The 72,089-nt window shown below is 36.3% G+C and overlaps 1 protein-coding gene and 1 non-coding gene across 4 annotated transcripts; one reads left to right on the top strand and one right to left on the bottom strand.

Annotated features, from left to right (window-relative positions):
- Positions 1-7,215: 7,215 nt before the first annotated feature.
- LOC145780417 (U6 spliceosomal RNA) lies at positions 7,216-7,327 on the bottom strand. Its single transcript, XR_014290647.1, has one exon. It is a non-coding gene; the product is annotated as a U6 spliceosomal RNA (small nuclear RNA).
- Positions 7,328-29,411: 22,084 nt separating this feature from the next.
- On the top strand, positions 29,412-67,558 carry LOC145779852 (potassium voltage-gated channel subfamily KQT member 1-like). Of its 3 annotated transcripts, none has more exons than XM_082591512.1 (17): positions 29,412-29,513; positions 33,066-33,250; positions 50,108-50,198; positions 51,890-52,016; positions 53,056-53,231; positions 55,177-55,302; positions 55,786-55,896; positions 58,638-58,807; positions 59,187-59,349; positions 59,739-59,856; positions 60,587-60,680; positions 60,996-61,127; positions 61,583-61,780; positions 62,170-62,305; positions 63,210-63,326; positions 64,529-64,871; positions 65,557-67,558. In XM_082591512.1, exons 2-17 carry the CDS (start codon positions 33,111-33,113, stop codon positions 66,279-66,281), a joined length of 2,967 nt encoding a protein of 988 aa, XP_082447638.1. In that variant the 5' UTR covers positions 29,412-29,513; positions 33,066-33,110; the 3' UTR covers positions 66,282-67,558. The 3 variants fall into 3 exon arrangements, with proteins under 3 accessions (XP_082447638.1, XP_082447639.1, XP_082447637.1); XM_082591513.1 differs by lacking the exon at positions 29,412-29,513 and adding an exon at positions 32,228-32,340; XM_082591511.1 differs by lacking the exons at positions 29,412-29,513; positions 33,066-33,250 and adding exons at positions 48,046-48,873; positions 49,454-49,525.
- Positions 67,559-72,089: the final 4,531 nt, after the last annotated feature.

The following is a 72,089-nucleotide window of genomic DNA, read 5'->3' as shown; positions in this document are numbered from 1 at the left end:
CTTCCGAGCTCTTCAGCGTAGTAAAATGAAAGTGAAAAGTTGTCTTGAGAAGATGGTTTCTGAGAGTGATGTATAATAAGCCAATGAGAATTGATTTAATTTTTGATTTCGGACTCCAGCGAAACGTAATTTTACTGTCAATTAGAAGATGTGATTATTTTGAGAAAAGTTAAGCAATGACTGGAATTTGTTAAAAATAAAAACTTGAGAAAAAAAACAGAAATTTATCACTAAGCTAGGACATAACAATCATCTGAGATGGATTTAAAATGCAAGACATTAGATACTAGCGGCACACATAAGTATTAAGATTCAAAAAAATGAAGGGGTGTACGGTACCAGCAGCAAACATCTATAGGATTGGCCCATGGTGCAAGAGAAGGATCCACAGAGGATAAAAACTGACTATGCATAAATCAACAAGTGAATAAAGAAATAACAGTAGGGCTAACCATAACAAGTAGGCCTACATGTAGACTAGTTCCACACAAAGTCAAATTTACATGACTTTCGACTCTTTTTATTTGTTTAAAAATAATGTCTAAAAAGACATTTTAACTCTTTTGTGTTTGTTTAAATGTCTAAAAAACTTATTTAATTACTTTTAGGCCTAATAATTCACTAGTGAGTGGCACTTGACCAAGCGCCCTCCACTGAATTCGCTACAGAAGATCATGCACCTAGCCTATAGTGCTATAGGTCAATGCAATATAGGCTAGGTAGGCTACTTTGTAAAATCAATGCAGCAACTTAGGTCTAAAAATAGGTGTAGGCTTCACACCGCCCGTCGTTACTACCGGTGGAACGTTTTAGTGAGACCTTGCTATCGGCTGGCGCCGGCTTTCCTATAGTGATTGCCTTGGTTTGATGTTTCTGACGCAATCATTTAAAGCCAATTTTTGACAAACTTAATTATTCAGCATTAAGCTGATAATTCCTCTGGTGGTGATTGACTAGATTCTCACTGAAGTTGCGTCTTGTTTTGCGATATTGCATTTTTTTCGGCTACTTTTTTTCAATCACCAAAAAACTGCTCCATGTTGTACTGTTGTAGCCTATATATAGGTTATAACCTACCTGTGGGTGGAGCAGCTGAGTCTTTTCCGTAGCCTAATGGTTTTGGTTGTGATTTATATCATTGGTTTCCAGCCATTGCATGAGTTTGTCAGTTCTCAATTCAATGCGTAGTAATTTTTTTTGCGTGAGTAAAAAACTTTCATATTGTCATAATGAAATGACAAGCTATTTAGAGTTTTAAAATCAAAATGAATTTGTTTGTAGCTTATAGCGCATTGGGCTACTGGAGTAGTCTGCTATTTTTTTTTAAATGTAGCTAAACAAGTGATTAAATATAGGCCTATTGCAGAAATAATCTCAAACTATCTACTCAAGCGGCAGCTAAAAAAAAATTAGACTGACATTTTATGATAGCCTTAAAGCAGACAGATGCAGAGCAGGTGTCAACTTTTTTAACGATATTTTAACCAGAGAATAACATCAGACCTGAATTGTCATAGCATTATAGCCTAATTTAACACTACAGTTATATCACACTTTAGATCATAATTTTCCTGAATATAAAGTTTTTCAAAACAGCTACCTTTGGATCAAAGAATAGATGTCAACTAATGAGACAGTTAGGCTACGGTGGGTTACATCATTTCTCGCTCTGAAGAAGAGATCGACTTCTGTTTGACTTCAATATAATCTATGATAAACTTGTGTGAGGAGTAGCCCACTGCAATAATCAACTTTGCTGTCGGAGTAGTTGTAACTTACAAAATAAATAGATAGTGTTTTTTTTTTTGAGTAAAAATGTATTCTTGTAGGTTGAGTTTTCAACTGTGGGTGAAATATTCCGTTTTTTTTTTATTTAGTATCCACTTTGACAATGGTGTTCAGAGATTGTAAGTAGGTTATAAGCTATCGTACTGCATGTTTGGAAAAGCAGCACAGCCTCACTTTAAGATAATCTTGTACTAGAATGTAATGTTCTACTGTCCACAGTATGTGAACAAAAGAGAAACAAGTCTCAAGGTCCAACGGTTAATGTTGTGTGGGCTTATGCTTACTTTCTGTCAAAAAATAACTTTAATTAAAAAAACAAAAAAACAAGTGACAGTAGTTTCAAAAAATTCAATTTCACCAACCGCTTTCCAAACTCTAGATGCGCGTGAACACTGAACAAAGAGAATGGATTCAGAAATTGCTTGACCTATAGTTTGTTTGTTTTGTCTATTTTACTGTTTCAAACACTCCGTTGTCGTAATTTTGAATACAATTACTCTGTTGTTTGAATATGAATAATTAATGTCGACTCTTGTCAATTGAAATAGTTGTACAATGAGTCTCGCAAAAAATTGTGAATATTGTAGTCTTCATATGACTGTAGATTGTAAACATCTGCCTTGCCAACGAAATTCTATTGAGGGAGAAAACAAAGCTATCATTCATAATTTCTTGTGTAACGATAAAGTATAGCCTTGGCATCGGTATAGGCCTACCAATTCAATGCAATTTTTAAGTGCCTTTAAATTGGTTGTGATTTTCCATAAACATCACCCTCAAAATAATTTGTGACACTAAACTCAAAACTGAACAGTTACCGTAGGTCTACCATTCAATAAAAATATTGGCATTGGAATTAGGAAAAAGCAGTTTATTTTAGACTTGCTATTTCCAGTGGCGTAGCCAGAAAAAAAATTTGGGGGGGGGGGCCAAATATTTGATGAATTGAAGAGAACGACAAAGTGTTTGATTTAATACATCGCTACCTGATGTGCAGTGGCGTATCCTGGTGGATTAAGCAAGGGAAGCAATAAAGGTGGTGGGGGTTAGAGCGTGCCGAAGGCACGCGTACTCTAGGGGGGTCCGGAGTATGCTTCCCCGGAAAATTTTTGCAAAATTACACTCAAATAATGAATTATAGCGCTTTCTGGAAACACTTTCAGGGTAATATTTGTATGAAATTTATTAGCAGATAAACAGCTATTAACTTATTAAAGGTAGCTGTTACACACGAACGGGCAAAAACTGCGGCTAAAATTAGAGAACACAAAAAGCTCAGCTACACAAAAACTACACAAAAACCCAACAGAGTAGCGATTTTGAAATTGCTTCCACAGATTAGTTAAAAGAAGCGTAAATCGCGTAAACTTTGCGCGATTTACGATTTGCAAAATTTATTGGTGTCTTTTTGTGTGTCTAAAACAAGTCCTGGGGGGTGTTAATAGCCAGATGTCTTGGAAAACGATATAAATTTATACAAATTATATTATATTTTCAACAAAGGGTTCAACTTCGGAATCCAAACTTTAAAAATTTTGGGGGGGGCATGGCCCCTTTCGCTCCCCCCTGGCTACGCCTATTGCTATTTCCACATTTTTTATTCTGACATCATATCGAGTAACCTTTATAAATGATTAGAATACATTTTTAGATTAAAATTTTTTGACGTTGATTACTTTCATTGTGTAGCGGTGGGATGGCGCAGCGGATAAGGCGCTCGCTTTCCAGTCACGCAATCCTGGTTCGACTCCCGGCTTAAACTGGTTGTTGACAAACACCGCTCACCTCTACCCAGGGTGTAACAAATCGGGTGGGCGTAGTTGCTGAAGGAAAGGCGGCCGAGAGAAAGGAACTGGCCACCCTACTCTCGTTAGTGCCGAAGGCTTAGTTTAAGGAGAACCTTATCTTCTCGTTCCCCGATGCTTGGATCAAGTATGGGACCCACCTTTACCTTTTTTTTACTTTTATTGTATTTATGTTTATTTTTTTTGCGCATGTAACTGGTACCATGATATTGCAGTTATTCTGCTTTCTCGTATAGTTGAATGCAGTTAAAAAGAGTTTGGGCTTCTGTACAGCATGTTTAAGTGATGCTTATTACTGTAGTTTTTTATATTTTTTTATCAGAAAGTAGCCTTACTATATTTTGCATCAAGTGGCTGTGAATGCCGATAAAGAGCTTGGTAACACAGTTAGACAAAAGTTTACAATATTTTCTGTTAGAAACATAATTATGCTGTGTCATAAAAATTACAAGTAGGTCTAGATAGCCTAGTAGTGAAATAAACACACGACATAATTTATAGGTTATAGGACTATTTAGGCCGAAGTGTAATAAGTCGCCAGAAGAGACTATACAAATTAAAAAAACTACAAAAATTAATTCATTTCATATAACGGTAATCTACACTTTATTTTATGCAATAAACTTTTTAAGAAAACTTTGCAAGTCAAGTATTGGTTGGAGAAACAGTAGGCTTGGGTTTTGCAATTCGTGTGACCACTGGGAAGTGGAGATCGCAAAAAATATCTACAGGAAATGCAAAACCAGTTTTGGTCCTCTAATATAGGCTACTTTAATATTTATTTGGTTGAGGCTTTGCTAGAATTCACAAAACAAATGGAATATTAAGTCACAGGCGTACGAGCCAAGGAGGAGTTTGCCTCTTGTTAAAAAAGTTAGAAATTTGGGTAAAAGCGTACAAATATTTGGGAAAATGTTCTTAAAAAAAGCTGCAAAATAGCATCACATGGAAAAGTTACGCTGCACAAAATATATAGCTTAGTGTAGAACAGCATTTCTTAAACTGGGGTAAATTTACCCCTGGCGGTAAATTTACTCGTTTTGGGGGGTAAATAAGCTATCAATCAAAATATCCACATCAGTTGACGGGACAGAAAAATTGTACCAGCTGTAGGTATTGTAGATATCATTTCACCGCTTGACGGAGATAGCTGGAGATGACCTCAATCAAAACTTGAAGGATGACATCATCAGTCAGCTTCAAAACTTGCAGGAGGAGTTTGGACGATATTTTCCCGAAATTAATACTGGCAGCATTTTGATGAAAGTAGCGAGAAATCTTTTTGTATGTAAAGTGAAGATGTTCCTGAAGCTACGGTATCCAAGAAGAATTTATACAATTAACAAACAATTCTTTTGCAAAAGATGAGTTTCACTCTTGCAACTTAGAAAATATTTGGGTTAATATATAACATTGCTATCCTAGGATAGGTATTCAAGTTCTGAATGTTCTGGTCACGTTTTCTTCAAGTTACCAATGCGAATGCGGCTTCTCTGCATTGCTTACTATCAAATCTAAAACAAGAAACCAACTTCATGTTTCTCGGCAGCCGAGAAACATATCGTTGATTGGATAGTCTGAATGGCTAGCGTGGAAGCTACACCGTTATGGTTAGCGAATCGCAGCTGCTCGCTGTACTAGCGAGTGCTCAGCCTTGTGCTGATAGCCGGGAAAAACGCCCCTCTCTTCACAAACCAACTTCATGTTGAATCCGATATTTGTTGTGTATTATCTCCTACTTTGCCAGACATTGAACAACTCGTTGCCAAAAAGCAAGGGCAGCCGTCGCATTGAATATAACTGATAGAATTTGTTACTTTCGTTTTTTAATAAATGATCACCATTTTATCTATTGGGGGTAAATCTGATATTCACCTTTGTTAAAAGGGTAAAACATACAAAAAAGATTAAGAACCACTGGTGTAGAATTTCCATTTGACACACTCATAAGTGTCTAATTGCTTTGTATGGTGACAAAATAACAACATTTTAGTAGTTTTATTGTTTATATACTTAACCGTATCGTGCTGTTTTGGCAGTCATAAATAATGAAATTATTTTGAGTCTGAGTCATCTTTTTATGAATCTGCCAAAATCAACAAAATGCAGTTGCCCAAAATCAATAAAGTCTTTAATTCGTTCATTTATATTGGACAGCTAGAAAATATAAACTTGTTTAAATCTGGTCGATCCGTTCAGCTGACGGAATGATCAAATCATCATAAAGTGCAGACTTTTTATTGGCCTGTTGTACCATTTGTGTTGAAGAGCAAAACGGAACAATATTTTGTGCTCTGTCAAAGTTATTTGTCAGAAAAAAAGCCATCGTAAATTCAACTTTTCAAATTTTGTTACTATCAACTTTTGTTTTGCTTTAAAAAACTGTATAGGCTAGGCTAGTTTATCCGAAAAAATCAATCATCGTCAATTTGGGTTTAAAATTATGTCAACCCAATGTCTGAAGCGTCAAGTATGCCAGGCGAAACAAACTTACAAGCATCAAAAACTTGTAATTCAAACATTAGAGTGTTGAATCGATTTGGGGAAGGTCAATTATAAATACGAACGCCGACTTTGAACTGTAATATTGGAAAATTTATTCGAAACTACATTGATTTTGCAAAATATTATCAATAATTAATACTGCTGGAAGATTTCATAAGAAAATAATTTAAAACTTCGAAGTTTACATTTTTGCTCGTATCGAACCCGGCAAAACGTTTACTGTAACAAAATCGATATTTGACATTTTAATCTAACTTATTCTTAAAGTCATGCCACCTGCTTTTGTGGTTATCGAGTCGGTTATATGCGCTTACTTAAATTGACCTTGCATATGACAAATTTTATTTTTCGCTTTCGACAAGAGACTTTTACCGTACCAGAAATACATAACTTTTTCATTTCCGATTATGTAGTTTGAGGAAGACGTATTGTGATGAATGATTTAGTTTAAGTTGCACAACATTTTTAAGTGCGTCAAATAAACAATAACTGTGACATTGTAATGCTCTTGTGCTGAATTTAGCTTTTGTTTGCATGTGTCAGTGCCCAAACTGGGTTGTTCTTCAAGTAGTTTTGGCAACAGTACGCTTCCTAATATCGCGATAGGGTATGCTATAGGCCAGGGGTCACCAAATGGCGGCCCGCGGAAGGTATCAGCGTACAAGTATAAACAAAAATACTTTTCTTGAGAAGTTAAAGAGCATGAAAGCAAAAAATACTTTCCGGGAAGCATATTTTCGCATTGCATATCATTCCACCGACCGACCAATCAGATTACAGTTCTAGGTGGGGGTTGCTTAAAGTTATTCCAATGCGATGTCCAGCCACACTGTCCCAGTGGTTGATTAAAACGTCTGTTTTCGAATTTCGAAATTGTCTGTGAGCATAGGGTTGCTTATTTTAAGTTTGCAAATGTAATGTAAACACTAGTGCGAGTTTCACCGTTATTGTGTTTCACGAGCAGTGTTCCCTTTATGCAAGTTTTTGTTGGCAAAATGGGTCGGCGTGCCAACTCAATTTATAATAAATTGGCAAAATATTACATATAAATTTAGAGACTTTTCTGATTGTATTATGAAAATATTTAGCTTAGTACTGCAAAACGTTTTTTTTTTAAAGAAATATGGAACGCTTCACGATTTTGCGTGTCATCCTTGCGCAGGAGCCATGCTAATATTCTCTGTATCGTTCCAATTATAGCCTAGTATATGTACTGCCGAAGCAAGTACTGCAAAACGTTGTTAATCAATAAATTTTTGCCACGTTGATGAGCAAGTTGATGTTAATGTTCACGTTGATGTTCATAAATTACGATAGAATTACGATTTTTTGATGATTTCCACAAGCGTTTGTTTCATGGTACCTGGTTTCTTTTTCCCTGTTACTTGAGCCTATTTTTCGCTGATATGTTTGTAGGTCACTATTGTTGCCTGTATTGCGATGTGTCAAACATTTCCTTGTTTACTGAAACTGTTAATTGCAATATATCTTTTGCGAAGCGAAGTAACAACACCACTCTTGCTTGGCGATGCAGTAGCGTAGCCAGGAATTTTGAAAGGGGGGGTTTTGACGACCCAACGGCGGGGGGTCTGGGGGGCCTCCCCCAGAAAATTTTGAAAAATTACTTTGAATTTGGTGCATTCTGAGAGCATTTTCAACAAAAATGTAGTTACGAATATTCCTGTAAAATGGTGGTGTCTGGTGGCATTGCAAAAGGATAAGATCATGTTTTCTTGGGCATTTTTCGGAAATAAAGCTAAGTCTCTATGTTTTCTTGTTGCTAATTCCTGGCTAAGATGTTTGGTATTGGCAAAACTTGGTCTTTTAATGCAATTTTGTTTAAAATTAAGCATTTTTTTTTAGACTGAAATCATCATTCTCAATATCGTGACGTCACACGCGTGCCAAAGGGGAGGGGGAGGGGGTTGTAACCCCCAAAACCCCCCCTTGGCTACGCCACTGTGGCGATGAATATTCTGATGAAACCGCTCACCTCGCTATAAGTGCCCAAAACAAGTGGCCTCGTTTATTAGGCATTGGTAAAAAAGTTAAAAGTGTTGTAAAAGGAGCTTGGCCTGGCAGTAGCGTTAATTGTTCGATTAATTTTGTTTCTGCCGTATTCTAACATAAATATGAACAACATGAAACGCTGGATACTGGGTACGAAATGCGTTCTCTTCTAGCATAAGAGTCAACATACTTAACATTTTATTAGTGCGGCCCGCCACAGTTCTCCTTAGTGCCAAAGTGGCCCGCATGCAAAAAAGGTTGGTGACCCCTGCTATAGGCTATGTATAACGATAAGCATCGTAGTAACTTTCGCCCATTTGAACTTGTAAATTTGGTGGAGTGGCGAAGAAGGTTCAAACGAAGAAGAATTGAACATGCAGTTATTCATTCACATTCGTTTATTCATCAAAGACGCAGATATAGAGCAACACTTTCCGGGGTAAAGAAATAATTAAATGTCAAGACTGCATTTCGATTACCTCATACATTAATCTTGACGTCTTTGACAGTGAAACAACGAAACGGCATTACGGCCTGCAAATCAGTTGTCACTTCGTGATAATGTTAATAGTTGATGATATAATTAATATGCAATAGTACACCACCAATTTCTTACGATGTAAATACATGTAATGAAATTGCGCTCTTCTGATTTGCGTGTGTGACGTCATTATTATTTTGTTTCGGACGCAGGCATTCTTTCTTTATTGGTACACGCGGTGTTTTGTGTTTTCAACTCGTTGCAGTCTTGAGTTTGTTAGCTGGTGTTAGGTTCCTGTGTTTACAGAGTAATGATGTTCTTTTCTGTTTACGTATGTATTTATGTTCTGTATTTAGATATCATACTTTTAAGTTAATTAAAACTTCAGTCTGGTTATTGAAATGTGAAATGTCTGGTTATTGTAACAGAACAATACACAATAGACCAAATGCATTTGGAGTTTCAAACCAATTTTGGTGTTGGTGTAAAGCTGGCTTTTATATAGTTTTGTTAACTTTCAGAAGATGTTTTCAGTCAACATATTGTATAGCCGACAGCAACACAGTCTACACAGGCAGGCTGCCTGAAATTGTGTATCATCATTCATTCCCATTTGATACAGCGTTATATAACGACACAAACTCTTCACATTTAATGGCACATGTCGCTTTCTTGTGAGTTGAAATCTAATTGATGCATGCGACCAATGTATGGCGTCGCACTCTTGATGCAAGTTGGAAACTATTGGGTGTTGAGCGATAATTAAGCCAAAGCTTGGTTTGTCAATGACCCGGTAAATAGGTCCTTGTTAAGCACCATCAACAGTTTTGAGTGTTTGTATATGATGCAGTAAAGCGTGTACGCTAAACGTTGGCTAAGCTACAGAACGCGTCGTGTTTTCTTTTCTTTCTTGTGGAAGCACTGGCAAGATGAAATTTGAGGTTTCAGATTTAGTAGGCACAGTAGAAGGCAGGGTACAAAATAGGCTATACACTCTTGATCGACAATTTTTTAATAAACCAGCCGATGTATGATATTAGCTTACAACACAGAGAAAATCAGATATGAAAAAAACTCATTATTAGCAATCGTTTTTGTTTGAATAATTGCAAAGTTTAGCTAAGCGAAAAAAGCTCTTATTCACATTGTAGGCTAATAGTCATATGCTGTCATACCAAAAATCTGTTAACACATGATTTAGAAAGTGAACCAGGCAACAACTCTTTAAGTTAAACTTTCATATGAAAAATTAATTAGCTATTTGTTGTAGCTTTAGTCATGCTGCAGTTCAGATGTTGTTTCTGACTATCACAGCAAACTATCTACGAGTTAGCTAAGCTTGTATTCTTAATTGGAGTTGTGGGCCTTACAAGAACAATTAGGATTACGCATTGAAATTAATTGCTTAATATTTGTTTTTGTTGTAGGCCAGGGGTCGGCAACCGTTTGCATGTCGCGGGCCAAATTTAAATTTACATTGTTTTAGCGGGCCAAACTTATTTCCAGAAACTAAACCCTTTCTTGCGTTGATCGAACGCCTTAAATTATTACCCATCATCCAGCTAAACTCAATCTGGCATTAAAAAGTTTCAACTGTTACAAAGTACGGTACCACTAAACAAATAAACATCATACAGACCAATTTACAATGTAAAATGAAAAAGCAAACATGTAGCCTAAGTTACTGACACTTTAACAAACACAATATTAATGTGACACTTAATGCTGTTTGCTTTTGCAAGTTCTTCAACGTCCGGTGACAAGTCGGATGAATCAAGAAGCAGAATGTCTTGTAAATGGGCATCCGTAATAGCCTACGTGATCTTAACTTGCTCTTTGTCAATTTCATTGTTGAAAATAATTGCTCACCTGTGTAAACGCTAACAAACATTGATGCCATTTTTTGCATGATTGGTCAAGCTGGGATAGAGACCATTTTCAAAAAAATATTTTTTATTAAAGTGTGGTTTCTGCATAAAATTTAGATTTTAATTTGTCATTGCATTGCAATTCAATCAGATCCATTTGAAATTCTTTTGCAATTGTATCGGCATCAATATCGAAAGAAATACTAAACCGCCTGAAGTGATTTTTTTGGGGAACGTCTGAAAACCGGGAATAAAATTCAGTTCTTAAAATTTACATCACAATAACAAATTCGGTAATTGGCAATAGGTTTACTTTCCGCTAGAGCAGGAAAGTGAACATAATTTGCTTTCTCCAGCTGACATTACCAGAGTCGAAGTTTTGTTTCGAACGCGAGTATATGCCTCCACATTTCGTGTATTAATTGGTTCTTTCCTTGAAGCTGCAAGTTCAATTTGTTTAAATGGCTTGTTAAATCCACTGGAAATGCAAGTTTAAAAACCCATTCTGGATTACACAATTCTGCGGCATTCATGTTTTTCCTTCCAGAAACGTTGCTACTTCATTTCTAAGCGCATATACTCTTGCAAGCATAGCTCCTCGACTAAGCCAGCGAACATCGCAGAAACAAAGGACATCACCATGTTCATTTTCTGCTTCCAATAAAAGCTGACGAAACTAGCGATAATTCAATGCCCTAGACAAAACGAAACAAATCCACGAGTGGGCTCAAGAAGTGGGGACTATTGTACTTAAAAACTCAAACTACCAACATAGCTAACTACAGTGGCAGGGATGCTCTCACAAGTCACAACTATACTTCTACTTTCAATAGCTTCCACGTTTCATACCTTATTCTATTTCTACTTTCGATTTTATATCTATAACTTTATAATAATCGTACATAAAACGGCTCAGTAGGTTCAACCACAAAGCTACAAAGCATTCCACTCTCACTAATGCGCGTATCTGCAAACACACACTCTTATAGGCTACTCCATTTCATAGCATTTCCCCTTTGTCTGCATATACAACATTTCATAGCTTTATCACCTCTTAGATTGTTTGAAATTCATACATCAATTAAAAGATAAAATTGCAAACGAGACGCGACCCTTATTCTTTTAATAACTAACGAGATGTCTCGGGCCGGATGATTTTACCTGACAGGCTGGACGCGGGCCGTAGGTTGCCGACCCCTGCAGTAAGCTTTTGATTGCGACACAGTCCAATCAGGAGGGGAAGTGGTACACAACAATTTTTACTCGAGAACACGCTAAGTTTGAAAAGCTGTTGTTCTCTTCATTATATGGAAGTTGTAGTAATCGACTGAAAATTAAGGAGTAGGTGACACCAACTAACGAAAATTACTTTCAGCACATGGCTAATAACATCACAAAACTGCAAAAATACTTGTTCAAACAGCAAACTAAGATACGCTGATGCAAAAACTCTACAGCAAGAGTGGTAACAACATATTTCTTTGCTGGTAGCCTACAGTGCGATGTAAGACACAACTAGATTAAATTTCCATGAAAATAGTGAGAAGGCTGGAATCTTATAAGGACAATTCAGAATAACACCTAAAATTTGCAATCTAAAAACTAATTTTTTCAACTCATAGTTTTTGAATTTAGTTGCCGGCAGTGTATCCAGTTTCTTTGAGTACGATCAAAAAACTTTATTTATAATAATTCATTTAGAAGTAAAATTAATCATTACATAGTTTCCAAATGTTTGACATATCCAAGAATATTTGTAATTTCTTCAAGGTGATCGGTTCAGTCGTTTCGTTCAGGAAAGGCAGGTTTTGTCAGACCCTGGCTAAAATAGCGCTAGAAATTAGCGCTGACGCTGACGCCGTCAATTTCTTTTAGAGCTGACGCAGTACTTTACGCCGTAAAGTTTTTAGGCAATTCGCACTGACGCTGACGCCGTCAATTTATTCCATTGACGCGTACAACACTGGTAATGGCTAAAAATGTTATGAAGTCCTCGTAAGTTGAAACTGGAAATAGAAAATTTGTTTGCCTTTTTGGAATTGTTTGTAATAGTAAGTAGCAAGTAGCTTGTTTGTGCTGGCACTTTTTACTGCCAAAGTTATGATGATGATATAATTGATTGCATAGGAACGCTTGAACTCTGACAGAGATTCTTCATCTACAAACGTTTGCTGGTGAATGGATACATATCCTTGCAGCCTGCGATAATGCGTTTCGATTTCTTATTGCAACTTTGTAGAAGCCGTTCATATTTTTAATGCAACAATTTTTTAACCTTGTTTGTGTGTCATGTAGCCAAAAAAAACAACCTTTAATTGAAAGGTCAAAATAATTCTTTCAGTCAGCTTGCTCGCATTTGGCAGCAGTTTTGTTCACTAATCACTCCATCTTTCTTTTCATGCACGTTGTTTAATAGTCCAAGGAAAAAAAGTGTGTACTTTTGGCAAGCCTGCATCAAATTGCATTAAGCGCAAGAAAAATGGCTTTTCTAAAAATTGAAATTGTTTTTGAATCAAGATAAAATCTATTAAACTTCTGCAAGCTAGAAAGAGCAGCACGTCGCAATGGTAGCCTTACTGTTAAGTTCTATTCCGAAAAGAAGGAAGAAATACCCAGACAACAAAGCAATTGTTTTTTACATTAATTCAACGTCTGGGAAAACTTTAAAAACTATACTGATTGTATTTTTTCTTGCATAACGCAGTGAGAATGAGTCGGGTAACAATATGGTGACATCGTCAATCTGATATATAATTAAAAATGAGCCCTGATGCTAAAAGACCTTAGCTGTTGTAGAGCAAGTGAGCAACAATAAATAAAACCATAACATTATTATTCTGAGTTCTGACTAACTTAAAGCGACGATAGATGTAACAGCAAATACTACAGACCAGTTAAATGAAAAGAAGTAGGCTAAGTTTTAGTTTAAAACTTGTTTTCAACTGGAAAAACTGCAGTACTACAGTATGAAATGAAGGTAGTTCTTAATCAAGTTTGCAATACGTCGGCAAAAGTATGATTTGGATAACAGCCTATAATTAACTGCTAATAAAACAGCTTGTTAGTGCAGTGTTGCTTGACATGATGAGTATTAACATGTCTGCAATTTGCAACGGAAAATGTTTCCATACCGGTTGTATTCTTTTCATATTTGAAGTAAGAAGAATACACGAACTTAAACATTGCTTAATGATCATGCATTACGGTCAAGTGTTCCCAATGACATGATAAATTTGGTTACGGATTTGGTTACGGTACTTCGTTTAGTCAAGAACCCCTTCAAAGAGCCATCATCAAGTCTAAACGATGATTTTTAAGGGTGAACCGGTCTATTTTTCTTTTCAGAATTAGTCTTCAATATGTGAAGTTTAGCACAACTACTACTTCCAGTACTTTTTTTTGAACTTAACGAATATACAAACCTCTTCAAACTTAGCTTGATCTTTAACCCCCCACATTGGGAGCCACAAGTTTAGCAGGGTCGGGCAAAAGCAACTATTGGGGAGCAAACATTTTAATATTTGAAATAAAGAGTTTGGTAAACAATATAGTATAGCTATTGAATGCAGCCAAGCATTTCTGAAACGTCATTCAATACTGCATGTAATACAATTTCATTAAAATGTTGTAATAACATTAAAAACCATTTTATTGGGGGTAGGGGCAAGATAAAATGTTTAGGGGCGATTGATCCCCCAGCCCCCGTGTCTACGTCCCAGCTGTTCATCACTTTGTTTCAAGAATAAAACCTCCGCTTTCATAAGTATTTCATGTAATAAAACAACACTTCTTGTTTAATTTCTACTGCTCCAAGCTAAAGCAATAATTTTGAACACAGCGTAGTAAACAATAATATTTGCAGCGTTTGACCAAGAGTCAAGATCAAGGCAACTGCAACAATGCAAGACGCAATTTGCAGTTGTACGTCAAATCAAGATTTTGATGAGTCAAATATCTTGAAAAACACGTTATTTTTATGTTGACTGTCAAATTTTGATAATTGATACTGATGTCTGTAACTGCCTTGGTAGTCTATTGTCAGAAGTGTTTGTGCTATGGCAGGGTTTACGATAGGCTACGGTGAGATTTGTATTAAAAGTTGTGCGAGAAGAAGCAGCTAAAGCCTGGCGTCAATCATACTAAATTTTGTGGTGACATGACAGCGGTTGTCCTTTCCATGATCTGGTGTAAAAAGGATAATGAATTATTACATGTCAATTAAAAAGGTAAAGGTTGCTGTTGCACAGGACACCAAATATCAAATGTATTAAACCAACAATTTTCAGAACAGGCCTAAGTCAGCATCAATCGTAATCGTACAACACGAGTAAATACCGAGAGCCTTTTTAGTTTGTATTACTGGCACCAAATTGTTTGAATATTTAGGCCCAATACCTTTTTGGCTGCTCGAATTTCTTGTTTGTCTACTAGGGCTTCGATATTTCCTATGGCATTATCTATATTATCACTTCCTTAGCAAAAAAGACTAGGAAAATAAAATACTGGCAATAGGCAGCGTAATGTACTGTAAATTGGCTTCTTTCCAAGCAATCAGCACGAAACTGGGAGAAGTACAGTACTCCAGTGAGCGTGTGTGGTTTACTATCCATAATTTTATTGATAACAAATGTTAACAACTATCGAATGAAGCGGAGTTTTTCTAACTGGCCCGCAAGAAAAGTTTAGAAATAATCATGTTTAATGAGACAGGTCCAAATGCAACTAATCCAATCCAAATAATGCAAGAAAGCCTATTTTGCAATTAATACGGTAGTGACTTAGTCTAGACTAGAGTCTAAACTAACAGTGGTTCCCAACCTTTTTCTGCTCATGGCCGATTAAACTAGGAAGATTGATATGGTGACCCATTAACTTATGTAATGAAAAACACAAAGTGACAATAACACAAAATATTAATTTGCAGTTTATTTACACAACTTTAATGAGAAGATTGTTGCTGCGTCTTGTCATTTTGTTTGAATTCATTTCATTGAATGCTTTGATTCCTGGGCGCAGTCGATGAAAGTGCGCAGCGTATGTCGTCTTCTACGTAAAGTCGGTTTTGCCGCTTCGATTTTACATTTAGTTGGGATGTGAAGGTTAACTCACACAACCATGTGGTGGTGAAAGGCAATGGTTTTTTTTAAGACAGTTTCTGCTACTACGTAGATACGACCACACTTTAATCAAGAATTCAGTAAATGAATTTATGATAATTAATATGAATTTATTATTTCGATTTATGTCTAGCTCGGTGGTCCTCTGGAAACAGCGTCATGGTCCAATCCACTACTGGTCCATGACTCACCGGTTGGGAACCACTGGTCTGGACTCTAGTCTATAACAAGGATGCCCCACCAATCGATCGCAATCAACCTCCAGCTTTGTTTTAAACAAAATTGAAAAAAGTTTTGAACGTCAAAGCTATATTTTCTTTGAAAATATTGTTGATGACCAAGGTAACAAGGTTTCGGAACAAACTTTGTATCAAACTCCAAGTGACTATGAAATAGAAAATAGCTTGCAAAGAAAGGAATAATCAAGAACTAAAAAGCGTTTACATTGTTTCGACCACCCGTGTGTTGTGTACGTCACTGAAACGCTTTTGCAATATCACAAAAAGTCAAACTCAACCGTGTTGATTAAAGCTTAGCGCAACCGCTAGAAAACAGAAAAAAAATTTTAACAATAGTTTAGTAATACTAATAGTTTAGTCAATAGTTGTCGCGTATGCATTGATTGCTCATAGTTAGTTCCGCTTTCTTTAGAAGTAGGCTATACTCCGCTGTCTGCATTCTGCAAGGATAGTTTTATGATGACAATTTGCATTCTGCAAGAATATTTGATAATAAACATATGTCACTAAACAAAATATAGCTTACCACTGTGTGATTTATTTTTGCATTTGTATTCTGGCGCAGAGTACAACATGGCATTTCTCTTATTGATGTATAACAACGTAACTAAAATTCTCTTTGAAAGCATTTGTTTTGATGACCTTGGGATTCGTTTCACTAACTTATTTTGGATAAGAGGTAGACAATAGATACGTTCAAAAAGGTAGGCTACACATGTTTTCAACTGGTTATTAGTATCACCTGGCAGTCTGGCCACTTGTAACGTTTCAGTTTATTTTTTAAGTTGAGCATGGCAGCTTTGGAAATGGCAAAAAGCTTGTACTCTGTTGACATTCTGTTACTTAACCGGATAAGCCTAAAGGTTAGTTTTAGCTATTGGAAAATTGAATAAAAGCAATTGACGTTAGATTAATTACAACGTGATGTGATTTAAAATGTTACCGTTAAAAAAAAGCCAAACAAAACTTTTAAACATGTTTCACTTTTTGTTCTGAGGACTTGGCTATTTGGAGCCTGGGTTAAAATAAAATAGGCTTTATGACAAAAGTCGCTGTTTGAATAGCTAAATAGATTTGTAACGAAATATGTTTTACATACGTTTATATGTAGCAGACCTATTGTCAGCCTATTTATACCAACAAATGAAAAAAATTGGCAATTTTTCAAGTTATTTTGCTCCACATGTAACGAAAGTATCGTAGACTTCACATCGATTTTGACAAAGTATTAAAACTTGGAAGAGACCTAGTAAAGGATCACTTGTCATGTCAGTTTGTCTTTGCAGACAGCAGCCGAATTTTTGGTTCTAATCGATGCAGTGAAGTTGTTAAGCTTGTGTTGGAAGGCTGGATTCTTTTTTGTTTGTGATAGAATGTTTGGCTTCATGGCAAAGCAAACTTACGTAAAGAAAGCAGTTTTAATTTTAATATTCAAACGTCTGCGTAACGTTGTGTAATCACCAACAAGAAGTTTGGATATGTTTAGAAAAGTATTTTACTGAGAAGCCATGAAATTTTGCAAAAGAGGAAAAATTAAAAAAAACAGCGGCTAGTCTAAAGCTTTGAAAGTCACGTCAAGACCAGACGTTGTAAGGACACGTTCGGGTGTCTTTGAATTTTCACACTAGAGTGCTAGTATCTGCTGACCTGCCAGGGCAAGCATTAAAAGAAATCATATAGTCAATTGCTATTCGTTTCTTAGTTGAAGCAGGCAAGGCTGGGCGGGTTTAGCAATTAACTGTTTTCTGAGTTGATATTACATAGACTCCTACAGATATTACTTCATGTGCGACAATAGAACACTGACAGATCAGTCATCGTAGATGTCATACCATTACTCGATCAATGACGATACGAAAGACTTTCTTCAAGTTGGGCACCGGTGAAGATTGTTGTTTTTTTCTTTGTTCGTCGTCCATCAAGCATAAGACCTGATCGGAACATTTCTTATTTGACAAGTCTGTGCTAATGCTGGTAAATTTTAGTTTACAATGGAAAGCTGGGCTATTATTGTTAACTAGTAGACAAAGAATAGTGACTGAAACCAAAACGAAGCAAAGAAATAGAAAGCAAAGAGAGCAGCTTAACTTCCAAAGGTGTCTCCATCCCACAGCAGGTTATTAAATGAAATAAACGTAGGGTTTGAGTAAATGTCCAGTTTCTACTAAAAATTTAAAAAGCATTTCACAAGACACGTGATTATGTAACACCAATTTCGTGACACTTTTCTCAAAAACCAGCACGAAATTGTTGTTTTAAAGTTCATATTTTATAGCAGTGACTTAGCTTGCCAATGTCTTTTTTAGCAGGATGCCACAACTTCTGCTATAAATAAAATCGCAAACATGAGATACGTCAGATGCACAAGCATTGCTAAGCCACATGAATACCAGGTTGCTTGAGAAATGAGCAGTTTTTTTAATGCAGTTTGCAGTAGATATTTTTAAAAACATATCATGTTATCTATAACTTTTTAAAGCTATTTTGTGCAAATCTTCAAAAGCAACGTTTTAAAATATGTTTTTCCATTTTATAATCATCATTTTATTTTGATAACTATAAACTTTTACTAATTTTAGTACTCAGGTTGTCTTTAAGTACATTTGAAAATGAAATAAGTGTATGCAATGTGCATGCACTAATAGCACCCACAAATGTAGCCGAAATGTTAAGTTATGGAACTGAAATGTTAGCTGCAGCCTAGTAGTAACAAGCAGATTTTTTAAAGGGCGGGGAAACCCAAATTAACTTTTTGCGAGTTTTTTGATTCAGCGTGATGTCATTGTGTACAACATGCGTTTTAGCAAAAAAAAATCCAAATTTTGTTGCCCTCGTCTCGCTAAGGCCGCTTTTGTTTGATACCCGTTTGCGAGGTCTGGCGCGCATTAAGCTGTGATGCTGTTCGCTGTGACGTCGCGAGGTACATATAGTTGTGACCAAAAGTTTAAGACCAGACTTGATTTATGACCATTTTTGCATTACTTCAAAATACTGCATCATATATTGTTTCAGTTGCATCATATTTATGCATCATCTTATATCTGATGCAGTATTTTGAAGTAATGCAAAAATTGTCATAATCAAGTCTGGTCTTAAACTTTTGGCCACGACTATATGTACCTTGTGACGTCACAGCGAACAGCATCACAGCTTGATGCGCAACGAGACCTCGCAAGCGAATATCAAACAAAAGCGGCCTTAGCGAGACGAGGGCAACAAATTTTGGATTTTTTTATTGCTAAAACGCATGTTGTACACAATGACATCACGCTGAAACAAAAAACTCGCAAAGTTAATTTGGGTTTCCCCGCCCTTTAAGAGTCTTTTTCTTTTATTGTCGCACTTGATTTTAAGCATTTACTGCCTCTTGCGTGAAAAGTTTCCAAGATTGTATGTTGTTTGCTGTGTGTATTTTAAGAGTATTAAGTGAAATTTGTGTTTATGTTTTTAATTGAGTATTATTTTAATTGATTATTATGTTTTTAAAAGTATCATGTGAAAAAGTCGATAGATTGAACGCAAATGCAGAAAATGTTAAATCTCCTGTTACTTAGCCCATGGCCACCTAAAGATACGGCCTGATTTGTCACATTTTTCAGAAATTTCCAGGTTTTTCTAACTTTGGGCGAACGTTTAAATAAATTTTTCTAAAAATTAGATTTTTACGCTTTCTTTATTCTTTTCCCCAGATGACACAATAGGTTTTAACATCCTCACATGTTGAAAAACAAAGAAAATTTGATTTTGTAAATTTTAGTCAGACTGTTAATTTTCAATAACAGTCTGATTTTGCGTTTTTCAACTTACTTTTTCTCATTTGCTACTGCTTCCCCAAGGCAACAAAAAAGTTTTTTGTCATTAAGAAACCGCAAAAAGTAAAAACATCTCAAAAAATGTCAGTCAAGCACTAGCAGTAGCTGTAATCAAAATCTGCAAAATGTGACAAATCAGGCCGCATCTCCAGGTGGCCATGCTTAGCCTCAAAGACCAGCGCTTTAGGCAACCGAGGCCGAAAATTATTTTTGAGAGTAAACTTATGGCAATCCGTTTTTTTTGCTTTTCCATATCTTGTTCATAAACTGAAAAAGCGTGTTTTTAATGTCTATGTTTACATTTCGGTATTTTTGCTTTCGTTGTGAATTGATTGCTCCTCTGACAGTCAGTCGATCATCTTGGTTGTAATCTACTGCGGAAATGATTTTATTTGAACAAAGCACTGCAGGAATTTAGGTGTGTGGACAAAGCACTTTCATTTATTCTCTGTTGATTTAAGCGTTGGCCAAAATATTGCGGAAATCAACTGACAGTGTCCTAGAATTGAATAACAAAAATTATGCCTGCACTTTATGACTTTGCAACTAAGTGCAAATATTTTTAAACTATTGCAAAAATAAGCTACTTGCCTGACCAAATTGTTGCAATATATTGTGGATAAAATATTTCTGTTGAATATTGATGATCAAATTAAAAGCAACGTGTTTTTTCATATCACACAATCAAGGCAGACAAATAGTCACACTCGTGCTTGAATAATTTTGCATCTGTTGTCGTGTTGCAGGCTTATCACCTGATTTAAAGACGTGCACACTGCGCGTGCGCACTCCACACTGCGCGTGCGCACTCCACACTGCGCAGGTCCACAGAGCCCGGAAATCATGTTTTGTGTAGTTAACTTTATAATTTGAGTGTGTGACCTTAAAATGAAATAAAAACTTTGTTGGATGCTACGAGTAAACGCACAGAAAATGTCAATATTTACTTGACTTTTGTCGTTTGGGATCTAACAAGACCGCCTGAAAATGCTAAAGCCGGCGCTGGTATTAAGAAAATGGTCGCACAACCCTTTTCACATGTTATCACACTGCAATAAAAGCTAATCATATAGTGGAGACGTAACATAAAAAATAAAAGGCTAAAACAAAAAAAGATCATGAATAATATGAGGGAAACCAGGTGTGTACCTATATTATACCATCAGTCCATCACACAGCCAACGTTGACACGTCAAATTTCTCATGTCTCTAGTCAACACAGCAAATAATAATTAGCAGAAAAATTTGCCAAGCAGGATAACTCACATGAAAAGTGTAGAACGAATAAAAGCGGACAACTTTTTTTAAAACAAAAAGATTGCTTATTCATTGGCAAATGGAAAAATCCACTGCTTATAACATGTAAAAAGTGCTATCATGGATCTACAAAAACAAATGACATTTTACTAGACATTAACGTCATTGTAAACTAGGAATTTATTAAAAACCTGACAATTTATATATTCGTTTTACGCAAGTTTTGAGTTCTTGTTTTATGTTTTGAGTTTTTGTTCAATATCCTTGACAGGAATCAGCTGAACTAATTCTTCAACATCAAAATCTTTGTTTACTCCACCCACAAATACTGCCAGCTCAGCTGTAGGCCTATCTGTCGTGCCTGTGCTCTCATCTATCGCCATTGAAAACTATAGATATATTCTACGAATTTACGGTATAATAACTTTTTTGCTAGATTTTACGTTCTCAGAAATCTCTTCCTTTCGTCGAGTTACGGTTCTTGCTGAAAGGCTTATATCTGAAAAATAGTTTGTCTTTTTTCTCTGGACATATGTTTTCAATAACCTCCATCATACACCTTTTCCAAATTAGTCGTAAAACATTCATCAGCAGAACGACTTCTTGTCTTTGCTATTAATTGAGCTACCTTGTAGCTAGCAAAACAATGTTCTGATTTATTGGTTTTCCTTTCTTTTGTAGGATAGGAATTTGCTGTTTTAACTATTTTTGAGTAGATTAACTTTGTCGTTCCTTGTTTAACCTATTAACTTGAAAAAAATAATATGTTTTCTATCGTAATGGCGCTTTGTGTTGAATTCCTTGTTTACAGAAGCAGAAAATCTGCATATCAAATGCGTGGGCCTACCAAAATGATCAATGAAAAAGTAATTATCTTCATATTCGATTATAATATACCATTGACCGGGCCATACAATGGCCTACTATTATTTGTAAAGGGGCTTCATGCCAGATGATTTTCCTTGGCAGGCCGGATCCAGCCGCGGGTAGTACAGGTTGGCGGCCCCTGGTTTAAAGGAACGGTTTTTGTTGCAGGTCACGTTTTTAATGCTTTCTAACTCTATAAATTGTTTTACAACGGTATTCATATATGTGGATGAGTTTGATGTGATGAAAACATCACGCGTGAAATTCAGTGATTCAGTTGCTGTTGGGGAAGATACAACTCTCAAAGTCGATCTGGAGCCATTTACTCCTTCTTCAATCTTGAGAAAACCTTCAAAAACATCTTCTTTTGGAGAAAACAATGAGGTCAGTTTCAAGTGATTTAATGCTTTAAAAATGTAACATTACCATGAAAATTGTCAAAGATCACATAAAATATTCACTAAGACTAGATTCACCAACTGCTATACTCGGGCCATCAACTTATATCGGAGCAATTCTTACTGCTATCAAGTATAGCAGATCAGACTCCAAAGAAATTTGAAACTTACATTTTGGCATTATCTGGGTATAGGTCTCCATGGCACTAGCGACATTTCATTCGATCGCAGACGAAAAAGAATAATAAGTTTAATACAAAAATACAAAAAGATGCAATATGTAGCCTACTTTAAATGTATTTTTTTACAACAAAGGGCTACTTCACCCTTCTAAACGGAGTTCTTAATCAAAAAACATTCAGAGAACCTGAAAACGTAGCCTAGTGTTCCTAGAGGGAAACATATTAATATTGGTTTTAAAATTTTAGCCCAGTGGCTTCCACCCCTTTTAGTGCATACCTTCCTTTGCTTATATTGAAGCTCTTCATTTCTCCTATTTAATAAAGCGGATAGGTAAATAAGCCAATCTTTGTGTGCACCTTCAAACATGCCAAAGGGTGTTTTGCCCTTTCGGGCGTCGTACCAGGCCTCTCATCATCTGGCTAAAAAAACGCTTATAGGCTATATTGAATAATTCAGCAGCTAAAATTCCTTCCTGCAATCATAAAATTCCTTTCTGGAAAGGAATTTCTCACCGGTTAAAATCAAATGTTCTGGCATGTGCCAGCCATGCTTCTTATCCATGCAGTATATTGTTTATTAAGACTGAAAGAACAAACAATTCATTTAAATAAAAATTTTGTGCAATCGACGTATGTCATATAAAAGGTACAAAAACAATTTTAATGTTCGACAGGCTAACTTAAAATCACAGCAGTGATTTTTTATGTTTCTGCCAAAAATATATAAGGCGACAATTTTTTTCAAGAAAACACGCCCTTAGTGAACGGGCAACTGATTCTTTGCACTGGAGCCGTAGGTATGAAGCATTTGTAAGAGTAACAATCAATAGCTTACTAAAACAAATTACACACTTGCGTTAATAGATGCACATTGATGATTATATATGGAAAAGAAATTATCACATGGAGCAAACTTGGATAACTTAGAAAGTGTGTCTTTGATTCTATCGAATCCCCATTAACAAAATGTGTCTGCTGATATCTTGTGTATTGGAAAGGAAAGCCTTCCATGCTTCACTCCAAAGGTGTGGAGGATAGACAGGGTTGGAAGTCGTTAGTAAAAAAGCAATGACTATTTCACTATTCGATAGTGCCCAAAAAAGCAACGACTCTCCGCTATCGATACTTAAAAAAAGCAATGAATAGCAATTACTAAAAATATTGCATTTGCGTATTTAATGACCAGTGATGCCAGTTTTTTTTTTTTAAACAAACAAGTGAATCTAAAATACAAGCCTAAAACAGGCATATTAACACAAAAACAAGCCCAATAATTTGCAACCAATACCAATTAGCATAAAGCACGCAGTTTAGCAGTTCAATTTTCAATATAACCTTTGCAGTCCATACATCACGTTTATTTCAAGAATGACATTTGTTTATGCCATTCCAAGCAATAATTATCTTGAAAAGAAAGGATACAATGTTGACTACAATAAAAACCTCGCAATTTCAGTGTCAAAAACAAGTTAAAAAAAGTTTGACTGGCCAAAAAACAAGCAACCCGCAAACTCAAAAAAAAAACGCAAACTTGAAAACAAAAACAAGCCCAAACTTGTGGGAACAAACACCGCAAGGTTGGCAACACTGTTAATGACTCTGGCATGGTTTTTCTGAACTGTGTTGCTGCAAAATTTTCCTTAACACTTTAAAGTTCGAAAACCGGAAGGGGACTAGGTCGGATAGTAATCCGAAAACTAAATCTCGAAAATTCGTTTTGACGACGAAGTAAATGAACAACAAAAAATGATTCAGCAGTTCTCCTAAATATCGATTAGAGAAAAACGAATAATGATTTCGTTGCTTGCATAAAAAAGCAGTGAATAACGCGCATTCGATATTTATTTTTAAAAGGAATGGGTATAAGCATTCGATATTCAGAAAGCAACGAATAACGCTATCGAATAGTGACAACTAGTCGTTACTTCCAACCCTGAGGATAGACACATCATATGTTTGCAGGGCAGTTATATTATAATGATTTCCTTATACTGTGTAATTATACAGTTTTAAATATGAGATGCAGGAATCGCAATAGACACAAAATACTGAGCCAACCTGTTTCCACAAGCTCAACTACCCATGCACAGCAGGCCATTAAGGTACATGCCGCTTTGCGGCTCGTAAGCTATAACCTGGCCACTGTCCATCTCTGGCCTATTGGCTACTGTGCATTGCACAAAATTGAGCATCAAGCTATGTTATTTTTGTACAAACGTTTCAGCCCATTTCAAATTGGTTCTTGCTGGAATGAAGTCTCAGCCATCTTATTAATATTTTATCTTGCAAATACAGTACATATTTTAAAAATCATATTTTTGCTATGTAGTTGCTGTTAAGCTACCATCACATAGCCTAATATTAATCACATATACTGTAGTCTACACCGCAAGAAAAGGTGCTAGTTTGTCTTGTATGATGTTTGGTTTTGCTATGATGTTTTGGTTTGCCTCATCGAAAACAAAATGAAACCGGCAACATTAATTGGAGAGTTTAAAGTACCAGTAGGTAGCTTACAGTAAATGCTGGTAGAAATAGGCTGCCTTCTACTTTTACGTGAATTGTAGCGTACTATAGTAAGCCTATGTGAACTGCCGTATTGTTACCTCTGGTGAAACGGAGCTTATACTTTTTCTTGTGCTGTATAGTAAAACAATACAGTAATAGACGTCAGCAGCTAGTGTTTATCATTTATCTTTGTTATCGTAGTTATAACATAGCCTACAGCACTTGAAAAATATCCGTTTTATTTAAATGCACGGAAGTTAAAGTCGCTCCTCTCTGTTTGTAGGCTATTATGAAATTTTCTTGAGAGTGAAGTAGCTTTTCGTCACTGTTGTGAAAAGATTAATTATGCAAGTCGAATCAACTAAAAGTTTAGTATTTATAACATTCTATAAAGGCATACACAGATTAAACTACATTATGAACACTGCCGCGTGCTTAGGACCTGAAGCAAAATGGGGAAATTTATTTTATTGACTAGTTCAATTTAACTCTTTTGCAACGATTGTAATTTCATCTCACATGTTTTTTTTTATGCAAACCGGTAGCTTTGTTATTGCCCAAAGTAGCTCTATGATCATGTTTTTATCGGTCAACCAATTTCGATTTTTGATTTTACAACCTTTCACTTACTTTCTAAAACAGCTTCACAAGAATTATGTCCATTGGCGCTCCAGTCTTCAATTTCGTCTTATTTATGATAATTTTCAACAGTGGCATAGGGATGGTCGGTTTTTTCGAAGTGACTCCCTTCCACTGTTCATCACCCACATTTCTCGTATCTTTTCAATCTACTACTAGGGGAAGTGTGGAACCCATGAAACGGCTTTTGTTAATTGGCCACTATGTCTACAAATTAAATTTAAATTTCCTAATTTTTTTTCTACCTTGTTGTGGAACTAACTTACCTCCACAACTAATTAATCTTCAATTTTTATTTTAATAGTGTCTGGCAAGAAATTTCAAAAAAGTTGTCAATTGTTCCAAAGGTCACATTCATGTGTCATCAATGGATCACCCAATGGGACCTTTGAAACAGTATTTAAACACTCCTGTAAACACATGCAATCTGGAGTTTTAAATTTTTGTATCATTTGCAAAACATGTTTAGCAAACAAAACAGGAGAGCCACATACCAGCAAGTCTTATTGTTGAGTATTTTAAATAAAAATAAAAGAAATACAAAATCAGCACCTAAAAGAAATACAAAAAGAAATAAACAAACGCACAATGCAGACTTAGGCTCATTCTATTTGAAAAAACATAATTAAAACTAAAAAGTTTCCAACTCCTTCAAAATATTGAAAATACATTAGCAGATGATTGACAGAAAACTAATTGCGTTGAATAATATGTCATTTAACGCAACTATTCTGTTGTCAATCATCGATTTATGGTAGGTCTATAGCACAACGGGTTTCAAACTTTTTTTGTTGCGACCTTTTTGGAAAAGTTTCTTTGAAGACTTACGTCGCATCCAGTGAAAAAAATATTAGCAATTGACTGCAAGGAGCAGGATAACAGCGTGATAAATAACGAATAGAAAGTAGAATTTAAGTAGAAAGTATTAATAGTACGTAGCCTAATAGAAAGTATCACACTAAATTGATATTTCAATTTTTCTGCAAAGCCATGCGAGTTTAGTTTTGCAATTACATGTTACGCCTATTGAAATGAAAACCTCTAGATTAGAATAAACTTGAATATATCACTTTAGTGTGGTATTATCTATTTCTTTACAACTACTGTAGGCCTACTATTGAAACTATAACATTCTAAAAATAGGCCGTGTAATCAAGACAATTTTACACTTTTCAAGATTATGTTACAAGCATGACGAGAGTCTTTGATAGACAAGACACTTCCTCTCATGCAACAAAAGGACTAGAACTCAGTCATTACTTATCAGCTGTGGTGTCGCTCAAATGATTATGGCAATGGTGCTTGTTCTGATCTGATGTGCCTGATCTGATACAGACGTTGGCGATCATGGTCTTCCAAACTTCTCTGTCATTTGCCATTAAACTATATTCAGTGATGTACGCGCATACAAAAAATATTAACGCCGTCAGCGTAAACGCAAACGTTCGAAAAAACATACGCCGTATGCGTCAACGTAACTTGTAAAAAAGTTGGCGGCGTCAGCGCATACACTAGCGTAAACTCATTTTGTTTGCTAGGTGCCAAACATTCACACGGTATAAACCACTCAAAACAAACAAGTATTATTTTGAATTTCCACGAAGAAACACAAGCATCTGAAAATGATCATCTGACATATTGCTGTGTTTTGGTTCCAATATATCTTTGCCCATTGAAAACATTCTTTCAACTGCAGTACTGGAAGGTATTGGCGTGTTGTAACGAAAAAAATACATTAAAAAGTATGCGTTGACGCTATGCGCTAAAAAACCGCGAAAACTTTACGGCGTAGCCTCAAGCGCAAACTATCCAAAAAAAATGTGGCCGCAAGCGTTAGCGTAAACAAAAAGTCTACGCCGCATGTATGCGACGTATCCGTACACCTCTGACTATATTATTGTTTTAAAGAAAGGGTTTTGAGAAACTTTCAAAACAAAAGAAACATTTCGTTATGATCTAAAATTTCTTTGTCGCAAGGTCGCTACAACTTAAGTTTCTCAGAAAAGGTATCCATTTGACTAAGACAAGTTTGCATTGAAAGCCTAGAATTAGATAAAAACCTAACAGTAGTAATGAGTTGAAATTTTTTATCCGCAGACCAACTCTACCGAAAGCGTTTTCTTTGAAGAGTCAAAAGTTTACAGCGGTGTCGACTCTTCTGGAAATTCTGATGCAGAGGCACAAAAGGAAAGAAGCAGAATTGCTAAATATCGAAGACGGCCTTCTGTAATTTCCCAGGTAGCCTACGATATCCTAGTATAAATTATTATGTAGGGTAGGCTAGTAGGCTACTATAAAGCATTCTCTGTTTTTTGACTCTAGAAAACTTATAAAGTAGACTAACAAATAACATAATGGTTTTGTATCAAAAGCATTGAACTGACTAGGTATTTCAATTTCAAAAACATTATATTTCATGAAAGCAACGTAAAATTAGAGAGGATAGTCCCTAGGCTTTCCATGCCTAGGTCCCAGTATTTAGGCAAACGTAATTTTTTAACACACAACTTCAATATGAGCCTACTGCGTACTGTTGCACGTACGTACATTATAGTATTTCACTTTCGTACTTGGTTCACTGACTTGCAAGACCCGAAGCAACGTTTCCCTGCCGCGCATCAATTCATTTTGTGCCTAATTGTTTCAAAGAATGTCCTATCCCAGGGTTACTGAACTAATCTTAACAAAGGTCCAGTTTGACAAGTTGAATATTTTTAGCGGTCCGGTAAATAATTTATTTCACACGCAACCACGAAAGTTAAACTATCTTTATCAAGCCACTTTTTAGGTAAAATGTAGGCTAACTCGAGTTGAATTTCTGAGAAAGTGTTGGGGGGCCTGAGAGTCGAAGCCCACCAGCAACTATAGGATAATCACAGTAAAAATTGCTTCCTCCCAGTAGAAATCTGTTTAAATAAAGAAGCCCTGAAACGTTGCAATGAGGTTATTCTTTCAAAAGCTCAAGGTCCACCATCAACACTCAAAAGGTCCCGATTTGGACCACGGTCCGCCATTTGACTAGCTCTGTCCTATCCTGTTGGTCTTATCGACCTATAGTATAGGACCTATAGCCTAAGCTCAACAAGTTTGGTTTGTTCAAGGAAAACATTCCAGACTTTAATTTAAAAAATATAATTTATAGGCTCTATAGCGAATGCAGATTTTTCTTGAGAGAGACGTCATTATGAGATTGATAGGTATTTTTTCTGACAAAGAATGGCGATCAACTGAGAGAAAACCATCAAAAACGTTCAATTTTAAACAAAATTCTTTACAAGCGTGGACAATCTAAACATAGGTCATACCAAAGATTTCAAAAAAGGTACCAATTATGTTTTTTTTTTTTGCATAATAGGCCAATGTGATGACATTCTAACTAAGTATAATAAAAAAAAAGAACTCTGTCGCTAAAAGACTTAGCAGTTGTAGAGCGGAAATAAATAAATCATAATATTATTATTACCGGCCGCATTTTGACGACCACAAATTAATTTTTTTGTAGTTAACGAACTCTCTCCGTTTGCAAACAAAAAAATTTCAATTACTTTGACATCATCATAAAAACAACCACCATAACGCTTGAGATGACGAAGTGAGATGAAGACGTTTGGACGTTGATAAATTTGCAGCTCAATCCTAGTCCGTCTTTAGCTTTTATTCATCTCTAACTTTCTTTACTTGTGGTTTCGCGAGACCCTTTTGTAACAATTGTGCTTTGTGTAGACATGTTTGGCAGCCGTAAAACATATTTGTGAGCATTTGGTTATAATTATCATGGTTATATCTTTCATTTTTTTTAGAACTCATGTGTACAGCATGTCCAGCTCTGACATTATTACACAACAAATAACATTCATCAAGCATAATTGTATTATTTTGCATCCAAATGTCTGAACTTTTTATGTTTTCACTGTTGCTTCTTGGTAATATTAGTAAACAAGCATGTAAGCAGTCCTAGATGCCTTTATGATGGCTGCTGTTTGGCATGGTTACGTAAAAAGTTATTGCTGGATCGCTTCACCTGGATTGAATTGGATGTAAGATGACAGTCTTTGTGTATTGCAAAACATTTTATCAGATATTCTACTGTACTTACCAATAATAATCATGCTAACATGTTTGTCTTCCAAAGTGACCACCATCTAAAAAGTTTTTGTTCTTTGACTTTCAGGTAGGCTTAGCTTGCTATGTGATCGCTAAGTAAAATAAATTATTATACGAAGCTCAGTCTAGAAAATCCTTAGACCTACTATAGTTAGCTTAACACGCAAGTATTGCAGAAGGTTATAACCTTTGCGCTAGAAATCTAAAGATGATATGGCAACACTTCTTTTCTGTTATTTTGTGGAAATAGTGGGTGAAGCCAGGACTTTTACAATGATTTAAACTCAGTTTAAACTTCAGCGATCACACTTTAGCATTTAATATACAAAGCATAAGACATTAAAAGCCAAAGCATTAACATCTTTTTTGTTTGTCCTAAAATGTCTGATTGTCAGACTAACGATATCAGAGTTCCTCCCTGATTACCTGGCACTAATGTAGCCTACAGGATGCGGATTCCCGATCTTACTGTTTTTCAACGGATCTAGATCTTATTTTTTTTGATAAAAGCCAGATCCAGATCGAATCCAGTTTACATGACTTTTTTTAAATTTTAAACACAAAAAGTAAATTTAGAATAAGTTCGTGATGGCAACATTTGCAAACCCTGAGTGAGTTTTGAACCATGGTGTGCCTGGTAAATGTCACGGCTTAAATGTTTTTCAAACATCTTTTAGAAAAATAATATGAATATGTTAACTTGGTATGTGGTGAAATATTTTTAATGAATGTTTTGAATAAAATTAAATCGCATCTGAAGTAGCCTATCTAGAATTTTTCGAATCCGGATCTGATCCGGATCTTAAAAAGCAAAAGTTGGATAGGATCTTAAAAATCTTGGATCCGAACACCTTTTCCTTTTGGAGGTTTTACCCAATCAACCTTGACTCATTATTTTGGGCCCGCAGGTTGGCAACGTCTGGCAACATTTCTTGATATGCTTTTACCGATGAGACGATTGGTAGCGTATATTATTATGGTACCGTAGAGGTATTTTTATATTTAATGATTTGACTTTTTTGTGGGTTTGACCTGCTTTCTTGTTTTGATCTTGCCTCGACAACAGTGGTCGGCAAACCAGGGCAAACAATTCCGTATGGGGTAAAATTTAAATTTCTTTGGGTAATTTTGGGAGTTTGGTAAGTTGCTGCGGACAACAATGTGTTCTGCCGGCAATATTTTCTTGCAGGCACGTGCCACAGCACCGCAACTGCTTTAATTCGTCACCACCGAGATATTGAGACAAAAATCACACCGCAGAAGAAATCTATTGCGACAAGTCGTGTTGCCCTGATCTTCAATCCAGCTCCATATGCTAACAATTGTTCAGAATAGTATCAAAAGAATCTTGGGTCTGTATATAGCCTGGCGGCTGGCGCCACATACTATGGTCTTCGTACGAACACAAATATACATGATTCGGCAATTTGATATACTATGGTCTTCGCTATGAACAAAACTGGTTTGTTCATACGAAGATATTTGTGCTCGTACGAAGACTTAGTTTAGTAGCCTACGTCATAATTTTTCAAAAATCTTCGTAGGCACTTTTTTCGTGGATGTTCAGGAATTGTCAAGACCATTCGTTACTTTCACAAAGATTTTTTACATGTAAAGTTAAGCTATAGACCCCAGCATGCTTAACTTCATTGCAATTTTCAAGGTATCTAAGCAGGAAAGACTTATTAACATATTTACAATGGCAATGTATAGGCCTACTTTGTCTGTTTTTTCTTTGGTTAAACATATTAACAAGACTAACCAGTATTATTGGCTACTACGTTCAGTTCTTCGGAAAACCGCTTTCCGGACATTTTTGCCGTTCATAACCACTATAACTTGTTCGATTACTGAGCTTGCTGAAAAACAACTGCAAACTTATCCTATATGTTTTAGCAAAATTTTAGAAAGCATGCTTGTTCTTTAGTAGGCTATTTATTACTAATAGTAGGCTAATCATTGTTTGAAATGTATTGTCATAATTACTAATGAGGAATGACGTTTTTTATTCGGAAACAAACTTTTGCGCTCCAACTACACGAACAAAACTTACGAAGGCGGATACGAAGATATTTTTTTATGTCAAAAACATAAGTATCAATTTTTTTCATGCAGTTATTTTAGAGAAATTTGACTGTTTGTAAAACATTTCGTTAAAATTAAAATCTTCGTGTTTCAAAATAGTCGCACAAAGCTTTCCGAAGAAAATATTTAAACACGAACGGTTACGAATGACGAATAGTCGTGTTCGTAAGAAGAGCATAGTATGTGGCCCCTGGGTCCGAGTCAAAGCGACTAACTACAAGTAAACTCATTATGGGCCATCAACGTTTTCGATACGAAGATTTATTGTAAACTCAAGAAACCCCCTTTTCTTAAACAAATTCGATTAAAAGTTGCAGCGTTTTACTTAAAAAACAACAACAATATTTCAACGTCGTTTAATTTAGTCAGGTTGCAAATTTTTAATGTTTTTTTTTATCACACCGGCAAATGGGCACGTAATTTTTTTGATCATATGGTTAAACAGGAGCATTTTTTTATTTAATTTTACTTACAAAAGTTTGAATTTAATGCATATACAGTACTCATTCCCACCGATAGTAGCCGGTCGGTTACACGCTTGACTTAGTGTACGAAGCAAGGAGTAAGATGAAGAATAAATTAGAGGAATCATCATGCTCAGATTTTACGTTCGAAAGATGCAGTTGATATTGGTGATGTTTCAGGCTCAGAGTGTGATTTTATAGCGTTTTTTGTGTAAGTTTTCACTAACAAAATTAAAACACCTAATTTTTATTTTCAACATTAAACAACAAAATACTTTTCAAAGTCTACATCGCCAACAGGGCGGCACAAATGAAGATTTATTGCTTTTCTGAATCAATGTTTTATTTTTCGAGTTTGAGACATGTTTGAGGTTATTTTTTTCTAGAACTGCTACAGAACATAAATTTTGATGCAACTTTTTCCTCTTTCCTATAATATTACTGTATGCAGTATATTGAATACTATGTAAGCATTGATAAATTTTCACACAACTTTTAGGTAATGGCATCTTTAACCGTATCCTTGATGGGCAAAGGCAAACGAGTTTACAGACCAATGCTCGACAAATAGGCTACGCAAAATCATTTAGATTGAAGTCAGAAGACACTTTTTCATTCCGTAGAATAGATGAATAATGAACATATCCTGATCTGAATCACTATCCAGGCTTGCAGTGTAGCAATGCGTGTGTCATTATAGGAAATTTACTAGAAAGTGTAGAGCAGATCTACATCCAGCTCCTATATTTTAAAAGTGGGAACGTTCTAACGTTTTTATTTTCTATATCAGCAATGTGAAATTGCATGTTGTTTAGCCGACCTATTGTTTGAGAGTAAGAAGTTTCTACAATGTTATTTCTGATTGTACCGTACACATACTTTTAGGAACAATTTCAACCGATTTGTAACCTGTTTGACGTGATTATTTTTTTACAGCTCAAATCTGGCTTTACACCGTCACAACAACTAATTCGCAGAAAGATGAGTCTTCATGGTAAAGCTATTTACTTTACGGCACCGTCAAAGAAAAAATCGCAGCGTCGAAAGATCAAGATCACTGTGTACAATTTTCTGGAGAGACCAACCACCCAACCCTGGTCTATTGTCTACCACGTGGTAACGTGAGTATAGTTGTTAGGTTGTTCTTCATTGTTTTATTGCACAGTAACAAGTTAGTTTTCTTCCTTTGACGTGAATCAACAAAGCAAGTGCCATCCTGCAATTGCAGAGGCCGAGAAAATTTAAACTATTGTTCAATCACGATTGAAGCTAGTAAGCAATAGATCTTAATACCGTTTTGAAAAACTTATGTTGTTCGTTAACCTCTTTATTAAATGTGGTGAAACACAGGCGTTTCATTTAATAAATCATTTCACTTAAATAATCGTTTCACTTAATAAATCGATATCAACGGAAAAACACTGCGGCCACAGCCAAAAATTAAATTTTGATTCGATCGAAAATTCATTATCTACCTACTGTGGTTATATTTTTAAAACCATTTTCTCCAGTAGATGACAGTACAGAGCAGTGTTATTGCGAATCAAGGTTGGTTGGTTTTCGAGCATATTAGTTTGGTGGTGTTGTTTGATGTGTTTTTTTTTTTTGTAAGAAAAACGCTCAAAGTAAATTGTTCAATTTTGTTTTTTAATCACCTAATCTGGAATTGGATAGTTTTCTCCACATCGTGTTTTAGGAAGGTGAATTTAGTGTAAATAGTGTTTTAATAAAATAAAAGTCTTTTAACTTTGTGTAAAAATGTAAAAAAATAAATCGTGAAATACTGTTTGGAACCAATCAGTTCAAGTAAAACGTAGAAAAAAACTTTAAGGGGAATAAATGTAATGATGCCTGTTTAATAATGTTTATGGATGTGTTTTTAAACTGTTTTTTTTGCATGGTAGTCCAGTGATAAGTTTCGTGATGGTCATCCAGAGCCTATTCGGGTTCCGACAAACCTGTGAACAATTTTTTTAAAGTTGATATTCATTATTTTAACCTTAAGTAGATTTTGCCATTTAGTGGTTTTATCAAATATATTTATAAAGTTTATGATGCAATCTCAGAAAGCTGCGAGCTTGATTAACAAGGTTTGTGTTGTAAAGCAATGAACAAGTTTTTGACGTTTCTGCAAATGTGTAAACGGCCAAAGAAAAAAGTTTTGAAATAGTTACGTTAACGTTAAAGGCATACTAAATAAAAATTTCAAACCGGAATTAAGCATTAAAATGAGTAAACTGAACATTCAAGAATATCATACATTTCAAAAAAAATTACCGAAAAAAATTTGTTTTCAATAGCGCTGGTAAGGCCCAAAGTCCAATGTTTCATTTATTTTCATTTTTTTCAAAATGACCAAAAAGTGCAAACACTGCTCGAGAATACGTCACTAAAGACAGCAATAACAAAAGCCATGTTACCACATCTGATGTTTTGAGCAAACTGTCTGATGTTTTGATGTTGAAATGTGTTGTTTTGATGTACATACATACATAGCCTACAGTCAAATCGCCCGCAGTAACAATTATTGCGTGATTAGCTGATTACTATAGTCTTTAGTGACGTAACTGTACAGTCGCACGCTTCGCTGCTCAGGCCAATTTCGTTTTGAAAGCTCTGACAAAAGCACGCGCGCAATGGTGGTCAGACCGCAATGGGGCAAAATTTTATTGAAAATCGTTTTATGGTAGCATGTTAAACACAAAGAACGTGGAAAATCGCCAAGCCAGGTTTTTCCTTTAGTATCCCTTTAAACAAACCCAAGATTTCTAAAGTGGACTACTGGACTACTAGTGGTCTTCAACCATTTTCTTATCTCTTGCAACTTGGCTGTGCAATAAGACTTACTTCAAACAGATTTTAACAGAATTTTATTTGTCGGTACTCCAAATAGGCAGTAGGCTTTAAAATCAAATAGAGCAGGAAAGTGGCGGAGTTTATTACAAAGAACAACCGCAATCACAGTAGCCTGCATCGTGAATCATGTTTAAGAGGAGGAGTAGCAAGACTTGTTTTGTTTAGTTTAGATCAGGGCTACTCAACTAATGTTAGCAAAGGTCTATTTTGACAAGTTGAATATTTTTGCGGTCCGGTGAATATTTCATATGCAACCACGAAAATTAAACAACCAGTAGCCTACAAGCACCGAAACACTTTTCAGGTAGTATGTAACACGACTTGGATTTTTGTCTGACACAAACAAAGAAATAAAAAAGGAAAATATATTGAGTTTCTTTGTAGTGTAGCTGTGTTGATCGCACATCAGAGAAGACGGCAACGTCTCGGGGGATCTGGGGGCGAAGCCCCCAGCTGCTTGCATAATCACAAAAATTTGCTTTTCTCAAATGGAAATTTGTTTAAAGAGGCCTTAAAATGTGGCAGTGAGGTTATTCTTCCAGAAGCCTGAGGTCCATCTTCAACACCCAGAAGGTCCGGATTCGGACCGTGGTCCGCCAGTTGAGAAGCCCTGGTTTAGATGCTTAATTTCTCACCATGGCAGAGAAGCTGCTCAAGATTTTTGTTTCTAGTAAATAAATGGTGCTGAAATAGCGTTACCAGCCAATGTCAAAAACATTTACGTGTTACCTCGCTCTTAGAGGTAGAAGAGATGGATCAGCAGGAAACGAATATGCGCTGTAGACACGGGAAAACAATTCATCAGCTCAGGTTTATGTGACAACTGCCTCCTCGATGCAATCGATCATTGTGTTGGGTTTCAAGGTGATTGGAAATCTAAACGTTCTATTATGTCAAATTATTTCTCTATGTCAGCTTGTGGATAAATGGTTTCACTTGAAAAATGATGTCTGATACAGAGTTGATCAGCTTCAGCTTTTGAAAAAGCATGTGGTTATTGTTCAAGTGGTTTAAAAATATTTGGCTGGTCAGCTGACCTTGATGTAAATCGTAAATTTCTTGTGACAATTGTTTTTAAATTGTGCTTTTCCCTTTAAAAACACAATTATCTCATTTCTCACGTTAACCACATGAGACTAAATTCGGTGTTCTTCTTTGATAGACTTAATTCTAGTGTTTTACGTGGCTTGGTATATCACTATGTCGGTATTATTGTGTTTTGCCGTACAATTTGTAGAAGAAATTTTTTATGGTCAAACATACTGTAATTTTAGCCTACACAGACGCGCTTCTACACGGCATTACATTGCTTTAAAAAACATTGAAACCAGTGCAGTTCTGTAGTGGATTCAGCACTATAGGAAAACAGATTATGGTATGACTTGGCATTTAAATTTACCGTGTCACTACTAGTAGACTACCACTGGTCTCTTGATAGAGACTATATACCCTGAAATCTGCGTTGCGCGAACATGTCTATCGAGTTGGTTTGAGCGTTGTTTTCACGCACAAGTTATACTCAACGAACGTGTTATCAAAGTCATTTTCTACGTCGGCTATAACATGTTATAAAAATATTCATTATAACAAAACCATATTACCGGTGGTGTATGCATGGTTGACTGGAGTTTGGTATGAAGTTTTTTTGAATGTGGTGTCATTATTTTGCGCTATTTTGCCAGTTAACTTCAATGTGGTTTTCAGATCACAAACCAATGTTCTTACAACGTTAATTAGAGTAAATAAAAAAACTATATATTGCAAAAGTGTGTTTTCAGTTATTGATCAGTTGGCGAGGTTGTGAGTGTAAAGTGTTTAGTTGGTAGGCTACTGTTGGTGTATCGTTGTTACTTGCAATGTATTTGCATGGCCTTGATATGTTTGTTGGTCAACTACAATTATGTGGATAGTGGAAACTTAAACAATCATGACTTGATCTTGCTCTGGATTCGTTTGCACCATGGTTTGCATACTTTAGTTTACAGAGTAGTGTATTTGTTTACTGAGCCATGAGAGTGAATAACTCATACGCATACGTAACGTGATGCCACGTTCAAGCAAATGTGGTAACCAGATGGTTTTTGTTGCTGATAATTCAATAACAGAATATGGTGCTGGTTCGCTGAGAGAATACAATACTGTTAATCTTCCTGCGACATTGCAAAATTAACGTTACCAAAGCCTAATAAAAACACATAAATCCACGTGGTTTAGGCTAACCATAGTTTTTCGTCTGCACTGCACTGTATACGATATTAAAAAATAAATTTCAGCAATAAAATGTAGTGCACGACACGTATTTTTGTTACAGTTTTTCAAATGACGATACAGAATTTGCAAATAATGACTCATAAAAATCGATTTATTTTATATTGCTGACTTTCATGTTGATGATTAATATTGGAACCGTACACAACATTTGCACCAAAAATACAACATATCTTTGAAAGGTTGCAGGAAATTTTCAGTCCACATTTTGAAATGCTGCAATTAATGATAATACTCTGCAATTGTATCTTTTCAAAGCTCTGTACCCATCTCGGATATGTGTTGCTTAGTTTCCAGCAATGCAGATAATTCAGCATAGCCGAGCACATTGCTGTTTAAAATCAACTTCTTAAGCGTTTTCCTTTTCATAACATAAATGCCGGAATAACGGCCCTTTGCTCACTAATTGACAGTAGCCCTAGAAAATGTGTCCGAAACGTCCCACCCTCCTATTCCTGTTCATGCGTACGACGATAAAGTTCATTTTGAAGATATTAGGCCAATTCTTCTACATATTTTTTTAAAGAGTAATTAATTAATTATCTATGAGATGCAGCAGCTATGTTATACTGCAACTTTTTCTTATAACTTGAAGCCTTTCAATAAAGTTTATTTAAAGAGAGGTCTGTTTGAATCTGGATCAGAAGATTTAAGAGAATTTTGTTGAAGCGAAACTGGTTCTAAAGAGTGAAGCGATCAGTGAGGAGTGAAATAGAGGTTATGAAGAGTGCATTCAACATTCCGAGTGATGGAGTCATCATAAGGTGCTTAAGTTGTTTCATGTTGGTTGTAACCGGAAGTCAAAACATAATTACAATACTGCTGTTAATTATTATCCAGGAAAAATCGAAAATGTTGTATGTAGAAGAAGCCGAATTTATCATAGTAAAAAGTTAACAATGTCTAGTTTGTGATCACACTAATTGTGTTCGATTCATAGTGGTAATAGTTTTGACTTTCTTTGGTGTGGAGTTTAGCTACGGCAAGCCTGATGTACCTACCATCTTATAGCCTACATATCATAGCCACTTTGAATTTACATTTTTATTTCTATGATCATTACTTGAAGATTATTTTTCTCGTTTAAATTTTTTTTTCGGAAGCTTTGAAGACTTTCAACGAATTTCAGCTGTGCAATGCGACAGCGTGCGTTGTAGCAGGGGTGCAGGGCGTTGAAGCAGGGGTGCAACCTGGTTAATTTTTTTTAATTTGACAAGAGCGCCACTTTGTGGTGAATAAGGAGTATGTTTTAAAATCAAATTGTACCTTCTTTCACCTATTCTTGGCTGCTAACAACTGCGCATTTGAAGCATATTGATAAATGTCAATTACGTCTACATAATTATAACAAGACGGGCCAAGGATGGTGGTTTGGTTGAGCTTTATTGACAACATGTCTGTCATCACGTCGCATTGTAGACTGCTTCACGTACTGGTGTTGGTTTTGGGCATAATATTTTTCCACTCCCGATCAATTTATGCTGCTATTAGTGACGTGATAGGTCATAATTTTTTACGATATGTTCTTTTCTTTGACTACGGACATTTCTGATCGTAAAAGGAATAAATTAAAGCTCGGTTTCTTCAATTCAGAAGCATCAAATTATTTGCCTAAAACGTTAGAACTGTATGTAGAGGGCAACGTAAGCCGACTGCAGTTAGTACGTTTAATATAAGGCGAATATTGAAAAGGTGTAGGCGATCAAATATGCTTTCTTGAATTCTTGATACTTTGTGATTTGCATAAACTCCCTAATACCTATACGGAGAGCGTAGATTTGATATATTTGCATGAACGCAGAGTTTTCCAAAGTTTGTGTTTCTACATAGGCTACTCATGTGCTACGAAAGAGTCGCAAGTGTGCCGCAAAAACCCTCATGATTTAAGTGTTGTATTCGTAGCTCAGTGCTACGAAGTATCAAATTAGTTTAGAAGGGAGAGCAGTTGCTTTCGTATTACAGTAGGCTACGATAAATTGACAACAATGAACTCAGTAATTGCTTGACCGAAGAAAAATAAAGAAATAAAAATTACGTTGGAAGGAGAACAATTGAAACAGGTAGTGACCTACACATACTTAGGGTCCCACATTACACAAGATGGAAGATGCACCAATGATATAAACAGAACAATCGGTCAAGCAAAAGCGTCATTTTAGAAGTGTAAGGAGTTTTAAAGAAGAGATAGATTTGCAATTAAAACGGAGACTATTATCTTGTTATATCAAACCAGTTATGTCATACGGAACTGAAAGTTGGGCATACAACAAAGAAATTCACATAAAAAATTAATGCTTTTCATCTCTGGTGCTACAGAAGGATATTAAAATTACCATGTACAAAACACATTACAAACTAAGCAATTAGATAAAGAATTGAAGTGCAGAATAGATGGGCAAACGATTTAACAAAACAAAAGATGAAATTCGCAGGATATATTTTGAGAGGATCGGCAGGACAGCTACATCGATTGGTTATTGAAGGTATGGCGAAAGGAAAGAGGTGCAAGGGAAGAAGGAGACGAACTTGGGAGATGATGTAAAACAGTGGGCTGACTGTCAAGCCTCAGAGAAGCAAAAAGGGTAGCGGAAGAACGTGACGTGTGGAAGCAATTGACAACCAACCTTCGTCTCGGAGACGGTATATGATGATGATGACTCGCTTGATCATCAGACCGGAACCAACTCCCAAGATTTAACTGCGTAATAAAACTTTTCGCATAACTTCTCACAATCGTTATTTGATGAACCAGACTTTTCGAAAGGATGGCAGCGAGTTGTGTAAAAAAAACCAAGCGATTGATACGAGTATGGATAAATATTTCTGCAATGATATAGCTTACAAGAGGAGGCATAGGTCTATCATAACGAAGTAGCTTACCTCTACCTACAAACAAGTCTAAACTAGCTACTCGACAGTAGAGCTACAATTAATTGCAATATGGATTCAAATGGTCAGGAGATTCCACAATCGATTAAAAATTGTCATCCCATGTCCGAAAATTTGTGAAAAGCAATATTTGAACTAAAACTTAGACGTAGTAGCCTAGGTCTATGTCAATGTGCCATGGTACATTCCAAAGTTCAATCGTATGCTGTAGTCTAAAAAAGTTTGAAAACCACTGTGCTACAGTATTAATAACGTCAATAACGTGTATGGTTGAGAGAATACTGTAGTTTGCGGACTTTAAACTTTACTGTTCGGTTAGGTCTAAGAATCTGGAAACATATTTTAAAGTTACTTGTTTTGCTATGCTCGAATAAAGTCAGTCATTGTAGGCTATCTTGTGTTAAACAATTAAGATTCTTCTTTCACGTTTATCAAATTCTTTATTTCGTATAAAGTTGTGAACTTCTGAAAGCTAGTAGTTAAAGGTGTGCATATTTGTGTAATTGAAAAGACTTTAACCATTAGCAGAATCATTCAGAAGTGAATAGTTTTTATCTAGGGCCCGCTAAAGCATGAAAAGTCAAAATCTTGCTGTAGCCTATAGGCTGCGGATTTTAGGAAATCGAAGAACTAACAACTGGGCAAACCAAAAAACATTAAGAAGTATGCACAAGAAAAGTTAAAGAAAGAAATTAAGCTATATGACAGCGAGGCGGCTGGAGGAAACTTAATAGGGAAACATGACGAGGCAAAAAAATTTAACAGTTAGAAGTCAAGGAGAGTCAATTAAAAGTCAGGAGGAGACCAAAGCGAAGATGGAAAGGCTGTAGAAAGGAGGATGTGGAAATAATAAAATTGGAAGAGGAAAGATCCCTTGGATGCAATGCAAGGGATCTGAAAGAATGCCATTCGTTGCAGTAATTCCACTTCAAATTTTGCAAATTTTTCATTATTGTGACTTCACGTCAGTTTTTAAAGGAGCTTGTCAGCTCCAGCCTCATCAGGTGCGTTACTGACACTCTTAAAGTAAGAATAAAGTTTTAAGAATAAGAACTTCTCTAACTTGCTTAAATTGCCTGTAGGCCAACAAACATTTTAAACAATTTAAAAACTTAGAATGATGTAGAAAACTTGTCAGAGAGATACAAAGTTAAAATTTTACAAAAACAAATTAAAAGATTGTTTTCAGGTAGTAAATATAAAAATGACATTATACAACTTACAACCCAATTTCTCTTAACACACAAGTTAAAGAAACGTAGTCTGAGGCTACACATGTTGCTAATTAAGTTATGTTATTTACAAGGTAATCTAAATGTTTAACCTGCATTTGATTTTATCGCAATTGCTTGACGCGAATGAGGCCTGTTGTCAATACACTACAAAATTTCTACATTTTTAAAGTAGCTGATACAGTAATGTCGGTATTTCTTATCGAAATCTTGATCTTGCGTTCAAAATGTATTGTTTCACTGGAAAGGCATGTATATCGCAGCATGTTTATACCACAAAGTACCAACGTTTCACGAAGTTTTTTTTACCAAGGTTGTCATGGGCAGCTTTTATGTGGTTTGAAAAGGAAATCCTTGTCAAGAAGAATGAATTAGTGGTGGATTATGTGAGAACAATGTGTTTTTCAGTAAGATTGTGGTTTATTTCTGTCTTATCACTTCAGTTTTGACAAAATTTTGCTGAAAAAATTAACGATTGTTAGTTGAAAAAAGTTACAGCAAATTGAAGTATTGAAACACTTGCCCGAGGTGATATAAGACAAGTATCAATGCACAAGCTATTTTCTTAAGCCTAGAAAACAGCTGTCACAGTACTACTGCGAGTACTGCGTTTGTATTTATTGATAACGCCAACCAACTATGTGTATTCTTTGATTTTGTTATAAGTTAATCCATGGCTGCTTTAAGCTCTAATCTTCAGGTGGTCATACCTAATTTAACGATATGAAATGAAAAACGTACAATGCAATTAGTAGACCAACTAAGGCGTGTGAAATTTTAATTTATTTTCAATAATATCAATAAAAATGTTATATTTGATCTTTTGGTCGAAACGAGTTTTTTTTTTTATGAAAAACTTGATTATCATCATCCAAATTCGGTTTTGTCCTCAATGGTGGGGGTGATCGATTCTTTTCTTGCAGCTATTATTATTTTTACCACTTTTCTCCTTCTCATTATGTTCATCACATCTTCCTCTAGTCCGACTTTCTTCGGACGTCCCTATTTCTTCTTCTCATCCATCTTCAAAGCCAATGTCTTTCTGAAAAAATTCCTTCATCCCTTCTTTACACATGCTCACATCAATATTGCAGGCCGCACACAACTCCAATAAACTCTTTTCTTCATTATTATCAACCCATATAACATTCCCCCCAGTCCCTGAATTTTTCTTAGCCCAATCTTGTTCTTCTTATCACAGCTGCTTCGCATCCACAGCTTTCATATGTCTGATCACTCAGATAACAGAATCTGTCACTCTTTCATTGCCACAACAGAAACCTTTATTGCGATCTTCAACTATCTTTATCGCTTTTCCCACAAGCAAAACACTAACATGTATCCATACTTTCCACACTCCTTCCGTTAAATTCTTTTGCATTCTCTTACACACTGTATACGGGTCCACTTTGCTCTTTACACTCCATTCACTTTTCTACTTTCACTTTTCTTTTCTTTTTTAATTCACTTTTCTACTACTTTTTCACTTTTCAGCTTTCTACTCCATTCACCATTTCTTCTTCTTTTATCTAGATTTATATTCATACCCATTGTCTTCTCCAATGCATCTTTCCATTTTCCAAAAATTCTTTCCAATTCCTTCATACTATCATTAGTCATCCCAGGCTACCATTTTGAAATTTCGCTCACCAAGCCCTCCTTTATTTTTTCAGTTACATCAACAATAGCAAATATCAAAGTGACGGTATTGAACCTAGGCATTCCCCGACTTTCACAAAAACCTTCATAACCCCCAACAACTTGGCATGTAATTTTGCTTGATTTAAGAAAGAACCGCAGTTGTCTTTCTTTTGTAAACGCAACTAAACGTAAGAATTTTGCATCGTAACAAAATCAAATATTTTTGTTTGAAACAGCTCTACTGATAATTTGAAAGATTTTAGAAAGTTGTAGATAAATGTGCATTCTCTATTTCATATCACCTGCAACTGTTATCTTTGAAACAATTTTTGTTGACATAAAGTGGACCATGCAAAATTGACGTTCTTGTATGAATGATAGATCAAGTAAAACTTAAGTGTTCATTTAATTATTTTTAAAATAGATTATTCCGGACTGCAAAAAATTACACGAAATATTTCGCAACATGCCGAGAATAAAAACAGCACGTCATCCGAGTGTAACTGATCATCATGCTTTGTTTTGCTTTAAAACTCTGCTAAGAGTTTATTGAAAGTTTTTTGAAGGTGCTTGCCAGTCACCTTACTTTCAAAACGACTACTCGGGCGTCCAACATATTTGACATACATTTTTGTTGATATGTCTGCTTTTACAGTTGGATTTATTTTTCATGTCTTCACCGTGTAGTTCAAGTGTGACATTGCGATTTCATCTAACTCGTAATGACCGGAGTGGCGATGCAAAGGAAATATGTGAAAGCTACAATAGGAAATGACGACTTTACACCGTATTGTATTGCTCTAAAGCTGAAGTGGTGAGAACTTTTGAAATTAAATGGTGCGTAAAAATGAAAACTCAAAAATGATGATTGGTTTTGCAACACAAAATCTGATTTATACTCTAGATTTTATAGCTGGATGGACGATCATGAAGACTGGTATTTCAGGCGTTTGTCAAGAAAATTTAGTGGAGTAAAACACCAATTGTAGCTTATAATCATGGTGTTTAGAGGCAAATTTAAGTTGGTTAAAACAAAAGACTTTTCCGAAAAGTTTGATCTGAAACACTAAACTAACGCAAAATGAACTTGCGTCAAAATCAATGAAAATTTATATTCCCAAACGCGCTTTGAACAATGTTATCAGAAGATAGTCTAAGAACTTCGGTGCTTTGGCATTTTGAGACAGAAACAAAAAGTACTTGGACTTTGAACAAAACAAATAAAAAGCAAGAAAAGAACATAATGCGTCGAAACAAAATTTTTTCTTGAAAAGATTATGACATATTTTTATATCCTACATACTGTACTTAACACTAAGCTTAAGCGAAAGAAAGATACACGATAAGTCAGATTTAAGGAAAAAAGAAGTTCAATCAGCTCTCACCACAAGCTCGAGCAGTCCCCATAAGTACAGCAAGCATCTGCGTTGTACTGATCATATTGATATAGCTTCCACTCTAGCCGCAAAACTGATCATATGAGCTATGTGCTGTTTTTCATTCTTTATCAGTCAACTGCTAACATGTAAAGTCAGTGTTAGGAAAGTGTTTTTTTACAGCATTATTTTGTGGTGTAGTGAACGATCTGCAGCGAGAGCGAGAAGTGTCTTTTGCTCAAACTTTTAAGCTTCAAAAAGTTTGAAATTCTTGTTTAACTTTTTCAGAAAGTGAGCAGTTGCATTGAAATTCACTTACTGTAGGTGTCTGAGATTTGCAGTCAGATTAGCACTGTACAAAATATGTGGCAGATAATAATTTGAAATACAAGTAAATAAGGAACAAGAAAAACATTCGTATGCTTCCGATGACAAAACAACACCCAATGTAATCAAATTTCAAATTTTATTGCTTTTCTTCTATTGATTTAGTGTGTAATGACACATGTAAACAAACACAGACGTAAAACGAGAAGGCATCAAACATGTTTTATTAAATTAAATAAAATATAAAATTTTACTTGTTTTTAACGTCTGTTCGTCAGGAACAGCGTCCAAAGAGAAAGTGTAGAAAAAGTATTGTACACTGATGGATGACAGAAAAAATATTTATGTGGAAACATTAATTATTATTAAAATGAAAGTAGATATAGTATTAATTTATGGTGGTGTTTTTTTATTTTCTTATAATACGGTATATTAAAGATGCTGATTACCGGACTATTCAATCAAACGTGACGATATGAAACAATACAGTTCAGAATCTTTGTATTGATTTGAAGATATGCGTGTTATTATTAAATAGGCTTTTTCTCTCGTTGTTATTTTATGTTTTTGAGATCAAAAAGCCTTCAACAAAATGTTGATGTTTGATTAAAGATCAGACCGGATAGGGTAAAGTCATAGCAAATCGGTTTAAAAATGATTTGAGATATAAAAGAAATCCAAGCTATTGTGGCAATCATCAGCATGAAAAAAAAACTTACATTTTGATGCATTTTCTCACATAAAAGGGTGTATTCTCTTTTAGTTTTTGAGTTGAATAAATAGCAGCATTCAATTTTCTATCAATTTATTATGATCAAGTATCAATTTTTATTTGTATACTTAGGTGCGCCAGTGGAGTGACGTTTTTGATAGTGAAACTTTTGCATAAGTTGCTACATTAGTTTTTTGCGGCTCTTGAAAGACTAGGTTCTTTTCTAGCCAGAAAACCAGTAGGCCAACGTTGAAGCTGCAGCCATTGAACTAATGAATAAAATTATTGGTTTACTGGTTGGGCCTCTCCGAGGCCATCGTTTGGTTTGATTTAAACATTTTTGGCTATCACTGGATGAATTGTACAGATACAGATGTAGGCTAAGTTATTGCCAATAGTGAATTTATGATCGGCTACTGTTTATCAACATCGACGGCATCGCATTCTGTTGAGCTGCTTGTTGAAGATTTTCATCAGACGAGACTTCGAAATCATATTGTTGTCGAAGGGCTACTTTACTCACTTGAATAGTGGCGTGTAAGATGTGCGAACAAAAGTTGAATAATATTAAGTGGTGTATAATTTCTTTGAATCCCAATAGGATTTTACGCATCAAGTCATTTACATGAAACCCGAACGCGCCTCACATTAATTCGTCATCGCGTTTGAAGGATTTTGCCAAAATAAAATATCCTGGAACAATCTCACAACCTTGCCTACTAAATGCTCTTCCCCAGAAAGCAAAATCCGTCATTTTTACATTAATTCAACGTTTGCAGACGTTGAATCAATGTAAAAATGACGGATTTTGATGTCTGGGCCTAAGTATGACCGATTTATGAAATAAAAATTACACGTTATGACGTATTTTTGAACAAAGCCAGAGTGTCTTCAAAGAATTTGTAACAAACATGTCTTTGATGTACGGAATGCTACGGGAGGGTTTACTTCGTTAGCAGAGAAGGCTTAAATGTCTAAAATGAGTGGGCCTGCACTATTAATTGTTTATTTCCAAACATAATTTGAAAAATTGAATATGCAAATATTCCACAGTAGTTAAATGTGCAAAGAATTCTGTTTTAAAAGTATTTTGCAATGTCACTAATTGTCAGCTCTAGTCAGAGAGCGAGAGAGTGAGAGAGAGAGAAAAACAACGGACAAGTAATATGAGTTCCATTTATTTCAAAAGAAGAGGAAAAAGGAACTACAGAACTTAATTTTAATAGGCGACTTGTGGGTGACTTTATTTTACTTCTTGTTCATAGCCCACTACGTTGTTACTGAGTGAAAGTTTGGGTGCCACACGTGTCTTTGTTACCAACAGAAAATAACATTTTGAGAGCAAATTTGTAATGTGGATATGTGTAGATCGGTACTATACATTGAAATATAATATCCTTTGGGTAGAAAAGTAGTATCAAATCCTTTAAAATATGAAACCAAAAGTGACTAGACTAGAATTTCCAGGAGCATTTCCTTGCCTCATCTTTTTTAATTACACAATGGTTAAAAATCGATTTTTCAACGTTCATTGTTGGTGTTGGTGAGCGGCCCTGCAACATTTACTGCTGTTTATCAAATACGCCATCTTGAAACAGAACACCGGTGATCACAGGACACATAAATAATTAAGAGCAATCAACGCTTTAAAATTCAATTTAAATTGTTTTCGCACACCAATTTCTTGGTGGCAACAAAAATAATATCTTTTTTATTCATACTAGATTTCACTGTTCGTTCAGACAAGTCACAAATACAAAACCGCCAAATTGAAACACACACGGACATACTTACCAAAAAATCAATAAAATCGCTCATGCGGTGCGTGAGATTTAAATTTAATTAGAGCGCAAGTCTGCTGTTTCCTGCTTGATGCCGCAGGACTCTAGAACAAATGATAACCAACTGTGACTTGCCTGTTGCATGCAATTGATTGTCAACCAGTTGAAACAGTTATTTTGTCTCTGTATCATTGGCTTGGGGGAGTAGCTGAAAACAAGCGCCGCTAAATTTTGTGAATGCCATGTCGACATAGCGAAAGTGAAAACGTGTGTTTTCAAATGACGCCTATCTCTTTACGCTGCACATGTAAATAGTGAAAAACAGCATAATCCCTTGAAAACTGTAGGCTATGTTAAATATTTGTATTTATTATTCCTGTACTCCTGTATTTATCGTTAATCTGTGGCTACAAAAGTAACCTTTTTTGCGGTATAAACATCAACGATCCTTGAGCACCTGAAAACTGAGGTGTGTCAGCACTGAAGCAAAAGTAGCCTATATGAGCTTAAAAAAAATGCTGACATGACCATCAGGACACGTTAATATACTTTTGCAAAAACATCGCATATGCTTCCGTCGAGGATATTTAAAACACAAAATTTCTCTTTCAACTGGCAAGCGCCTGGGCCTCTTAAATCGATTTTGACAGGCGGTTTTTAATGCGTCAGTTGCCTGGACTCGAAATAGATCAAAGCGATACGCAAAGCCCGTGCTTTAGCAGCTACGTTCTTCATTAAATTATTCCTTTCTAGTTGCAAATCTTATCATTTGCGTAAAATTGTTCTATAAAAAGAATGTTTACGTTTCAGTTTTAACAGGGCAGTGTATGTCACAATGTGCAAAGATTTAGTGTTTTACACTCATACCATTACGTTGTGAGAAGGTAGTAAGGAAAGTCACTAAACTACTAGAATGGAGTGTGTTGAAAACCTTGATGCTAGTTCGCCGTCTGAATTAGCTTTCAAAGGAGTTGGAAAGCATCACACTTCGAAAAAGACAAGTTCAGTGACTGCTTTGCCTTCGCCAACAAATGGAGACTTTGAAGAATCATGTTCCACTCCACTTATTCCTTCTGTATCGTTGTCGATGCAGAAAACATCAATTTCACCGAGGAAGCCTTTGTCATTGAAGCACAATTTCAATGTTGGCTCAAAGCAGCGAAGTTACAGTTTGAATCAAGTTGATGAGACATTTCTTTCTGTAAATACAGCAAAACTGCTTGACATCAACGGTTTGAACAATAACAAAAAGAACTTCGGCACTGCTGAAGCAAGCAATTGCGCGTATGAACACCCAGATTCTCCAGTAGAGGCAGTGGAGAAGACGAAAGCAATGAATGTGAACCCCTTTTATAGAAGACGTCATACTCTACAGACCCAATCTGCATGTAACTTGTCTCCAGTGGCTGAGACTCCGTTGATCCGAGTAAGCGAAGGAGATGAATTAGCAACAGAGTCTTTGTTGCCTCCAAGTCCCTCAAATGCCTGCGCGCAAACGTGTCTTGAACTTCAAACATCATCTCGGAAGTCTTCTTTGCAACTACACAAACTTTCCTTTCGGCGTCGTCATCATTCGGGCTCTTCCTCTAGTGAACGACAGAACTCGCTTTTAGACAAACCTCATCTTCCTGAACCAAAGATATCAAGAACTTTAAAATACAGGTAGAGCCGCAGTTCTACTTTCAGAATAAATTGGTATATAGCCTATAATAAATTAACTTTTTTCGCCTAGTGCAAATGTGTTTGATATTTGAATGCGTGGGCCAGCAGGTTATATTGATATTGAGGTAGGTTTTCAAAGTTTTGGAATATATTTTCAGGTTTGAATTCTTGCGTTTAAATCACTTACAGGTAGCCTGCTTAAACTACCTTGAATGTCAGTTCTCAACTTGTTTCTTTTATTGGAAAAGTGGGTAGTGTTCTCATCACTTCCTTTAGTAGGCCTAGGTTCTATTTCAGTTCAGGTTGGATCTTACTGACAAATTTAAAAATGACACCAATTGTGTCCTTTTTTCGTAAAGTAGCACTGTACCAGCAAAGTCACGCTATCAATATGGTGGCAGCATAAATAAGATGGGTTATTGAAAAATGGAGTCCCCAAAAAGTCTGTAAGTAGCCTATAGTTATTTTAACGACCGCAATTAAAACATGCTGCTATTTCTATGTTATTGAAAATGTGGTAGCCAGTACGGTACGTTGTTATTTATCAATTGTTAATGATGCCTGTGACGTTCGTACGCAGGAGATGCCGAATGAGGGTTTTTAACTTTCTGGAACAGCCTAAAGGCCTAGAAGTGATGTATCATTATGGAGTGTAAGTATACGACGTATGGAAAACTTGGACATGTCATCAAGAGTACCAAAATTTGAAACAAGATAAAAGCTTTATGAATAGCAAACAAACTTAACAATTAAAAAAAATTAAATTCGTTTTAAAACACATATTTGATGCAGTAACTTTCACCACTGAACTTAGTTTATGATGTTGGTATTTAAATATCTCTGTTATGATCACACGCTGGGCTGTATGGTAGCCCATGCTGTGCTGTAAGTCAATGGTACATTGTTGTCCATTTGCGGCAACCGTAAAAGCTGTTGGCCAATTACTGTTTCAAAAATAAATTTATTTTTTTATACTGTGCTAAAGTTTGGAAAATAGTAGCTTTTATTTGTGGTTCTCCCAAACTTCTGCTCTGTTGTACTGTGTGTCTGAAACTTTAGAAAAAAAAAATACATGCAAATCTCAAAATGCCATTTGATTCACGTCAAAGAAATAAAACTTTACCAATCGACGATTGGAAGTAATCATTGTAGTAGTTGCAAGGCATAAGCCGAGCGCTAAATAAAGGCAAGCACAGTGATCCGACCTTTTATGCTAAAATGTTCTTATTTTCAGGTTTTTTTTGGTCTTTGGATGTTTGATTTTATCCGTGTTGGTCACTATACCAGATCACAGTGTTGTGTCTAGTCAAATTCTGTTTTGGGTGGTAAGATATCTGTATTTTTAAATTTGCATAACGACCAATAACTTTGTTTTGGGTATTGTTTCGTTAATCTTGTATTCACAATAAATCTTCCAGGAGGTTAAAGTACAAAATGGCTTACATGCTTTTTATTGAAAAAGATAAAAATTCACATGGTGTTTTGCAACTGAACAACTTGGTAGCCTACTGTTAAATTGCATTCATCACTGTTGTACCATATGCCAAACTTAGGACTTGACGCACTTATATTGACCAATTTCGTAAAATGGAAGGGGGGGGGGGAGTTGTTTACTTCTTCTTGCACATCGTACGTTGCAACTTTTACTGGATTAGTTAAAGGTGTCGCTTAATGCGGTCACTATTTTGAGCAAAACTAATTTAAAATAACATCCCTGGAGCTTTGGGTGTTGCCTTCTGGGAGGAGATGAAAAGCATTTTATTATAAACTACGTTGGTGTGAATTACTTGTTAATTAAACTGTTTCACTGATAATGAAGATTTAGTAGACTCGCTTTGACTTTTTCAAACAAAGAAATTAAGACATTTATTCTAAAATTGGGAGACAAAGAGTAAAGCTGATGGGTAAAATTGCTGAATGATTACATGTGCCAAATTTTGATTTACGAACGATAACTAAAGATCGAACGATATTGGTCATGATCGTTCTATGACCTTGTATCATGCACTGTTTTAATAAGCCAGCAGCATATCATCTTTGCGGGAGGCCGCATGGGTCATGCAGTGGGAGAAAGGGGTTTTCATCGTACAAGTTAAAACCCAAGCAAGAATAGAAAAGCATTCACATATCATTTTAAATTGTTACCCATCCCACCGCATCTTTAATTTTCACGGTATTGGATGAAAGGTGTTACGATATGTAAATTTTTATCCAAAAGTTTGTACTTTTACTTTGTTGGGAGTTAATTAATGTCAACCCAGAAAAATTACCACCTTGTAGTTCGCAGTTTCAACCTGTTTGGTTTGGGAGTAAATATAAATTTTTTTGCATATTGCTTCATCAAGATATGCTTCGGTATTGAACTCTTTAATGTGCAACATAATCTACAATGGTATCGATTTTTCGTCAGTAACTCTGTTTGTGGTGAATCAATTAATGGACGTTTTGGCCGTAATGGGCACACATTTTTATATTAATAAATGTGGTTTACAATCAAAATAAAATAAATAAGCTAAATTGGCTTAACGATGCTGTTTCTTATTCTATCAAGCGTCTTTTCAGCAGTTTGTCGATCTCGACCCGATGGTGATATCAAGAATTAATATTTTTACGCAACAAGTTATAGCCTAACTAAGCGTGCGACGATGCATGTCTTGGCCTGTTGAAGTTGTAACGAAAAATAGACGATCGATTGAACCCATTCAACGATTTGAAAACTTCCATCTTCCTGAATAGCGACATGATTTTCGAATCAATTTCGGTTGATCTGTGGAAAGTCTTGTAGCTCTTCCACCTTTGGGAGTTTAACATCAGAATTCTAAGTAGTTTCTGGCTTGAAGTAACTGAGGATAGTTGACATTTGAATGTCAACGCTACACGCATTTTCTGCATTAAAAGTCCTGAGAGATCTTTTTCTGCTTAAAAATGAGTAACAAACCATAATCTTCAAAGCACATCTGCAACATGGTAGTACAGATAAAAAATCCCGTGACAGTCATTTCTTGTTTTATTTCAGGAAATAGTTCTTTTGGTATCTTTTACCACTGAGCTAGTGCTCAGGTTTTGGAGCGCCGGATGCCGAAGTAGATATCAAGGATTTTTGGGAATCTTACGATTTTGCAGAAAACCTTTCTGCGTGATTGGTAATTATCGGCATTAATGTTTTGATTACTAGTTTAAAGCTTAATGTTGCATTCGGAAAACTGGAAAAAGAAAAACATTTTGTAACATAAATTAATATGATAACTGGTTGAACCTTTTGCATTTAGCAGGAAGCGTAGAAGTTTTTGCACTGTGATTTCTTTTCTTGGGCACTACTTTCTTCGGATCAAATGCAGCATTAAAATCATGCATTTTGTTAGTTCATGATTTTTGAAATATATTTTATTATTCAAAACATCGTGGCCTATAATGGCCATATCCTCCCGTTTGTTACTGCTGGAGCTGTTTCTGCTATTTGTATTGAAAAAGAGCACAATTTAACTGAATTAAAATTTTCAGAAATTGAAATGTTTGAAGAATGTCGTTTTAGTAAAAATTGCAGCTGATTTGTTAATCCTAAGTGGCAAAGCCATGTAAATGGTCAGAATTATGAATTTCAATCTGATTTAAAAGCTGGAAAATCATTTTTTCGATTATACTAATATAGCGGCAGCATTATTGTCGCGCCGCATTCAAGCGAAACTTTACTTTACATAGCAGGCAAAATTAAGATCACTAAAAACGAAACTCAATCTATTGCATTGGATCACTGTATTAACCACAATTGTTAAAAAATTAGTTGTGTCTATGTAATCAAGAGAAAGAACAATTTGAGGGAGACTTTTAATCGCAGCATGTTTTACAATTTAAATTGAAGTTTAACTTTGTTGCGTGCTGTGTATTGTTTATACTACTTAGTCAGCTTGGCCAAGTTCCGTGCGGAGATTGAAGTAACTGTTGTTTTGATGTGATCTGAAGTAGCCTATCAGCTTGATAGTTGAGTAGTTATGGTGCTTCTTTCTGAGTCCGTGAACTCATTTTGGACATCCAGTCGACTTAGCCTACACCAAAGGCCTTATCAAAAGTAGCAACACATAGGCACGTTTTCGCTGTTGAGGCAGCGAATTTTGGACAAAAGCGTATGCGGCAGCTCATCTTTCCTGCAGGTTGAAACTGTCTGAAAGTTAACTTGTTTTATAGACATCATCGTTGTCATAACGTCGTTTATTGTGATATGCGCCGGTTCTCGAGGGAACGTGTTTGCAGCCACCGCCATGAAGAGTCTAAGGTTCCTCCAGATCCTCCGAATGGTGCGAATGGACAGAAGAGGTGGAACTTGGAAACTTTTGTCTTCAGTAGTGAAAGCTCACAGCAAGGTCTCACTATTGCAAACTTTGTGTCAATAACCAAAAAATTACATATTTGTGAAAATTATATCCGTTTCTAATGGCCTACTCCCACTACACAAGCACTGCTTTCTTCATGAAAAAATGATTAAATTAAGCAACAATGATTCGCACTTCGGTCATGTACAACTGAAGAGCTTATTTGAATGATATGCCTTCATTCAGTGAGACCTCGTGAATGAAGTTGTGTATATGTTGTATAGGCAACAGCCGTCCAATTTCTTACAACTGTCAGCTTCTTGCTGTGAGTTGCATCAACGTACCCCTATCAGTAGTTGTAAAGCTTTACTCTTAACAAGCGTGGGTGTCTACCCAGATTAACTTTTAAACACCTGCAATGAAACTCTACACGTGCAGCGACGAGATTAACGCCTCATTGGCGTGGCCATCTGACACTGTCTACGTACCGGGTTATGTTTTATGAAACATTGTCTACTGAGTTTTTACGCAACTTTTACGTGGAGTAGCCTACACGACTACACGTGCCGTGTAAGCCTGGATACGACGTCAAGCGTGGGTAAAATTATTGAACCGGTAATAAAAGTCTCTTTCTTCAGTTCCTCATGTAGACTTTATAAATGTCATGATACCCATAAAATTTTTTGCGTCTATAAACAGTAAAAGCAAATTGATGTTACGATGGTAGTAAATGCTGTATCTCTTACATTTACAGAAATAGTCTCTCCGTAGTATCGTTCATGAAATAAAGATGTGCAGCAAGTGATAGGTTAATTGCTGCATAAAATTCCACAATAACCACAAAGCAACGAATACGTCATTCAAGTCAACATTCTTTAAGTTTTAGAAACGATTTTCCTCGTTTTCATCAAAGTGTTTCTTTGTTGAGAAGGAACGATCTTCCTGGCGTCAGCACTACCTGACTACTTACTATAGAACAGGAATTCAATTGACTGACAAAAGAAGCGGTTGAGAACTATGTGGCAGGAACTAGTGGTGCGGTACTGATGAGCCCAGTCTCATGGGCAAAACACGTGTCTATCGCTAAGTTCCTGCTACACTCGACTGCTGAGAAACAAAGTGTTTCTTTACCATGCTTCTGGACATCAAGAAAATGTTGATTGCTGAAATTAGAAAACTTGTTCTGATGGTTTCTAATAACAATTCTGTCTAAACATAAAACTGACGAGTAGGTGACTATCTACCTTTTCTACAGTTTTTTGAAGCAATTAGATACGTTTGTCAGGACCAATGGGCTTCTTAGATTGCATAGTAAGGAAAGCATGGACTATTGACAAAAATACATCCAACACTGATTAAAGAGCTTTTTTATTCGGCATGTCTACAGTACAGTGTATCCTCCACTCTTTCATAATTATAGAGTCTGACGCAAGTCGTGTATCATGTTCTGTGCTTTTGCACAATGTCCCGTAGGCCTATGCGGAACTACATTGAAAAATAGAATAAATTGATCGATCTTCTGCACTAAATTTAAATGCTGCAAATAGATAGTTATCCCTGATCTCCACTCAAACTATCGGATCCACTTCCCAGCAGTGCTTTTATCTACTGACACACGTGGAGTCGGTAGGCTAATAATTCCTGTTTGAACAGATTTTCTGGTCATCACTCCATGTACCAAATTGTTTTTATGGAAAGTTTTCTTCAAAGTATGTTGTTCTCGTCGTCACCCGCTAAGATCTATATAGCCGACCGTACAAGTAAAAACTAAATAATTTTGGTCCAATCTAAAACACAGCTGGCAACATACAGCTACGTCGCCCGCTTGTTCTACGTTTTAGTTACAGTAATAATCCTGAACATTGGCATAATTTTAAAGTATTTTCAATAACCTACATCTACATGCTGTTGTCATTAACCTCTCATCTTTTGTCAATGTGCAATAATAAACAAAAATATTCTCCCACTGAATGAAGTCAATGCTATTTAATTTCAGGAACTTATCACAGCCTGGTACATCGGCTTCCTTACTCTTATATTTGGTTCGTTTCTTGTATATCAAGCTGAAAAAGACTATAATAAAGATTTCAAGACGTTTGCTGATTCATTATGGTGGGGATTGGTGAGTGAAGAATACTTTTACTTCAAGCTATCTGGTAAATTTTATGATTTTAGACTGCTCTTTAACCTTGTAATGTTAAAAAACTTGTTACCATTGCGCAGTTCGAAGCTCCTGATATTTTGTTGAATTCGATACAATGAGTGAGAAAACTACCTTTTCTTTTGAAACCCTTTGTGAAACAGTTGGTTGTCGGAATATTCCTTACAACTTTATAACATTTTCAATTGTATTTTTTTTCTAAAAACTTTGTGAATTTTAAGGTTGTGGAATGTGGAGGTTATTTTATAAATCACCTGATTCTAGCTCCACACTGTTATGAGAGCAGATCCGGCCCCACGATCTCAATTAGACTGACCTTATAGCAATGAACAAAAAGTGCAGAAATAAAACATCTCACTTAATGCAATGTGGACACGTTTTGCAGACTTCACGAAAAGCAAATCACACAAAGTGATCAAGCTTTTTTATTGTTTCGACTTGCAGATTACATTGACCACTATAGGATATGGAGATAAAGTGCCTCAGACTTGGGTTGGTCGAATCGTGGCTGCCGCTTTCACCATTCTGGGAATATCCTTTTTTGCTTTACCAGCGGTAAAGATAATAATTGTTACAAATAGTTTTCTGTTTAAGATGACACTGATAAGAATGACTCAATAAACACTTAGCTGCTACCCCACAAAATAAAATCTATAGACTACAAAATATGCAATAATTTTGTGAACTGGTAGATTGTGAAGTTGGCTTTCGGGATGAACCTAACCTTGTTGCTTTGTAACAACCAAGCGATAAGGGTCTAAGTGGTTGGACGAATGCATTATTCAATAGATTTTCAGAAGAATGCATTGAGGTAGATGAAATGTCACTTGTTTAGTCGTATTAACCCGGACAATTTCGCTTTCTACCATCAAGAAGCAAACTTTATATTAACAACTTTAAAAAGTTTAATAATTTATTGTCAGCTCACAAACAATAGAAAAAAATTGATGTTATTTCAACTTTAATGTGTTTGTAAACCAACTTTAGCGTTGGCTATAAAGTAAAGAATTTTTGATGTGCAAGTAATGCATAAGTGCATACGTCATTCAACGTTTTAGATCATAGTATTCTCATTAAGTTTATTCATTTTAGACGTAGTGTGTCGTAATTTGATATTTAAATCTATCTATTTTAGGAATACAATTTCGGTAGAGAACTAATTTTGGTGGAGACTACCTAAATAATAAGATTATTCGACCCAATTACTTTGCTGGCAATCATCTATCCATATTTAAGTGATTGCGTTGTTCCTTTCATGTAAACGTTTATTCGTTTGTACATCACCTCATTCTAAGGCGAGGGTTCTTAAACTTATTTCCAACATTGAAGAGGCCCCTATGGTAACTTTAGATTGCTCGGACCCCTTTTTTAATAATAATAAAAGGTGTTTGCTTTTCAACTTTTTACAATTCATCTGAAAATTTAATATCACGGATAAGCGTGTAGTCCTAATTGTGGTTTCGTTGTTGACAGGGCCACACTCATAATGGAGGATTATGAACCAAACAAACTCTTTTATAACGTCATTTAATGCAAGTAGTGTAGCTTGTCCTTCCGTGCTATAATCATTTCCATCTGCACCAATCCGGTTGTGCCGCCTTTATGTGTCGAATGAACAAATAATCTAGTTTTTCCTTCCCAATCTCTCCCGGAACAAATTTCCTACCAAGAATTAACAATTCCTCTCCTATTGTAAGCCAAGTTGCTTCAGTTTAAAAAACACTGACTTTACTTCTTCTGCCATCTTCTCTTTTCTACGGGACTAATCTCAAATAAAACTGACATTCTGTTTGTGACAAAATTTGGTATTTCTACTATTGCGGATACCCGGACGCAGCTTTGGTGAGAGTAGAAACAATTCACTCGCTACAAATCGCTAAACGACACAGAATGATGCAAATAGCTGTTGAGAGCTCATTGTTTTCCAACACTCGCCAGATTATGGCATTTAGTTCACTCGTTGAAAAATGTAATAAATTGATATGCTAAACTGAGATCGCATATGAAAAGCTACAGTGGATGAAACCCACACAAGATGCCCCAATGCTTACATTGCTTAGCCATCTTTGAGAACAGGAGTTATTTCAATTTTGTCTTTTTTTCTTATTGAAAAAAATCATTTCTCTTTCGAAATGATACAATAAGATTTTTATTGGACCTTTGCGGACCTTTTAAGGCTCGTCTAAAGGGCCAAAGGCCCAAAGGGCCAACGCACCCCTGTTTAAGAACCCTGTTCTGAAGTATTTCATTTTGTAAGTACGATGTAATTTTTTGTTTTTACTTGTATATAAACTACATCAATAATTTACAAAGAGGATGGAGATCAGGCTTGTTATCGCTCGTATGGCAAATTGTTTCACTCTCATGCATTTTATGCAAATGCAAAATAACACTGTTTCACTGTGCAATAAAAGCGTTTCTTCTATCGTTGAAATCTGATTATTTCTTGTAGAAAATACCTGGAATATATTTTGACGACCTGTGCTAGCCAAAATAGCAGTCTCTCAAATTCTGTTTTTTCGTGTTGAGATGGTGTTGTTGGTTCGTTCAATCACTTTAAAGAAAACCGAATTTATTTCTAAGCATCATGGGCTTCCCAATGTGATTTTAGTTCTAAATTGAGCTAGGCCTATAACTTTGTTGGAATAAGTTTTTTTTTGACTCTTTTTTCTTCTACAAGCATGCCCAGTCGTCAGACTATTTTTTTACACCAAAGATAAGTAAGTTTTTTTACCACCCACCTTAGTATGGCACCAATCCAGGATTGTAGGCAAAATTTGTTACCATAATTTCTGTGACTAATTTTGAAAGACCTTTTTTCTATCCTTACTTTCCAGAAATAAGTTTTACATAGGATGGTAAAAGGATGGACCCTCGGTCCCAGAATTTTAAACAAAGAAAGGCACATTTATACTAAAGCAGTAATGCGTCATATTGTACTTTGACTCTTGTTACTGTAATCGGCTACTTCAAAATGGAGATATGACCTGTGTGTTGACGTTTTTGGGTACATTTTGTAAGCACACTGGAAACAACCAAGTGTTTAAATTACAGCATTAACTGGTTTCATCATTTTTAACATGTTTTGGCTACACGGATAGCCTAAACTTATTTTCTTTTCAACAAAATGCTTTACCAATCCATATCAACATTATACAAAAGTTTGGATTTTTTACTAAATTACATTTTATTCAAACTGCACTTCACTGTCATGTACAGCTTTCTGACTTATTTTTCGAAGAGTGCGATTGTATATGGTTGTACATTTCAGTTGCTGTGACAAAAACTTTTTTCAGGGAATTCTTGGTTCAGGGTTTGCTCTTAAAGTTCAGGAGCAGCACAGGCAGAAACACTTTGCACGTCGTCGCATGCCGGCTGCTTACCTCATTCAAAGCATGTGGAGATGCTATGCCGCTGACCCAAACTCAAGCTCGACTGCAACTTGGCTTCCTTATCTAAGGGCGAGGTTTGGCTAAGTTTTTAGTATTAGGTCTACGTGTGTTGTGTTTTACGCCATTTTAAATCATTCTGAATCTTTGTATTTATTTAAAGGATAAATCTTTACGTTAGTTACAGCATTCGGTGTTTTTTGAAAAACAAGTAGGCTATGATTGCTTTAGATTTTACTTTAGAACAAAGTAAAATCATAATATGTTTGAAAGAATGCTAGCCGTACATTACGCTGATCAGGATCTTGCATACAAAATGGCAAAGAGCTTCAATCGCAGAACCATGTTTTAGATTTTTGTCACTTCATAAAAACGGTTGCGTAGATTAATCAAAGTAGAAATTATTGTTCATTTTGCAATTCAAACTTGTCCATTGAACATTTTGTCGAATTTCAGAATGAATAAGAAAAACAACAAAGAATCAAATAACCCGTCGAGTCCCAAGATGAGCAGAAAGTCAACATTTCGCGGAAGATTCGCTAAGGCCAGCGTTGTTTCTTCTCCCGGCGTTAATGGCTTGAGTTCTCCCACCTCACCCGGATACAATACAAAGAATGAGGTCTTGATTGATTTACATTTTTTTTGTACGAAGGCAACGTAATACTAGCGAAGTTACTTAATTATGAATACATCGTTACCATGCTTATCACTGCTTAGCATAGTTTTACAGATGCAACTGAAGTTCGCAATACATTGCATAATGAACAACTCAATTTGAAATGAAAGCTTTTCATGATTTTTGTAATTAACACTCATTAACACTGTGACATAAACCCGTTGTATTATTTATCTTAATTATTATTTTTCTTTAGTGTCTTTGTAGGTAATCAGAGTTTGCTGTAAATTAGCAAACCCAAACTATGATATACAATGGTATTATACAACGTAGCCTTCCCTTGTTGCAGACTTTCAGTGCATTCTAGTCATACGTTTTTTTTTTCGTTTCAGCTCACAAAGTCTTTCAGTTTAGCCGAGAGGCTTACTGATCGAATTGGACGTCAAAGTTCACTTCGCATTCCTCGAAGAGACAAGAATTCCTTGGAAAAGAAAACTCTGGACAATTTTGGTGTGTACAATGTTAACAGTGTCTTTTTTGCTGTAATCATAGATGTTTAATGAAGTTTTTGGCTTCAGAGACCATTCGCTGATGGCATCACACACGGTAAACGATTTAGCATATTTGACCTGAGGCAAGTAGACACGGACTTTGTTGCGACCTTTTTAGAGCACAAGCCTCAGTTAGGAGACAATTTGTGCATTCTAAAACAAACAATTCAGTGATAAACTAATTAAACTAGAAAATTGTAGATAGCAACGTATGGTACCAACATTCGTTTCGTCCATTACGCGGATGATTTTATTAAAGTATCTTGTAATTTAAACTGACGGTAATTCATAACTTCATGGTTTCTTGAACAGCAACTTTATGTTATTAGTATTAGAGTTGATTCACGTGGCTTGTTTGTTATGCTGTTATGTACTGTGAAATTTTTTGACTAGCCTATGCGTTACAAAAAACATGACTTTCAAACCACTTTGCGATAGATGCTTCAATTGCGTTTGCAAAAGTTTAGCCTTTGTGATCACATTATGCGCAATAGACTATTCTTTTTATGAATTGAAACAATGAAGTTTTGATGACATTGGTGCTTTGAATCTACCCCATAAAAACAATTTTTCACATCACCTGACAAGTCATTCCGTTATAAAATAGGCTATAAAAGGAAAACTTCATAAGCTATCGAACTTATTTCAAAAAATAATTGTTTCAATCAGTTTTTGTCTTTTTGCATCAGATTTTGACGACAGCTCTTCAACATCCTCCCATGTTAGTGATAATGGCGACACTGTGCTAACGGACCAAGATAAAAGTGCGGTCAGGACCATAAGGTTGGTGAACCAAGTGCTGACGTCTATCTGCGTGATAATGTAAAGCTACGTAGGGGTGATGCACGGTGAAAAGGAAGTACAACGCAAGCTGTTTTTTTACGAGTACAATAGTACATACCAAAATTAGTTTGTGAACAAAAATTTGGAGCATTTTACCTCTAAAATCATGTTGTGTTGAAGTCAAAATGTTGAAATCAAGACAAGCTTGCTAGCGCCACCACGCAACACTTATAATGAGACAAATAGTTTTATTTTCGTCAATGAAAAAATGTAACCACGGTTGTTGGTACCAATGCTGTTTCGTTTGTGACGTAGAATGATGAAGTTTATGGTGGCAAAACGAAAATTTAAAGAGGCGTTACGTCCTTATGACGTCAAAGACGTCATCGAACAGTATTCATCAGGACACGTGGACATGTTATCGCGAATAAAAAATCTACAAAACAGGTAAGATCGTAGACTATTGCCCAAGAATAAGTATGTACTTAAAATGATTAAATAACTCAAAATATTTCAACATATTAAACATAAAACCGCGCGATGTGAGTGTTTTTAGTCCAAGTCAAACGTTTAACAACCTGCAATAGATTGAGTTTCGCTTTTAGCAGCATGATTGTTAATCATTTCACAAGTGTAGATTGAAAGTTTTTCAGCCTAACGCTGCGGGTTAGCTGTGGAAAAAGCTGCTTTTCACGAGCTTTCGGAATACATTTTTCTAATCAGTTGCTCATCACTAGGGAACTGTGTTCCGAAAGCTCGTGATAAGTCGTTATTATCACAGCGAACCCACAGCATTAGGTTCAAAAAGAACGTTTAATTTACACTTGTGAAACATTTAAAACTTCATTCATTAAATCACTCGCTCAAAAATGATGTTTTTTATGTTCTGCCATTGGTCGTAGGGTGGACATGATTCTAGGTATCAAGCCGGAGACGAATGGAACAACCAACTCATACTACAGACTTGGGAGGAGCATAAACGAGGGTCATACCAACGGTACCCATGCTCACTCCCCGAGTATGAACTCTCGTCTATGTGCGGTGGAAGGCAATTTGGGAAAGATAGACAGGAAGCTGCAGCTTATATTAAATTCGCTTAGGTATCTGCTAAATGTTGGTAAATAAATTGAACAAACACTTGTGTTCCAGTAGCTTTTAGTGTATTTCGAAAGTTTTTTTTTATTTGTTTTTATCTTGAAGTCAATGCATTTATCTACTTCTTAAAACCTTCTATAGACCCCCACCCCCTTCTTCCAGGTCGGCAGCCACTGCGCTAAATCAACTTTTGTGGTGAAGACTTTTAGAAATTTGGCTATTTCTATGACAGTAATGCGTTTTTTTTTCGTTAGTGTTAATATCTATGCTACAGAAAGTGAAACTTGTGGCTTTATTTGGTGTTAACCTACTTGTGAAATAATGTGCGATGCTAGTATTTTGTTCAAATGTATTTGCAATCAAGTATATAATGGCATGATATGTTGATTTCTAGTCTTCGAGGTGGACTTCATGTTCATGCACCGCCAACTGTGCATGTCACGAAAACTGACAATGATACTTCTGCTTCCGATTTCACGCAGCAAACTTGTATAACCGGGATGGAAGGACACAGCGCTAGCCCCAAAATTGTGAGTCGTCACTACATGATAAATACTTTGTGATACTCATGCATTAGAGTTATGTTAGGGAAAGTTGTAAAGCTGGCCAGACGCTTTAGAAGTCTGACCCCGAAAATGCAAGCCGAAACCTGTTCGTAAATGAAAATTTATTTGAAGCCATCAATTGTCTATTCTGAGCAAATTAAATTAAGAAAAGAAAGCTGTCCCATATACCGACCAACAAAGAGGAAGACCCAACTAGGCCATAGCTCAAACCTTATTTAAACTTAAGCCTGAACCTGACTTACTACTCTGTTGCGTAGTGGTATTTTAATTAAGCCAACGGGAAGAAAAAAAGCCGAACGTGAGCCTCAAAATATATATTTTGCCAAGACACCATCGTGCCCTTCGGTGGCGTCGAACCAGCTTGTTTTGAACATCGGGCGGACGCTTTCTCTACTTAGCCATGGAGTCAAACAATTCACTTTAACCAATAAAGACAACTAGCCTATAGTCTTCGAAATCGGCAATTTTTATTATCTACTGCTTGACGCAATTGCCCTGAAAGCTGAATCGATGGACAGATACATCCAGATTGCTGTATGAAGAAGCGGCAAGACCAAGGGACGCAATTCCAACTGTTTTCACGTTTGTTTGGACAATGCACTTCAAAGTTTGAAGTTGAAACACAGTTATCTACCTAGTGGTAGCGTTGGACGGATTAATTTATATGCAGCATCGGTTCAAAAGGTCAACTATAAAAGCAGGCCTGCATAAGTGATTAACTGAGTCTGTCTTGAACAGCAAACAATCGGCCTTGTTACTTGCAAAATTGAACGAGTTTTGTAACTACAGATGCTGTAGTGTAATTTTGTCAGAACAAACATTTTTCAACTTCCGGAATGAAGCAACTTTTTGTCTCTTCTTCATGCAGAGCCCGCAGCTCAATGTCCGTCGAGGATTGCGTGCTAGACGAACGAGAATCACCAACTCTCTTGATTTCAGGCCGGCTTCCGACTGGGAGAGCTTACCTCCGGATAGCAACACTAGGGTAAGTGTACGTCAGTTTTGCGATTAAAATGGCTTTGTAACGCCAAGCTTTATCAGACCTAACTTTGTTATCATTTTCCAAATTTGATTTTGTCCCCACTAATGATCAGGGTGGCAGATTTTTTCTTTGCCGCGATTGTCTTTGTCCTTTTATCTCATCTTGTACATACATATTTCTCCTGCAGTGCCACCTTGTCTGCTTCATCCTGCTTCCGTCATTTACCTATTCTTTTCAAATGTCCCCGCTACCTTTTACCATTTATCTGCAATGACAATTAATTTCCTTCCTTCCTCCTGTCTTCATTTTTACTTGCCTTGTCTAAACCAGTCATCGACAGCCTTGGATGAATAATAATTACACCACGTAATCTTTGACATGTTGTAGAATGATTGTTTCTGCCTTGTCGTTAAATTGTTTCAGGTGAGTTTGTATGTGTTTGCCAGGTTGTCGCTTTCCCGAGAAACATATTTTACCAGTTATTGAGAAATGCTCCAGATTTTGCTTTTTTATTACATGGCCGAGAAATTTTTATTGTTTGATTTTAATGTTTTTAAACAGAGATCTGGTTTGGTTCACTTGTTGTAAAACTTCTTTATTTGTTTTCCTTGCAAACAAATAAAATACGTTACATTATGCGGAAGCACCACATCTCAAAAACATTAATTTTTCAGCCCTTTTCTCCTTCCTTTACGCATGCTTATACCATCTTTATCCATTGTTCTTGCTGGTTAGTTTATGATGTCCCTTATGTCTAGCATATCTATCAATTCAGTCTTTTTTCCTTTCTGGTTTCATCACACACAATGTACTCGTTTTCACCCTTCCACTGTGCCTGTGCCAAATAAATTAGATAGCACAACTGCTGAAATAGAACATTGTTCTATTGACCACTATTTTGGTTTGTCCTTTTGTCAATGCAAATATTGTGATAATAGTTGTTTAGTTTAGATATTGAGTTTGTGGATACTGCACCTCCTGCATATAGCATTATCCTATAGTAATGTTTAGAACACATACTGTTAGTATGAAATAATTAAATTTTTTCATTATTTTAAACTTTAACAATCAAAAATTGTTTTACAATAAAAGTTGCTTATTTAACACGAATATAATTTTTTCAACACAAGCAGAAAATTTTTTAAATCATTTTCGGGTGTGTTTGTATTGTATCAAAATTAAGTCTTAAAAATTTCTTTGTTTAGTACGAGTTCGAGAAAGTGACTGGGTGTGGAAGTGATTCTGATTCAGACAAAGAACTTCATGAGCAAAATGGTAACAATAATAGCAATAGGAAATCTACAACATCCGTAGCGTGTTCCTCCAGAAACAGCTCCTCCGGAGAAGATGAAAAGGAAACTTCTTCTAGTCCTTTGCTACATCGCTTTAATGTTCCAGAAAGCAACAAACATTCACCACTTCGACGAATCCCTCGTTACACAGAACTTAAGCACGCTAGATACTTACGCAAGCGCCATTCAGCTAGAAGCAACGGTCACCTGGAGTCTCGAATTGCTGGACGTGACTTGCCGTCGTCTATCCGGCGTGGTGAGTAGCCTACAAGCGTTTTTGAATCAACCTGATAGGAAAATTTGATCGAAAAATTGTAGTAAGTTTTCGTATTGAGAGTGTTCTTGATTTTCTTATACATTTAGTCGTGCTTTTTCACATTGTTTTCAGATCTACGAAACAAACAGCAAAAAGTTCACAAACGACATTTTCTAGAAACACAAAATAATTTATAAGCTAAACTTTTACATCAATTTTTGTTGTCTTATTTCTAACTACAAATATTCATTAACACGATAGTTTGCAATTTACCCTTCAATTTATGGCACTAGTTTAAGGAAAATATACCAAAGCACTTCATCAGTCAACATTGACTCATTAAGGCAACACAATTTCATAAATTTAAAAGCAGTCTGAGAATAGTTTGAATTATGCCTTCGTCACTGTCTACTCAAAAATAGAAGTACTCTTATAACGTTATTATTCGGAAAACAACTGCTTCGTTGCGATTTCAATTATGATTAAATGGAGCAGTTCACAAACAAAGAGCATCCGCAAAGCTTTGTTGTTTTGCTAGGAAAGTTTTGCAATGTTTGTGCTGCAGCTTTTCGTAATTAATCAGTTTAAGTTGAGTTGCAGCTGCATAGCTGACAACTGCATGATGATTTATCCGATTGTTTTACAAGAAAACAAAAAGTTTGATTGCAAGTTTTTTTTTTTCTAGAGAAACGATGTCGAAGTTGTGGCGACGGGATTCAAGGGAACTGGGAGGCCTTGCTTGATGGAAACAAGATTGATGGTCTCACGCATTGTGAAAACGCATCTTCTTGTGATCTTTCCGTTTTCCATCCTCCTAAAGAAAGTAAAAACTCCAAAAACGGTGTTCTCACACATAGGAAGAAGCATAGAAACTCAACAGAATCACCCACAAACATCAGTGATCTAACCTCAAGTAAGATAGTAGAGCGTGCATCTTTTGGATCGTTAAAAACCAAGTCTTTAGATCCTAACTCGGTCATTTTGAACCTTAACTGCCTTTCAAGTGTCTACACCTCACCTCGTCATGACAGTGTGGATACCAACATATCAACTGAACCAGCTGCAGTCTCACAACCCAAAATACCAACTCAAGGTCAACTAATTCACTCAATGCATCAGCAGCCGCATTTGAAAAACGAATCCATTCCGATCGAGCCAAAAGAATCTCTTGGGCCAAGTTTACAACTTGAAGACGAGTGCGTGCCGTCCATCGCGAGTCGTAATCAAGCTGGACAAGAAAGTGAGCTTTCAGATAAAGGGCTGGACGACGCATATCACAATAAAGTTTCGTCATCTGAAAAGCTAGATAGACCTGTTGCACTTTCAATTACTTCAAAGAAAAATATTAACAATTTGTCAGTTTTGTCATTGTCGCATAAAAATGTTTTACACAGCCATGAAATGGCGTGATACTGTGTTTAGGCCTATTTCGAATTGAGTGAAAGCGATAACGTACAGGTACTTTAAAGTAGTAGTTGTGTAATGTTTAATCCCACCACTGATGTCAGAACCCCAGCTAGCAAAAGCGTCTTTTTTAAATTGTTTTAACGCTTGGAGAAGTTAGAACGACGTTACCATGATAAATTTTCCTATCTTGGGTTTCTATACAATCTCCCAATCCTTAGGACAACACTTTGAGTGTGAAGAGTAAAAGGGTTATTTTTTTAAATTTTACGATTGTTTGACTAGCAAATGCTTTACCACCTCAATAGCAGTGTGACATCTACCTCTCTAAACGGAAACAGTACTTTGTGCAGTTTGTCAGATCAACTTACTATTCCTATACTAGGTGTATTCTTTCGTCTGTTATGTCCTTACGCCGTACTATAAGTCTATTATATTAGGCATACACTGCCCTTAAGCAGAGTTTCCCAAACTTTTTTAGGCCACGGACCATTATTTGTGAATTTTTTAGGCCACGAACCACTAATTTTTCGTAAACAACTTTTTAACTGCAACGAAGCTGCAACAAGTAAGATTTACTATACTGGATAGCAAAAGCTTTCGAAATCATTTAAGTTGTAAAGAACTGCTGCAATTATCTTTGACAGGGTAAGTACTGCACAACGTATATGTGTGACTTTTTAATTTCTTGTCATATCGCCACGGACCACCTGTGCAGTCGTCGCGGACCACCAATCGTCCGCGGACCACAGTTTGGGAAACCCTGCCTAAAGCATACATGTTTCATATGCTTCTATTTCCATAAACCTACTTCATTTCCACTTTTGAGTTCAATTTTTTTTTTCTAAATTACTGGAATTAAATTGTGAGAACCCATACTTGAATGTGAAGTATGAGACTGGTCAAGCGAGCGTAGTTTATTCTCGTATTGGGATTTATTTATATGACGTTTGAAAGAAGACTAGAATTGTTGAAAGTTATAATTTTACCAAATCTTTATCTTCTTCGTTTAAGCTTTTTCTTGCCAGTCTATGGGTCGAGGGACTAAACTTTCTTCCACACTCGGAACGGTGCTAGCGATCATTTTATTCCATATATAAATCCCATTTCATTACATCTACAGTAGTACAGTAGGCCTATATTTATTAATTTTTGGATGAAGATTTTTGAGAAGTATCTTTTGTGGTTTTTATTTTCTGCACATGTTTTAGCTTATTTTTTTTTCAATTTGATCTATATAGGCTACATTTCTTTTACGTCGAATACATGGGTTTTACAACTCAGTTTGTTTCGATTTATTCCGCGTTTCGGTGGCCAAAAGCATCAGATGCAAACTGTTTTTGTAGGTTTTTTCCTACCTTACTTTGAAACACTATACGCGACGATGCGAGATTTGGTCGCTGTTTCGGTGTTGTAAGCTGTTCATGTCTGTTACTGTGAAGGCTAGGTTAATCTGGGTTCCAACTCGGCTCAGGTGGATGTGAAAAACACCTTTCATCTCTACCCAGGGTGAAACAAATTGGGTAGGCATAGTTACTAAAGGAAAGGCGTCTGAGAGAAAGGAACTGAACTGACTGCTCTACTTTCATTAGAGCCGTAGGTCAAGTAGTCCTCAATGAGACCTTTCTCAACCACGCCTCTCCGCAATCGAACATGGAACCACCTTTGCTCCTTTAAAGATCCCAATGAAAGTTACTTTAACGTCACAAATTCATGAAACAATCTTCTATCTACAGTAAAAGCATGGAGCAATCGCTTGATAAACTTGCATTCGCACTGCTGGCAGTTACAACTTCATTGCCTATTGAAACGCCTAACAGCTAACACGCAATGCAGGGTTCAACCGAGACCAAGAAAGTCTCAACCGAAGAACATGTGAACTTATGTTTAAAGCATCGACAATAGACATGCTGCCAATGAAATGCACTGTGTCTTGTATCGTGAACATCGCGATCTATACTGTATATACAGGCCTTGACAACGTGCGAACTGAAGGCAGATGTAATTTCGATTTTGAAATCTAAGCCAAATTTACTTTGTATCCCTTTGGAATGACAGTTTTGAGAATCTAAATAGCCAATGCGTGATCACTGAATCTCAAATTACAACAGAATTCCTAATTTTACGTTAAAAAATGACAAATTTGTCTCAATTACTACTGTTGCCAGACGCTTTTTGGATTCCAACACGTAAGTGTCGAAATCTAGTACATTGTTTGTATGGTAACAGAAGTAACTTAAAATCACACAAAATATCCACAAAGACTATATTTATTAACTAATACTCAAACTATCAACTTATACTAGCGATTTTGGCTACTAACAGATCCGCCTTCTGTCAAATTTTAAGCTGCACGTTGTCATGGTCTGTGTATAAAGGCCGCCACGATCGTGAACGATGTACAGCACAAAGCACACAACGCAGGCGCGGATTTATGGGGGGGGCCCAAGGGGCCCGGGCCCCCCCGAAATTTTGTGAGAAATTGTTGAATGGTTTGATATGCTTCTAAACAGCTGATATTAGTCCCACAGCTGACTTACAACCCCCCCTTTGGCACGCGTGTGACGTCACGAGATTGAAAATGATGCTGTCAGTTTCCATGTCTCTAAAACAAAGTGTGCCTAATTTTAAGCGAAACTGCATTAAAAAAGCGAGTTTTGCCAATACCAAACATTCAAACATCTCAGCCAGGAATTAGCAACAAGAAAACATAGATGCTTAGCTTTATTACCGAAAAAATGCCGAAGAAAACATGATCTTATCCTTTTGCTATGCCACCGGACAGCACCATTTTACAGGAATATTTATACCCATATTTTTGTTGAAAATGCTCTCAGAATGCACCAAATTCAAAGTAATTTTTCAAAATTTTCTGGGGGAGGTCCCCCAGACCCCCCGCCGCTGGGTGTCGCCTTTGGCGAACACGCCGTCGGGCTTCGCCCGCCGGCCGTCAAAACCCCCCAAATTCCTGGCTACGCCACTGATTGTTCATAGGCTATCTGTTTTATCTTTTTCTTACTTTTTAATTCATTTTCAAATTTTCTAGCCCCCCCCAAAAAAAACTCCTAGATCCGCGCCTGACACAACGTTTAGAACTATAGGTTGCCGTGTGATAAACAGATGATTTGGATAATTTTTTGTCAAGTGTGTATGCAATGTTTAGAATTAACCACGTAGTTGAATGCGTACCATGTGTTTTTGCACTAAGTTAGTATAGTATTCTTAGGCAATGTGGACTGTGGACATTCGAAACATTTTCACGGCACTGACTATCTACATCGATTAGTTCTTTCATAAACACTTCACATTACAGTTGCGTGCCGTGTGCTTTCCAAGCAAGGGAGGCAGCAAAATTTGTTGCGAAATGTTTACAACCAGTCGTAAGCTGTAAACTGAGCGATTTATTACCACACAGCACAGTAGGCTAACAGTCGGCTATCATGTACAGTTTTGTGTACGTTGCGTAGTTTGTGAATGAATCACAACTCTTCCAGATTTTGGAACGGTCATAATATTATTACCACCCTTTTACATAACAAATTCGAGTGGGCCATATCAATGCTTTTGACGCACGAAGCTTGTTTCTACATTTGATGACCCTGTATGACCTTTGGTCAACAGAAACCTTGCATCCGAACATTTAATCCTTTTCGTAAACATTTTCCTTTTCGTAGACAGCACACATTCCAAAGGAAAGGCAATCAATCTCGGCCTATTGGACGACCGGTTATATAACCTATAAATGAGCGGTTTTCTGGCACACAGTGGGGCAGTGCAGGATGACTATTCGTTTATACTCAATTTAGCGATTTAATATGCAGTTTATTTTTTCTTTGTTGGAAAACAACAGCAATGATAAAGTTACAAATAGTGTAAAGAAACAAAAGGAAAAGGTGTTACGTATATGCAGTAGCGTAGCCAGGAATTTGAAAGGGGGGGGGGGGAGGTTGACCACCCAGCGGCGGGGGTCTGGGGGGCTTCCCCTAGAAAAATTTGAAAAAATTACTTTGAATTTGGTGCATTCTGAGAGCATTTTTAACAAAAATGTGGGTAGAAATATTCATGTAAAATGGTGCTGTCCGGTAGCATAGCAAAAGGATAAGATCATGTTTTCTTCGGCAGTTTTCCGAAATAAAGCTAAGTCTCTGTGTTTTCTTGTTGCTAAATCCTGGCTGAGATGTTTGAATGTTTGGTATTGGCAAAACTTGCTCTTTTAATGCAATTTTGTTTAAAATCAGGCATATTTTTTGGGGACTGAAAGCATCATTCTCAATATCGTGACGTCACACGCGTGCCAAAGGGGGGGTTGTAACCCCCAAACCCCTCCCCCCCCCTTGGCTACGCCACTGCGTATATGAAAGTAACTTAAGCACGGTCACCAAATATCAAACTAGGCCTTTAGAAAAGTTTACTTTGTTCTGATAAAAAGTAGCCTACAACAGCAAGCAACGACACAAAAATTAGGATGATTTATTTGGAGACAAAACAATAAAAACAAATTGAGCTTTGTCGGTTTCCAACCAGACATGATCAGAAAATCCAAACACATTGGAATTCTAGGTAATAGCCTAATAGGTATTTAGAATTTAGCAATAGAATTTAGTAATAGCCTAATTTAATTTAGAATTTAGTAATAGCCTAATAGAATTTTTTTTACTACCAAACCTGCAAACGGTTCTTTCGAGATTCAACATGAAACATAAGAATAACATGTAAATATTACACCATTTGGCAATGAAAAGATCACACACGGTAAAGATGATAAGGAAAAACGTAGAAAAATACAAAAGACTGAGCTGCAACGTGCAATTGGTTATTCAACCAATGACTTTGACTCTTGATACGCAACGCTTCAAAGAATTTTGATGATGTATTTGAATATTTACTCACGATAATAACAATTGATACATATAAGTTATTTTGGCAGCCGATTGTAGCATCGAATAGACAGCGATAGACACGTGTTTCGCCCATGAGGCTGGGCTCATCAGTATCGCACCGTATGTGTAAAACTGTTTTATTTGCATCAACAGCGCACGGGTACAAATAATTGACACGGCGAGAGAGCACAAACAAACATAGCCAGGTCGAAGACTTTCAGAAACCGGCCTGCCACACCCCGCGGCGGCGGGGAGCGGCGTGATTTATGGGGTGACGATGCACCCGGAGGGTTAAGTCCACCAGCTTAGGTCGCGAGGGCCAGGCTGGGGAGTCGAGGTACCTGTGGAGGGAGAGTGTGGATCGAAAAACTATATGGCCCGTCCGCAAATTTAGAATGGCGGAGCGGGCCAGGGAGACAGGCTCTTTCTGCATAGCCCAGAAAGAAGCCCTGCGACGAACCGGGCGACCCGTCGTGTGTGGACGCTGGAACCGGCAGTAATTGACCGCCGGGCAGCGCCCACGTCTCCTTCACGCGTCTTCGCGCAGGTACTTTGACTCTTATACCCGGTCTGCCAGTAGGCAGAGCGGATAAAATTGGGGTCTCCCACGAGGAAGAGAGTCGAACCATTTAAGGATAATTTGGCTCTCGTGGCAGACGAATATTCAATAAAAATGTGGAGCAGAGGCTCGATGAATCAATATACTGTAATCAAAAGAAAAAATATATATATATATAGGTGGGAGTGTAATTAATACTCACTGGAGAAGAGTAAGCTTTCATTCGGCGAGCACGGATGTGCACTGGCCAGACGTTGAGGCAGGTTCGCCCAGCTGGGTCGGGGAGGCTAGCGATCGAAACCAGAGGCACTGATAGGCTGCATTACCGGTAAAAATAGAAAATTGTGGTAGAAGTTTTGAGGCTGCATCGAGTTG

This window comes from Aplidium turbinatum, chromosome 11 (assembly GCF_918807975.1).
Source record: "Aplidium turbinatum chromosome 11, kaAplTurb1.1, whole genome shotgun sequence".
In the NCBI taxonomy this organism is placed as follows: domain Eukaryota; kingdom Metazoa; phylum Chordata; class Ascidiacea; order Aplousobranchia; family Polyclinidae; genus Aplidium; species Aplidium turbinatum.
The sequence above is the reverse complement of the archived record's forward strand: the minus strand, read 5'-3'. Positions and strand labels throughout refer to the sequence as shown.

What these genes read in the sequence shown, in the direction of transcription:
- LOC145779852 (XM_082591511.1), top strand. Translation starts at nt 48,125, where the DNA reads ATGGAGTGTGTTGAAAACCTTGATGCTAGTTCGCCGTCTGAATTAGCT. An exon ending in CTCCGGATAGCAACACTAGG is followed by an intron (nt 63,327 to 64,528) that starts GTAAGTGTACGT and finishes TTCTTTGTTTAG; the next exon opens with TACGAGTTCGAGAAAGTGAC. An exon ending in GCCGTCGTCTATCCGGCGTG is followed by an intron (nt 64,872 to 65,556) that starts GTGAGTAGCCTA and finishes TTTTTTTTCTAG; the next exon opens with AGAAACGATGTCGAAGTTGT.